The 60948-nt window shown below is 37.1% G+C and overlaps 2 protein-coding genes across 5 annotated transcripts; one reads left to right on the plus strand and one right to left on the minus strand.

Moving 5' to 3' along the window:
- The first annotated feature begins 29789 nt into the window (after positions 1-29789).
- On the plus strand, positions 29790-32364 carry lyrm2 (LYR motif containing 2). Its single transcript, XM_086143177.1, has 3 exons — positions 29790-29885; positions 30720-30860; positions 31897-32364. Exons 1-3 carry the CDS (start codon positions 29841-29843, stop codon positions 31975-31977), a joined length of 267 nt encoding a protein of 88 aa, XP_085999303.1. The 5' UTR covers positions 29790-29840; the 3' UTR covers positions 31978-32364.
- On the minus strand, positions 31894-59485 carry ankrd6b (ankyrin repeat domain 6b). Of its 4 annotated transcripts, none has more exons than XM_086143172.1 (15): positions 59244-59485; positions 45182-45494; positions 40488-40586; positions 39232-39330; positions 38592-38690; positions 37523-37621; positions 37329-37427; positions 36128-36226; positions 35849-36031; positions 35661-35774; positions 35413-35583; positions 35174-35326; positions 34964-35077; positions 34267-34543; positions 31894-33607 (listed from the first exon to the last, which is right to left on the minus strand). In XM_086143172.1, exons 2-15 carry the CDS (start codon positions 45305-45307, stop codon positions 33042-33044), a joined length of 2298 nt encoding a protein of 765 aa, XP_085999298.1. In that variant the 5' UTR covers positions 45308-45494; positions 59244-59485; the 3' UTR covers positions 31894-33041. The 4 variants fall into 4 exon arrangements, with proteins under 4 accessions (XP_085999298.1, XP_085999302.1, XP_085999300.1 ...); XM_086143176.1 differs by having other exon boundaries at positions 34267-34540; positions 59244-59484; XM_086143174.1 differs by lacking the exon at positions 59244-59485 and adding an exon at positions 47428-47680.
- Positions 59486-60948: the final 1463 nt, after the last annotated feature.

A 60948-nucleotide genomic window follows, 5' to 3' on the forward strand; every position in this document is an offset into this window, starting at 1 on the left:
TACAAAACTTCACTTATACGCACCCATGAAAAAATACATACATATATATACACAAACATACATACATACATACATACATACATACATACATACATACATACATATATATACACACACATTGATACTTACATAAATACATGTAGACACACAATTATACCTACATACAGTAAGTTAACACACATACATACATATATGTAAGCGTGCATGAGTTAATGTTTGTATATATGCACGCACGTATGCATGCATATATCTATAAATACATTCATACTGACACATGTCCAAACAAACACACCTATATAAATACACATACATACCTTAATAGATACATACGTACATGTAAACAAACACATACATACATACACACATACATACATAAACATACACACACATTTTTTACCTATACCTACATACCCATGTATATAAATGTATACACTCATACATACCTCCACATATGTATGCACATATATTTACATACATACAGGTACACACACATACATACCTACATATATGTACATACATACATTTACAAACATACATGTATACATACATACATATAAGTACATACATCTAATAACATACATGTATACACACATACATACCTACATATATGTACATACATACATTTACAAACATACATGTATACATACATACATACATACATATAAGTACACACATCTACATACATACATGTATACACACATACAAACATGTATCCACACATACATACCTACATATATACACATACATATATACAAGCATATATTTACTTATATACACATATATTTACCAACACACATCGCTAAATATATAATTAATGGTATACAAACAAAGATATAAACAAATATATACTTAGACATATAAAGACATACATACACATACATACATAAACATACACATACATTTGTACATATACCTACATACCCATATATAAAATAAATAAGTTAAAAAAAAAATATATAAATGTATACACTCATACATACCTCCACATATGTACGCACATATATTTACATACATACAGGTACAAACACATACATACCTACATATATGTACATACATACATTTACAAACATACATGTACACATACATACATACATATAAGTTCATACATCTACATACATACATGTATACACACATACATACCTACATATATGTACATACATACATTTACAAACATACATGTACACATACATACATACATATAAGTACATACATCTACATACATACATGTATACATACATACCTACATATATGTACATACATACATTTACAAACATACATGTACACATACATACATACATATAAGTACATACATCTACATACATACATGTATACACACATACATACATATATGTGCATATGTACATTTACAAACATACATGTATACATACATACATACATACATATAAGTACATACATCTACATACATACATACATACATGTATACACACATACATACCTACATATATTTACATACATCATTTACATATATACATGTATACACACATAAATCCCTACATATATGCACACACATACAAACATGTATCCACACATACATACCTACATATATACACATACATATATATATACATATATGTATATTTGTATACATGTATGTAAGTTTGTATATATACATAGGTATGTATGCTATGCGTATAGACATACGTGCATACATACAAATATACTCCTAGATACATAAATTCACCCATACAAGTCGATCTTTATACCTCTATATATATATATATATATATATATATATATATATATATATATATGTATACACACACAGACTCCTACATATATAAAACCCACATACCAACATATATACACACACATAAATAAATACATATATACATACATATAAACACGCATTCATAATTATATACAAACATGCTTACCTACATATGTACAGATTCATGTACACACACAAACATACTTGCATATATACATACATATATTTAGACGCACATACATATATACATACATACATAGGTATGTTTATACATGTTCATACACATACATACACACAAAATATTTACTAACATACATGTACATGCATACATCCATACATACATACATACATACACAAATAAATATATACATACATGTATACACACTACATATACCTACGAATATACACACATATAAATACATATGTGTATACTCACATACATACCTACATATATATTTATAAATTCAAACACACATACATACATACATACATAGATATATATATATACTTATAGAAACCTACATAAATACATACTATACAAACTATACAAACATAGTATAAACTATATGTATAAACGTATGTTTATACGTATAAACATACGTATATATATGTTTACATACCTATATTTATACAAACAAATACATATGCTCACCCACATATATAATAAAGGTACAAACACAGTCATAATTGTATACACACATACATACCTACACATATCCATATATATTTATAAACATATATATGTATACATACCTATATATATAAACACACACAAATATATATCTACTTAAAAAACATACAATCAGGTATACATACATTCAGACATAGATACATACATACCTATCTACAAATACACACAAATCTATAACATATACACACACTCATACATAAATATATACTCACCTACCACATGTTCACATTTATACACATATACATACATATGTATGCACACATACATACCTACATGCATGTATGTGTATGCCTGTATGCATGCACACAGACACTAAAGAAAGCACACAGACACATGAAAGCACACATGTATACACGCATGCACACAAAGCGCACGTATGCATTCATACAAGCAAGTACACACTCATGTATGCATGCAGGTGTGTATAAATGTACACATACACACATCTATACCTACATCTAAATACACTTTTAGATACCTACATAAATACATCTATACTTACAAATAAACACACATAAATATATCCATGTATGCATACATACACATCTAAATATAAACACACACATACATACAGACATACATGCATATATACATACATTTATACACACATACATACATACATACATAGATATATGAACACATACATACATACATATATACACATAAGTATTCACAAACATGTATACAGACATACATACTTAAAATGTTGTGTGTAAATATGTTGGTATGTATGTGTTTAATTTATGTGTGTCTATATGTGTGTATATTTGTAAAAACTGTGTGTATATATGTGTGTATGTTTGTACTTTATGTGTGTTCATGCAGGTATATATGTAATCTGCATGAACACAGTTTCTTACATATATATACACATATATATACACACACATACATTAAACACATAAATACCAACATTTATACACACAAAATTTCGAAATTACAAAACTTCACTTATACGCACCCATGAAAAAATACATATATATACACAAACATACATACATACATACATATATACATATATATATACACACATTGATACTTACATAAATACATGTAGACACACAATTATTCCTACATACAGTATGTAAACACACATACATACATATATGTAAGCGTGCATGAGTTAATGTTTGTATATATGCACGCAAGTATGCATGCATATATCTATACATACATTCATACTGACACATGTCCAAACAAACACACCAATATAAATACACATACATACCTTCATAGATACATACGTACATATAAACAAACACGTACATGCATACACACATACATACATAAACATACACACACACTTGTACCCATACCTACATACCCATATATAAAATAAAATTAAAAAAAACATATATATAAATGGATACACTCATACATACCTCCACATATGTACGCACATATATTTACATACACATAGGTACACACACATACCTACGTAAATATGTACATACATACATTTACAAACATACATGTATACATACATACATACATATAAGTACATACATCTACATACATACATGTATACACACATACATACCTACATATATGTACATACATACATTTACAAACATACATGTATACATACATACATATAAGTACATACATCTACATACATACATGTATACACACATACATACAAATATATACATACATACATTTACAAAAATGCATGTATACATACATATATACATACATACATATAAGTACATACATCTACATACATACGTGTATACAGACATACATACCTACATATATTTACATACATCATTTACATATATACATGTATACACACATAAATCCCTACATATATGCACACACATACAAACATGTATACACACATACATACCTACATATATGTACATACATACATTTACAAACATACATGTATACATACATACATACATATAAGTACATCTAAATACATACATGTATACACACATACATACCTACATATATGTACATACATACATTTACAAACATACATGTATAAATACATACATATAAGTACATACATCTACATACATACATGTATACACACATACATACAAATATATACATACATTTACAAAAATACATGTATACATACATACATAGATACATACATATAAGTACATACATCTACATACATACGTGTATACACACATACATACCTACATATATTTACATACATCATTTACATATATACATGTATACACACATAAATCCCTACATATATGCACACACATACAAACATGTATACACACATACATACCTACATATATGTACATACATACATTTACAAACATACATGTATACATACATACATACATATAAGTACATACATCTACATACATACTTGTATACACACATACATACCTACATATATGTACATACATACATTTACAAACATAAATGCATATATACATACATACATACATATAAGTACACACATCTACATACATACATGTATACACACATACAAACATGTATCCACCCATACATACCTACATATATACACATACATATATACAAGCATATATTTACTTATATACACATATATTTACCAACACACATCGCTAAATATATAATTAATGGTATACAAACAAAGATATAAACAAATACATACTTAGACATATAAAGACATACATAGACATACATACATAAACATACACACACATTTGTACATATACCTACATACCCATATATAAAATAAATAAGTTAAAAAAAATATATATATATATAAATGTATACACTCATACATACCTCCACATATGTACGCACATATATTTACATACATACAGGTACACACACATACATACCTACATATATGTACATACATACATTTACAAACATACATGTACACATACATACATACATATAAGTACATACATCTACATACATACATGTATACACACATACATACATATATGTACATATGTACATTTACAAACATACATGTATACATACATACATACATACATATAAGTACATACATCGACATACATACGTGTATACACACATACATACCTACATATATGTACATACATACATTTACAAACATACATGTATACATACATACATACATGTAAGTACATACATCTACATACATACTTGTACACACACATACATACCTACATATATGTACATACATATATTTACAAACATAAATGCATATATACATACATACATACATATAAGTACACACATAAATCCCTACATATATGCAGACACATACAAACATGTATCCACACATACATACATACATATATACACATACATATATACAAGCATATATTTACTTATATACACATATATTTACCAACACACATAGCTAAATATATAATTAATGGTATACAAACAAAGATATAAACAAATATATACTTAGACATATAAAGACATACATAGACATACATACATAAACATACACACACATTTGTACATATGCCTACATACCCATATATAAAATAAATAAGTTAAAAAAAAAAAATATATATAAATGTATACACTCATACATACCTCCACATATGTACGCACATATATTTACATACATACAGGTACACACACATACATACCTACATATATGTACATACATACATTTACAAACATACATGTATACATACATACATACATATAAGTACATACATCTACATACATACATGTATACACACATACATACCTACATATATGTACATACATACATTTACAAACATACATGTACACATACATACATACATATAAGTACATACATCTACATACATACATGTATACACACATACATACCTACATATATGTACATACATACATGTACAAACATACATGTATACACACATACATACATATATGTACATATGTACATTTACAAACATACATGTATGCATACATACATATAAGTACATACATCTACATACATACATGTATACACACATACATACCTACATATATTTACATACATCATTTACATATATACATGTATACACACATAAATCCCTACATATATGCACACACATACAAACATGTATACACACATACATACCTACATATATGTACATACATACATTTACAAACATACATGTATACATACATACATACATATAAGTACATACATCTACATACATACTTGTATACACACATACATACCTACATATATGTACATACATACATTTACAAACATAAATGCATATATACATACATACATACATATAAGTACACACATCTACATACATACATGTATACACACATACAAACATGTATCCACCCATACATACCTACATATATACACATACATATATACAAGCATATATTTACTTATATACACATATATTTACCAACACACATCGCTAAATATATAATTAATGGTATACAAACAAAGATATAAACAAATACATACTTAGACATATAAAGACATACATAGACATACATACATAAACATACACACACATTTGTACATATACCTACATACCCATATATAAAATAAATAAGTTAAAAAAAATATATATATATATAAATGTATACACTCATACATACCTCCACATATGTACGCACATATATTTACATACATACAGGTACACACACATACATACCTACATATATGTACATACATACATTTACAAACATACATGTACACATACATACATACATATAAGTACATACATCTACATACATACATGTATACACACATACATACATATATGTACATATGTACATTTACAAACATACATGTATACATACATACATACATACATATAAGTACATACATCGACATACATACGTGTATACACACATACATACCTACATATATGTACATACATACATTTACAAACATACATGTATACATACATACATACATGTAAGTACATACATCTACATACATACTTGTACACACACATACATACCTACATATATGTACATACATATATTTACAAACATAAATGCATATATACATACATACATACATATAAGTACACACATAAATCCCTACATATATGCAGACACATACAAACATGTATCCACACATACATACATACATATATACACATACATATATACAAGCATATATTTACTTATATACACATATATTTACCAACACACATAGCTAAATATATAATTAATGGTATACAAACAAAGATATAAACAAATATATACTTAGACATATAAAGACATACATAGACATACATACATAAACATACACACACATTTGTACATATGCCTACATACCCATATATAAAATAAATAAGTTAAAAAAAAAAAATATATATAAATGTATACACTCATACATACCTCCACATATGTACGCACATATATTTACATACATACAGGTACACACACATACATACCTACATATATGTACATACATACATTTACAAACATACATGTATACATACATACATACATATAAGTACATACATCTACATACATACATGTATACACACATACATACCTACATATATGTACATACATACATTTACAAACATACATGTACACATACATACATACATATAAGTACATACATCTACATACATACATGTATACACACATACATACCTACATATATGTACATACATACATGTACAAACATACATGTATACACACATACATACATATATGTACATATGTACATTTACAAACATACATGTATGCATACATACATATAAGTACATACATCTACATACATACATGTATACACACATACATACCTACATATATTTACATACATCATTTACATATATACATGTATACACACATAAATCCCTACATATATGCACACGCATACAAACATGTATCCACACATACATACCTACATATATACACATACATATATACAAGCATATATTTACTTATATACACATATATTTACCAACACACATAGCTAAATATATAATTACATGTATACAAACAAAGATATAAACAAAAATATACTTAGACATATAAAGACATACATACATATATATACATATGTATGTATATATCCGTACGTATTTGCATATATGTAGGTATCTGTGTGTGTATACATGTGTATGTGTGTACATGTGTTCGTATGTATGTATTTATATGTATATTTGTATACATGTATGTAAGTTTGTATATATACATAGGTATGTATGCTATGTGTATAGACATACGTGCATACATACAAATGTACTCCTAGATACATAAATTCACCCATACAAGTCGATCTTTATACGTCTATATATATATATATATATATATATATATATACATACATACATGTATACACACACAGACTCCTACATATATAAAACCCACATACCAACATATATACACACACATAAATAAATACATATATACATACATATAAACACGCATTCATAATCATATACAAACATGCTTACCTACATATGTACAGATTCATGTACACACACAAACATACTTGCATATATACATACATATATTTAGACACACATACATATATACATACATACATAGGTATGTTTATACATGTTCATACACATACATACACACAAAATATTTACTAACATACATGTACATGCATACATCCATACATACATACATACATACACAAATAAATATATACATACATGTATACACACTACATATACCCACGAATATACACACATATAAATACATATGTGTATACTCACATACATACCTACATATATATTTATAAATTCAAACACACATACATACATACATACATAGATATATATATATACTTATAGAAACCTACATAAATACATACTATACAAACTATACAAACATAGTATAAACTATATGTATAAACGTATGTTTATACGTGTAAACATACGTTTATATATGTTTACATACCTATATTTATACAAACAAATACATATGCTCACCCACATATATAATAAAGGTACAAACACATTCATAATTGTATACACACATACATACCTACACATATCCATATATATTTATAAACATATATATGTATACATACCTATATATATAAACACACACAAATATATATCTACTTAAAAAACATACAATCAGGTATACATACATTCAGACATAGATACATACATACCTATCTACAAATACACGCAAATCTATAACATATACACACACTCATACATAAATATATACTCACCTACCACATGTTCACATTTATACACATATACATACATATGTATGCACACATACATACCTCCATGCATGTATGTGTATGCCTGTATGCATGCACACAGACACTAAAGAAAGCACACAGACACATGAAAGCACACATGTATACAAGCATGCACACAAAGCGCACGTATGCATTCATACAAGCAAGTACACACTCATGTATGCATGCAGGTGTGTATAAATGTACACATACACACATCTATACCTACATCTAAATACACTTTTAGATACCTACATAAATACATCTATACTTACAAATAAACACACATAGATATATCCATGTATGCATACACACACATCTAAATATAAACACACACATACATACAGACATACATCCATATATACATACATTTATACACACATACATACATACATACATAGATATATGAACACATACATACATACATATATACACATAAGTATTCACAAACATGTATACAGACATACATACTTAAAATGTTGTGTGTAAATATGTTGGTATGTATGTGTTTAATTTATGTGTGTCTATATGTGTGTATATTTGTAAAAACTGTGTGTATATATGTGTGTATGTTTGTATTTTATGTGTGTTCATGCAGGTATATATGTAATCTGCATGAACACAGTTTCTTACATATATATACACATATATATACACACACATACATTAAACACTAAAATACCAACATTTATACACACAAAATTTCGAAATTACAAAACTTCACTTATACGCACCCATGAAAAAATACATATATATATATACACAAACATACATACATACATACATATATACATATATATATACACACATTGATACTTACATAAATACATGTAGACACACAATTATTCCTACATACAGTATGTAAACACACATACATACATATATGTAAGCGTGCATGAGTTGATGTTTGTATATATGCACGCACGTATGCATAAATATATCTATACATACATTCATACTGACATATGTCCAAACAAACACACCAATATAAATACACATACATACCTTCATAGATACATACGTACATATAAACAAACACGTACATGCATACACACATTCATACATAAACATACACACACATTTGTACCCATACCTACATACCCATATATAAAATAAAATTAAAAAAACATATATATAAATGGATACACTCATACATACCTCCACATATGTACGCACATATATTTACATACATACAGGTACACACACATACATACGTAAATATGTACATACATACATTTACAAACATACATACATACATATATACATACATATAAGTACATACATCTACATACATACATGTATACACACATACATACCTACATATATGTACATACATACATTTACAAACATACATGTATACATACATACATACATGTAAGTACATCTAAATACATACATGTATACACACATACATACCTACATATATGTACATACATACATTTACAAACATACATGTATACATACATACATATAAGTACATACATCTACATACATACATGTATACACACATACATACAAATATATACATACATACATTTACAAAAATACATGTATACATACATACATACATACATATAAGTACATACATCTACATACATACGTGTATACACACATACATACCTACATATATTTACATACATCATTTACATATATACATGTATACACACATAAATCCCTACATATATGCACACACATACAAACATGTATACACACATACATACCTACATATATGTACATACATACATTTACAAACATACATGTATACATACATACATACATATCAGTACATACATCTACATACATACTTGTATACACACATACATACCTACATATATGTACATACATACATTTACGAACATACATGTATACATACATACATATAAGTACATACATCTACATACATACATGTATACACACATACATACAAATATATACATACATACATTTACAAACATAAATGCATATATACATACATACATACATATAAGTACACACATCTACATACATACATGTATACACACATACATACCTACATATATTTACATACATCATTTACATATATACATGTATACACACATAAATCCCTACATATATGCACACACATACAAACATGTATACACACATACATACCTACATATATGTACATACATACATTTACAAACATACATGTATACATACATACATACATATAAATACATACATTTACATACATACTTGTATACACACATACATACCTACATATATGTACATACATACATTTACAAAAATACATGTATACATACATACATACATAAATATAAGTACATACATCTACATACATACGTGTATACACACATACATACCTACAAATATTTACATACATCATTTACATACATACATGTATACACACATACAAACATGTATCCACACATACATACCTACATATATACACATACATATATACAAGCATATATTTACTTATATACACATATATTTACCAACACACATCGCTAAATATATAATTAATGGTATACAAACAAAGATATAAACAAATATATACTTAGACATATAAAGACATACATAGACATACATACATAAACATACACACACATTTGTACATATACCTACATACCCATATATAAAATAAATAAGTTAAAAAAAATATATATATATAAATGTATACACTCATACATACCTCCACATATGCACGCACATATATTTACATACATACAGGTACACACACATACATACCTACATATATGTACATACATACATTTACAAACATACATGTATACATACATACATACATATAAGTACATACATCTACATACATACATGTATACACACATACATACCTACATATATGTACATACATACATTTACAAACATACATGTACACATACATACATACATATATGTACATACATCTACATACATACATGTATACACACATACATACATATATGTACATATGTACATTTACAAACATACATGTATACATACATACATACATACATATAAGTACATACATCTACATACATACATGTATACACACATGCATACCTACATATATTTACATACATCATTTACATATATACATGTATACACACATAAATCCCTACATATATGCACACACATACAAACATGTATCCACACATACGTACCTACATATATACACATACATATATACAAGCATATATTTACTTATATACACATATATTTACCAACACATATCGCTAAATATATAATTAATGGTATACAACCAAAGATATAAACAAATATATACTTAGACATATAAAGACATACATAGACATACATACATAAACATACACACACATTTGTACATATACCTACATACCCATATATAAAATAAATAAGTTAAAAAATATATATATATATAAATGTATACACTCATACATACCTCCACATATGTACGCACATATATTTACATACATACAGGTACACACACATACCTACTTAAATATGTACATACATACATTTACAAACATACATGTATACATACATACATACATATAAGTACATACATCTACATACATACATGTATACACACATACATACCTACATATATGTACATACATACATTTACAAACATACATGTATACATACATACATACATACATATAAGTACATCTAAATACATACATGTATACACACATACATACCTAAATATATGTACATACATACATTTACAAACATACATGTATACATACATACATATCAGTACATACATCTACATACATACATGTATACACACATACATACAAATATATACATACATATATTTATAAAAATACATGTATACATACATACATACATACATATAAGTACATACATCTACATACATACGTGTATACACACATACATACCTACATATATTTGCATACATCATTTACATATATACATGTATACACACATAAATCCCTACATATATGCACACACATACAAACATGTATACACACATACATACCTACATATATGTACATACATACATTTACAAACATACATGTATACATACATACATACATATAAGTACATACATCTACATACATACTTGTATACACACATACATACCTACATATATGTACATACATACATTTACAAACATACATGTATACATACATACATACATACATATAAGTACGTACATCTACATACATACTTGTATACACACATACATACCTACATATATGTACATACATACATTTACAAACATAAATGCATATATACATACATACATATAAGTACAAACATCTACATACATACATGTATATACACATACAAACATGTATCCACACATACATACCTACATATATACAAATACATATATACAAGCATATATTTACTTATATACACATATATTTACCAACACACATCGCTAAATATATAATTAATGGTATACAAACAAAGATATAAACAAATATATACTTAGACATATAAAGACATACATAGACATACATACATAAACATACACACACATTTGTACATATACCTACATACCCATATATAAAATAAATAAGTTAAAAAAATATATATATATAAATGTATACACTCATACATACCTCCACATATGCACGCACATATATTTACATACATACAGGTACACACACATACATACCTACATATATGTACATACATACATTTAAAAACATACATGTATACATACATACATACATATAAGTACATACATCTACATACATACATGTATACACACATACATACCTACATATCTACATATATGTACATACATACATTTACAAACAAACATTTACACATACATACATACATATAAGTACATACATCTACATACATACATGTATACACACATACATACCTACATATATGTACATACATACATTTACAAACATACATGTACACATACATACATACATATAAGTACATACATCTACATACATACATGTATACACACATACATACATATATGTACATATGTACATTTACAAACATACATGTATACATACATACATACATACATACATATAAGTACATACATCTACATACATACATGTATACACACATACATACCTACATATATTTACATACATCATTTACATATATACATGTATACACACATAAATCCCTACATATATGCACACACATACAAACATGTATCCAAACATACGTACCTACATATATACACATACATATATACAAGCATATATTTACTTATATACACATATATTTACCAACACACATCGCTAAATATATAATTAATGGTATACAAACAAAGATATAAACAAATATATACTTAGACATATAAAGACATACATAGACATACATACATAAACATACACACACATTTGTACATATACCTACATACACATATATAAAATAAATAAGTTAAAAATATATATATATAAATGTATACACTCATACATACCTCCACATATGTACGCACATATATTTACATACATACAGGTACACACACATACCTACGTAAATATGTACATACATACATTTACAAACATACATGTATACATACATACATACATATAAGTACATACATCTACATACATACATGTATACACACATACATACCTACATATATGTACATAAATACATTTACAAACATACATGTATACATACATACATACATATAAGTACATCTAAATACATACATGTATACACACATACATACCTACATATATGTACATACATACATTCACAAACATACATGTATACATACATACATATCAGTACATACATCTACATACATACATGTATACACACATACATACAAATATATACATACATACATTTACAAAAATACATGTATACATACATACATACATACATATAAGTACATACATCTACATACATACGTGTATACACACATACATACCTACATATATTTACATACATCATTTACATATACATGTATACACACATAAATCCCTACATATATGCACACACATACAAACATGTATACACACATACATACCTACATATATGTACATACATACATTTACAAACATACATGTATACATACATACATACATATAAGTACATACATCTACATACATACTTGTATACACACATACATACCTACATATATGTACATACATACATTTACAAACATAAATGCATATATACATACATACATACATATAAGTACACACATCTACATACATACATGTATACACACATACAAACATGTATCCACACATACATACCTACATATATACACATACATATATACAAGCATATATTTACTTATATACACATATATTTACCAACACACATCGCTAAATATATAATTAATGGTATACAAACAAAGATATAAACAAATATATACTTAGACATATAAAGACATACATAGACATACATACATAAACATACACACACATTTGTACATATACCTACATACCCATATATAAAATAAATGAGTTAAAAAAAATATATATATAAATGTATACACTCATACATACCTCCACATATGCACGCACATATATTTACATACATACAGGTACACACACATACATACCTACATATATGTACATACATACATTTACAAACATACATGTATACATACATACATACATATAAGTACATACATCTACATACATACATGTATACACACATACATACCTACATATATGTACATACATACATTTACAAACATACATGTACAACTACATACATACATATAAGTACATACATCTACATACATACATGTATACACACATACATACATATATGTACATATGTACATTTACAAACATACATGTATACATACATACATACATACATATAAGATATACATCTACATACATACGTGTATACACACATACATACCTACATATATTTACATACATCATTTACATATATACATGTATACACACATAAATCCCTACATATATGCACACGCATACAAACATGTATCCACACATACGTACCTACATATATACTCATACATATATACAAGCATATATTTACTTATATACACATATATTTACCAACACACATAGCTAAATATATAATTACATGTATACAAACAAAGATATAAACAAAAATATACTTAGACATATTAAGACATACATACATATATATACATATGTATGTATATATCCGTACGTATGTGCATATATGTAGGTATCTGTGAGGTGTATACATGTGTATGTGTGTACATGTGTTCGTATGTATGTATTTATATGTATATTTGTATACATGTATGTAAGTTTGTATATATACATAGGTATGTATGCTATGTGTATAGACATACGTGCATACATACAAATGTACTCCTAGATACATAAATTCACCCATACAAGTCGATCTTTATATGTCTATATATATATATATATATATATATATATATACATACATATATGTATACACACACAGACTCCTACATATATAAAACCCACATACCAACATATATACACACACATAAATAAATACATATATACATACATATAAACACGCAATCATAATCATATACAAACATGCTTACCTACATATGTACAGATTCATGTACACACACAAACATACTTGCATATATACATACATATATTTAGACACACATACATATATACATACATACATAGGTATGTTTATACATGTTCATACACATACATACACACAAAATATTTACTAACATACATGTTCATACATACATCCGTACATACATACATACATACACAAATAAATATATACATACATGTATACACACTACATATACCTACGAATATACACACATATAAATACATATGTGTATATTCACATACATACCTACATATATATTTATAAATTCAAACACACATACATACATACATACATAGATATATATATATACTTATAGAAACCTACATAAATACATACTATACAAACTATACAAACATAGTATAAACTATATGTATAAACGTATGTTTATACGTATAAACATACGTATATATATGTTTACATACCTATATTTATACAAACAAATACATATGCTCACCCACATATATAATAAAGGTACAAACACAGTCATAATTGTATACACACATACATACCTACACATATCATATATATTTATAAACATATATATGTATACATACCTATATATATAAACACACACAAATATATATCTACTTAAAAAACATACAATCAGGTATACATACATTCAGACATAGATACATACATACCTATCTACAAATACACGCAAATCTATAACATATACACACACTCATACATAAATATATACTCACCTACCACATGTTCACATTTATACACATATACATACATATGTATGCACACATACATACCTACATGCATGTATGTGTATGCCTGTATGCATGCACACAGACACTAAAGAAAGCACACAGACACATGAAAGCACACATGTATACACGCATGCACACAAAGCGCACGTATGCATTCATACAAGCAAGTACACACTCATGTATGCATGCAGGTGTGTATAAATGTACACATACACACATCTATACCTACATCTAAATACACTTTTAGATACCTACATAAATACATCTATACTTACAAATAAACACACATAAATATATCCATGTATGCATACATACACATCTAAATATAAACACACACATACATACAGACATACATGCATATATACATACATTTATACACACATACATACATACATACATAGATATATGAACACATACATACATACATATATACACATAAGTATTCACAAACATGTATACAGACATACATACTTAAAATGTTGTGTGTAAATATGTTGGTATGTATGTGTTTAATTTATGTGTGTCTATATGTGTGTATATTTGTAAAAACTGTGTGTATATATGTGTGTATGTTTGTACTTTATGTGTGTTCATGCAGGTATATATGTAATCTGCATGAACACAGTTTCTTACATATATATACACATATATATACACACACATACATTAAACACATAAATACCAACATTTATACACACAAAATTTCGAAATTACAAAACTTCACTTATACGCACCCATGAAAAAATACATATATATACACAAACATACATACATACATACATATATACATATATATATACACACATTGATACTTACATAAATACATGTAGACACACAATTATTCCTACATACAGTATGTAAACACACATACATACATATATGTAAGCGTGCATGAGTTAATGTTTGTATATATGCACGCAAGTATGCATGCATATATCTATACATACATTCATACTGACACATGTCCAAACAAACACACCAATATAAATACACATACATACCTTCATAGATACATACGTACATATAAACAAACACGTACATGCATACACACATACATACATAAACATACACACACACTTGTACCCATACCTACATACCCATATATAAAATAAAATTAAAAAAAACATATATATAAATGGATACACTCATACATACCTCCACATATGTACGCACATATATTTACATACATACAGGTACACACACATACCTACGTAAATATGTACATACATACATTTACAAACATACATGTATACATACATACATACATATAAGTACATACATCTACATACATACATGTATACACACATACATACCTACATATATGTACATACATACATTTACAAACATACATGTATACATACATACATATATATAAGTACATCTAAATACATACATGTATACACACATACATACCTACATATATGTACATACATACATTTACAAACATACATGTATACATACATACATATAAGTACATACATCTACATACATACATGTATACACACATACATACAAATATATACATACATACATTTACAAAAATACATGTATACATACATACATATAAGTACATACATCTACATACATACGTGTATACACACATACATACCTACATATATTTACATACATCATTTACATATATACATGTATACACACATAAATCCCTACATATATGCACACACATACAAACATGTGTCCACACATACATACCTACATATATACATCTACATATATACAAGCATATATTTACTTATATACAGACATATAGTTACCGACACACATAACTAAATATATAATAACATGTATACAAACAAAGATATAAACAAATACATACTTAGACATATAAAGACATACATACATATATACACATATGTACGTATATATCGGTACATATGTGCATATATGTAGGTATCTGTGTGTGTATACATGTATGTAGACATGTGTGTATGTGTGTATATGTGTTTGTTTGTATGTATTTATATATATACATATATTTGTATGCATGTATATATATATAGGTATGTATGCTATGTGTATTGACACACGTGCATGCATACATATATTCATGCATACATATATACTCCTTGATACATCAATTCACACATACAAGTCGATCTTTATACGTCTATATGTATATATACATACATATATGTATACACACACAGATTCCTACATATATAAAACCTACGTACCAACATATAAATACATATGTGTATACTCACATACATACAAACATACATACATACAAACATAAATACATACATACATGTATATACATACTTATAGAAACCTACATAAATATATACAACTATACAAACATATATGCTTAAATATATACATACACACATGTATAAATACATACCTTAATATGTACATACAAAAATATACAAACAAAATACCTACATATATACATACATATATACATACATAAAGACCCATGCATACACAAAACAAAGCACATATACGTACCTACATACATGCACACATACACATACATACACACATAATACTTTATACATACATATATACTTACATACATACATAAATACAAACATACATGCATTCATACATAAATTCATGTATGAATCTATATACAGAAAAACATACATCACAAATATATATACACACACATACATACATACATACATATATAATTTTTTTATGTAAAAATACACACACAAATATATACATGTACATGTATGTATGTATGCACACATACATGCCTAAATATATATACAGACACATACATACATATATACATACATACAAACATAGATGTGCGCACACTTATATACATACATATATAAACACACATACTCAAACATAAATGTATACACACATACATATCTACATATGTACATACATGCAGGCATGCGTGTATGTGTATGCCTGCATGCATTCACATGTACGCGCCTAAGTAAGCACTCGTTTATGCATGTGTGTATAAATGCACACACACACCTACATATATACATATATATATACATACATACATACAGACACCTATAACCACATACATACATACATACAGACACTTATAAAAAACTTATATAAAGTTTTATAAAACTTATACTTATAAAACTTATAAAACTTAACTTAACTTATAAAACTTATAAAAATTATATACACACATACTTATATGTATACAAAAAATATATACATGCATGGATACACATACATACCCATATATATATGTACATACATACATAAATGTATGAACAAATTCATGCCTACATATATAGACAAAAAAACATACTTACATACTTACATGTACAGGCATACATACATAAATATATACATACATATATACACATTATCCACCTTTATGTATGTATGTATATATGTGTATATATGTATGTCTATATATGAATATATATATACATATGTATATATGTATGTATATATGTATGTCTTTATGAATGTATATATGTATGTATATATGTAGGTATATATGTTTGTATATTTTTATATGTACATATTAAGGTATGAATTTATACATGTGTGTATTTATATATTTAAGCATGTATGTTTGTATAGTTGTATGTATTTATATAGGTTTCTATAATTATGTATATATATGTATGTATGTATGTATGTATGTGTGTTTGAATTTGTAAATATATATGTAGGTATGTATGTGAGTATACACATATCCATTTATATGTGTGCATATTCGTGGGTATGTAGTGTGTATACATGTATGTATATATGGATGTATGCGTGTACATGTATGATAGTAAATATTTTTATCTGTATATGTATGTATTTGTATGTATTTATATGTATATATATGTATGTATGTATTCATGGGTGCGTATAAGTGAAGTTTTGTAATTTTGAAATTTTGTGTGTATAAATGTTGTATTTATGTGTTTAATGTATTTGTGTGTATATATATATGTGTGTATATATGTAAGAATCTGTGTTCATGCATACATAGCTGCATGAACACACATAAGGTACAAACATACACACATATATACACAGTTTTTACATATATACACACATATAGATAGACACACATGAACACATAAATACCAACATATTTACAAACAACATTTTAAGTATGTATGTCTGTATACATGTTACATACACTTATGTGTATATATGTAGATATGTATGTGTAATTTTGAAATTTTACACACATTTTACACATTTTAAGTATGTATGTCTGTATACATGTTACATACACTTATGTGTATATATGTAGGTATGTATGTATGTAAGTATATATGTGTGCTTGGTTTTGTGTATGTATGGGTCTTTATGTATGAATATATGTATTTACATATGTAGGTATGTATGTTTGTATATTTTTGTATGTACATATTAAGGTATGAATTTATACATGTGTGTATGTATATATCTTTAAGCATGTATGTTTGTATAGTTGTATGTATTTATCTAGGTTTCTATAAGTATGTAAATATATGTATGTATGTATGTATGTATGAGTGTGTATATTTGTAGGTGGTAAGTATACACACTCATAAATACATATGTGTATACACATATACATACATATATATATATATATATATATATGTATATATAAATGTATGTTAACATACAAACACAAATATATACATCCATGTATGCACACATAAATACCTAAATAGTTATACACAGACAAACATTCATACATACATACATACCTACATACATACGTGCATGCATGCGTGTGTGTTTATCCCTGCATGCATTCACAGATTAATGCATGTAGCCATAAAACTCTGCATGTGCGTACGCACGTGCGGGCAAGTAGGCACTCGTGTATCTATTTATGTGTGTATAAATGCCTACATATATACGTACATATATGTATAACCCCATGCATACTTATATTTATACAACACACACTTGCATGTGTTCAAACATAAAAAAAAAAAATCTTTACATAAAAGTATAGGCACATACATACCTTCATAGATACAGTCGTATATATATACATACACACATACATACCAATATATGTATATATATGTATATATGTATATATATATACACACACATATATATACACACATATATACATACGTATTTACACATATACCTATATACCTATATATATACACATATACATATATATGTGTATAAAGATACATTTACTTACATACATTTCTACACACATACATACCTACATATACACGCACATATATACATGTTTAAAAACATACGTACCGACCTATATACATTCACATAAATACATACATATATACATAAATATAAACACACATTCATAATTATATACAAACACACTTACCTACATGTATACAGATACATATACATATACAAAACATACATACATTCATGTATAACCACATAAATATCTCTATATGTATACAACACATACATACATGTATTCAAATATAGACACCTAAATATAAATATCCATACATACGAGTACAGGCACATACATACCTTCATAGATACATTCATACATATATACACACATAAATACCTATATATATATATATATATATATATATATATATATATATATATATACACATAATTGTATACACATATACTGGTACATACCTACATATAGAAAACATGTACGTACACCTATGCACACATACATACCTACATATACACACAAACACAAATATATATAGAGGTTTAAAAAACATACTTACCTACATATATACACACACATAAATACATACATATACACATAAATATAAAAACACAAATTATGTGTTACATGTAAAATTATGTACACACATACTTATATGTATACAAAAATATATACATGCATATGGATACACATACATACAAACATACAGTTACGCATAAAACATACCTATATATATATGTACATACATACATAAATGTATGAAAAAATTCATGCCTACATATATAGACAAAAAACATACTTACATACTTACATGTACAGGCATATGTACATAAATATATACATACATATATACACATTATCCACCTACAAATATACACACTCATAAATACATATGTGTATACACATATACATACCTATATATACACATATATATATATATACATAAATACACACATATATACATATAGAAACCTACATAAATACATACATACAACTACAAAAACATTTATTAGTAAATATATACATACATAGATGTGTAAACACATACATAACTAAATATATGCATGCGTAAATATACAAACATACACACACCTACATACATGTATGCACACATACATACCTACATATATGGACACACACACACATATACACATATTTAAAGAACATACATACCTATATATACACACACATAAATACATACATGTATTCATAATTATATACAAACAAGCTTACCTATATATGTACAGATATATGTATAACTAATATAAACATACATATATACACATACAAAACAGGCATATATGTTCATAAACAAACATACCTACATATGTACATACATAAATACATATATATACACAAACATATAAATATATACATACATGTATACACTTCACATACCTACGAATATACACACTGATAAATACATATGTGTATACACATACATATTATCATACAAGTATTCTCACATATACATACATGCATACATACATACATATGTACTTACATTCATACATGCATATATACACATATGCTTACATACATGTAAAAATCTACATAAATACATACATACAACAATACAAACATACATACATAAACATACATAGATGTATAAACACATACATACCTACATATAAACACATATATATATATATATATATATATATATGTTTCCATACCTATAAATATATATACACACACAAATACATCCATCCATGTACGCACACATACATACCTACATATGTACATACATACATTTATAAATATTTGTTTCCATACCTTTATATATACACATATACACACACACATACATACATCCATGTATGCACACATACATACCTACATATATTCATATATCTATATACACTTATAGATACCTACATAAATCCAAACATACCTGGGGTATGCACACATACATACCTTTATACATACATACATACATACATACATACATACATGCATAGATATATGAACACATACATATTTACATAAATACATGTATGTGACATAAATACAAACACACGCGTATATATATATATATATATATATATATATATATATACACACACAGACACATATATACAAACATACAGACACAAATATACGTACATACACACGGACACACATACATGTAAACACACATCCTTTCCTACATACATATACACACGAATACATACATATATACAAATATATAGACGCATACATTATTACATGCATGAACACATAAATAATAAAATAAATAAAAACAGAAAAAAATGTATGTATAATGTATAAGCATATAGATACAAAAATACACACATACATGTATACACACACTTACACACATACATACACAAACATACATACATACATACATAAATTAATACATATATATCCACACATTGATACATACATAAATACATACATACATGTATACACATATATACCTACATATATACACATACATACATACAAACATACATACATACATGTATGCACACTAATATATACATACATATATACACAAACACATTCAAACATACATGTATACACACATACATACCTACATATTTACATACATGTATGCATGCGTGTGTATGCCTGCATGCATTTATGTATATGCGTGCACAAGTAAGCACTTGTGTATGCATGTGTGTTTAAATGCACACACACACTTACATATATACATATGTATATATGTACACATAGACATACATACATGCATTTATAACCACATACATACCTACATATATACACCACGTACATACATGTGTTCAAATATAGACACCTAAATATATATATGCATACATACAAGTATAGACACACACATACCTTCATAGATATATTCGTAAATATATACAAACACATACATACATACACATATACATTTATACATATATACACACATACATACCAATATATATACATATATAAATATATACAAACATGTATACAAATGTATACATACATGTATACACACATACGATACATACTTTCATATGCATGTACATAGTATGCACATATACTTACATAATAAATATACACACACACACACACACACACATTCATAATTGTATGCACACATACACTCCTACATATATACACATACATATATATACACAAAAAACGATTATACATGTATATACACATACATACATAATTGTATACACATACATACCTACACATATATACGCACATTCATAAATATGTTCACAAATGCAAACATACATGTATACAGACATAGATAGATATATCCATAAATACATACATACATACATACTTACACACATACATACATATAAACACACACTCATACATAAATATATATACACATATCTACATACATATGTTCATACATACATGTCCACCTTTATACATACATACATACATACATACATTCAGACATACATAAATACATAGGTACATGCACACATACATATACATACATACATGTATACCTACATGAATACAGATAGATTCATACCTACCTACATACCATAATATATGTATATATATATACACACACACACACACATACATACATGTATAACACACACATACATACATGAATGCATGTTTGTGTTTGTTTGCCTTTATGTATGCATATATACATGCATCGATACATGAGTGCATGTATTGATGTATAGGTTAATGTGTGTATATATTCATTTTGGATTCATGCATTGACACATGTTCACTTTCACACAAGCATGCACACATTCATGCATGCCTGCATGCATGCACATATGCATTCATGGACTCAGGTATGCATGCACTGGTGTACACACAAATACCTACATATATACATACATGTTTACACACATATATACCTACATGCATACACACACACATATATATACATACATATATAAATGTACACACATACATGCATACATGTATACATGCCTACATCATACATGTATATATGAATACACTAATACCTAAATATATACACACAGATTTATACATACATGCATAAATACCAACATATTCAGACACAAATACATACTTGCATGTATACACACATACAAACCTACATATATACATACATGTATGCACACATACATACCTTAATATATACTTACACACATACATACATACATACATGCATATATATATATATATGAACATATACATATCTACATATATACATGTAAACAAACATAGATATATGTTTGTTTACAAACATATATCTATGTTTGTAACAGCTGACGGTTACATGTATATTATATATACACACACATGTATACAAGCATACATCTATACACACATAAAAACCTACATTTATATATTCATATAAACACACATACATGCATGCATACATGTTGGAACACATACATACTTACATATATATACATAAATATGCATAGATATAGATAACATAGACATAGATAACTACATAAATATATACAAACATGTATACAGTCATACACACCTGCATATATACATACATACATACATACACACACATACACACTTACATACATATGCTAACAGACACACACACATATACATACAAACACATACAAACACACATATACATACACACATCCATACCTACATATATACATACATATAAACACACACATACAAACATGTATACACACACAGATTCCTACATATACACATACATATACACAGACACACATACATAATTACATGCATGAACACATTAATACAAACATGTATAAAAACACAAAAATACATGTATACACCCATAGATATATACAAAAATTTAAAAGATACTTGTACACACACACATGCATACACAAACATACATACATACATGTATATACACACAAATTGATACTGGTATAAATACATACATGCATGTATACACATAAATACCTACATATATACTCACACACACACATACAGATATACATGTATGCACACTTATATACCTACCGGTATATACCTACATATATGAATACACACATACATTCCTACATATTTACATATATACATGCATACATACACACCTGCATGTTTGTGTGTATGCTTGCAGACATTCATAGATACGTGCAGGCATACACCCATGCATGCATGTACGCAAGCTCGCAAGTAAGCACTTGTGTATGCTAGCATGTGTGTATAAAGGCACACACACACACACCTACATATATACATACATTCATGTATACACAAATACATACCTACATATATACACACATACATACATGTGTTCACACATAGATACCTAATTATATACATACATACAAGTATGGACACATACATACCTTCATAGATACATACATACATATGTACATACACACACATACATACCTAAATATATACACACACACATACATACATGTATACATGCACACTTCTATACCTACCAGTATACATACATATATATACACACACACATACATACATACATATTTATATATGTCTGTGTATGTATGTGTATATGTATGTATATATACACACACACACACACATATATATATATATATATATATATATATATATATATATATATACACATACCTACACATATCTACATAGATACATGTATACACACACACACAGAGACACAAACACATACATGTATGGACATATAGTCACCTGCATAAATACATACATGTATACACACATACATACCTGGAGGGATCTTGTTTGAGTGGTCTAGTAGTCTTCCATCTGTATTTGCTCCCACAGTTTCTTCACACCAAGCAGATTTATATATATACTGCTCAAAAAAATAAAGGGAACACTTGAACAACACAATGTAACTCCAAGTCAATCACACTTCTGTGAAATCATAGTGTCCACTCAGGAAGCAACACAGATTCATTTTGACTTGTTTTAAGGACATTACATCAAAGTTGGATCAGCCTGGAGTTTGTTTTTACACTTTAATTTTGAGCGTGTTTCTTATCCAGACCTCCATGGGTTGATACATTTGATTTCCATTGATCATTTTTGTGTGATTTTGTTGTCAGCACATTCAACTGTGTAAAGAGCAAAGTATTTCAAAAGAATATTTCATTCATTTAGATCTAGGATGTGTTTTTTAAGTGTTCCCTTTATTTTTTTGAGCAGTGTATATACATACATACAAAAATGAATGTATATATTTGCATACATATACACACATAATCACACACAAACATACCTACATATGGACATACATGCAAAAATATATACATACATACATTTATGGTCACATACACACACACCTACACATAAATAGACACATAGGTAAATCCATACATACATACCTCCATCAATAAATATATACATACATATTTGCATACATACACATAAACACAGCCATACTTACATATGTACACACAAATATATACATACATATATACACACACATACAAACACACAAATATATATAAATCCGCACATATGGACACACGCAAAATATATAATTACATACATATATGTATTGACATATATACATACATAGATACATACATAAGCACATAAGCACACACACACACACACACACACACAACATGCTTCCATACACAAATATGTGCATCCATATATGCATAATCACGGACATACACATATAAATATATTCATACATATTTGCAAACACATACATACATACATACGTACACACATGTTTTCGTTCATATATACATACATACACACACACATACAAACGTACACATACATATTTGCATACACAAATACATACATATTAATACTCAAGATATATAAATACATACATATTCAAACAACACATACACACAAGACAAGAGATACTGAGGGAACTGAAGAAGTACATAGAGATGCAGAGCAAGGTTGAGATTGAGGGAGTATGTTGACTTGTATGCTTGTTGGATTGTAAGGAGGGAGAGAATAATTACCAGTGGCAAAAAAGAGGGCGAGATGGAAGGGAAATATAAAACCAAGTAAATGGAACATTTTATTCTTCATTCATACATTAAAATAATGACTAAAATCCATGTAAAGGTCGGATTGCATACATTGCAGTTCCCCTCCACGCCACCGGGCAGATAAAAACGAAACACGGAAGTAAACCGGAAGTACGTCTCCCAAAACATCCGGTCCGGTGTAGTGGCGGAGGGATGGCCGCCTCAAGGTTACCCCCGGCGGCGCTTTCTCTGAAACAGGTGAGGTTTGGCCGAGAGGAGGAAAAACAAATAACATCCACCGACTTACCGAGGGCGCAGCGAGCTGCGTTTTCCAGATAGCAACCGCTGCTAGCTGCATTTTCCAGGTAGCAACCACTGCTAGCTGCATTTTCCAGGTAGCAACCACTGCTAGCTAGCTTGATAGCCGGCATTGCTCTGTTTTTAAGCCCCGTTTTGAATTAAAAGGCGACAATAACTTTCACTTCTCCACTTCCACTACTCTTACTCATAATTTCACGTCCGCCCTTCGAACAAGTTATATCAAACAGATATATATTTGTTTCGTGTCGGATGTGTTGCCGGTGAAACACCGCCGTGCTAAACTGTCGATCTCACGGTTACAAAATTTAAAGCTCACCTGGTCTTGGAGACATTGGAGGGCACAAAACCTAGAAATTAAACAAATATACGTTTTAAACAAAATGGTTATTGACAAAACTCTGCGAAGAAACACATGTTTCAATCTGTTAGTTATAATTGTATAGTTTCGTCGTACAAGCAAATTCTGCCACCTGAACATTTTGAACAGATACAGATTTAGATACATTTCTATTCATATCATCGACGTTTTCACGTAACTGATTGTTTTTAGTTATATCTCTTACCTGTTTTAATGGTTCCATCTCGTTTACTGTCTTTTGTCTTATTGTTGAACTTAACGACCTTCCTGATGGTCATTGTATTTTGTAACTGAAATTTAGTGTTTTTGCCTTGCCTCTAAATTAGAAGAAAAAACAAACATCTGAAGTTCATCCCCCAACTGATTATTTGTGTTCCTCTGTATCGGCTCCAACTAACAGCTGATGTTCTCAGTTCCTGCAGAGGCAGAAGATCTTGGGTATCTACAGGAACATCCTGCGGACCATCCGTAAAGTTCCGGACGAGGCGGACAAGAAGTACCTGCAGGACTGGGCGAGGGCCGAGTTCAAGAGGAACCGTGACGCCCGCGATCAGGTGACGTACAGTGGGGAGAACACTGCTGATTTATCAGCTTTTTCAAAGCATGTAGAGACTGTCATTTTTATCATAGGTACTCTTCAACAGCGAGTGACAGAATCAAACAAAAATCCAGAAAAACATGATTTTTAAGTAATTCGTTTGCGTTTTACTGTATGACATAAGTATTTGACCGCCTACCAAGCGGTGAGAATTGTGGCTCTCATAGATCTATTAGTTCTTCTTTAAGACGCCCTCCTGTTCTCCACTTATTACCTGGCTTCATGGCACCAGTTTGAACTCTGCTTGTATAAAACACACCTGTACACACACAGTCAAACAAATTCTAACCTCTCCACAACGGTCAAGACCAGAGAGCTGTGATAGAACATCAGGGATAAAACTAGACCTGCACAAGGCTGGATGAGCTACAGCACAAAATCAACTTGGTGAGAAGGCGACAAATGTTGGCACAATTATTAGAAAATGGAAGAAGGTGACAGTCAATCCGCCTCAACCTGCTCAAGAACTACAGGAAACTTCTGATCTCTGTCATTCCCAATAAAGGCACAAATATTAAGTTTTCTTTTTCTGATGTCTTGCAATAAAATGCACTCACTTACAGTTAAAGGAGTACCCATGATGAAAATTCGACCTCTACATGCTTTGCAAGTGGGAAAAGCTGAAAAATCAGCAGTGTATCAATAACTTGTTCTCTCCGTCTGCGTGGTGTCGTGCAGCCGAATTATAGATAAGATTTCCAACAAAATCTGAAACATGTGCATCAACTCACCGCCCTCTGAAGAAACCTTTTTGTAAAAAAAAACCTTTTTCAATTATAAAAAGAAAAACAAAACTTCAGCACTGCTGTTGTCCATTAGGGGGCGATCACACACGGGCTGTCGGAAGGCTGTACGGTTCTGCAAGGGTGGAGAAGATCAGGAATGAGTCCATCAGCATAGGAGGGACGGTGAAGGATGCTGAGGCAGGAGGTCTGGAGGAAGACCAGAGAGGAAATGAATGGTTGATGAATTTCACCTTTCCCTCCTACCAGGACGCCATCCGGATGATGATCACGCAAGCCAACAACCACCTGGAGGAGCTGCAGAGGACGCTGGCGCTGGCAGGGAGCTAAGCTACCTGGATGCTTTCTGGCCAGACCTTCTGGGGCCGCAGATGATGAACTCTCCGATCCGGGAAACCGGCCGAACCCGTCCAGCGGCCTCAACAAACCAACCACAGCAGGAGTATATAAAGACCGTTTTAATACAAAAGAAGTGGCCATGCTGGGAGCAACATGCTAACCAACATGAGGAATGACAGGTTCTCCACGCTTCAGGTGACGGCGCTGAAGGACAAGGAGTGTCGGAATGGTGGACGGCTCCTGGTCTACCAGGAGAACATCGAACCCTCAACCCTCCGCGCCGTCATATAACCAGTCCACGTCTGCAGCTTCGGCTTCTCCTCTGTGAGGAGGCGCTGCTGTTTTGTCTCCTTCAGATAAACGTGAGATGTAACAAGGCCACGGTGTCTTCTCAGTATTTTCAAACCAAAAGTTTCACCTCGACTGATCTCCAACATCTGCACGCACGGGTTCAGACGGTCCACACACACTCACCGGTTTGAGGATGTGAGTCACTCACTCCCGTTAGCATCCCTTTTTTTTAGTTAATCATAATTAATAAAACACAAAGAATAAATACATCCGGCTTTAAAAAAACAAAAAAAAAAACGCCCGTCACGCTCGTGGCCCCTCAAAGGATCAGTGTTTGAGGAATAAATATAAAACCCACCGGCTCGTCAAAGTCAAATCATTCCAGTGTCACAGACTGAAGTCACCGAGCAGCAAAAATCAGACGAGGCCTTTCTTCACGAGCATCCAACACGGGGTCCGGCCAGAACCTCAGCCCAAAGCTTATCACGCTGTCGTTTCCTCGCCCCGCTTCTCCAAAATGGCACAATTAACAACTAGCACCTACTGGCTAACTCACAGCTACGGTCAGTACAGCAAACACGGCCGGGGCGTCGGATCTTCCAACAACAACAACAACTTGGGTTTTAGATCGACTGGTTTTTGCAAGATTAGTTTAAAAACTGTTAGCTGACTTGCTAAACTGCTAAGTGTCGCGGACCGACAGCCTCCTCGGAGTAGCATCGTCCCCCCTGGGCGAGATCTTAAGATTCACACTGGAGCTGTGGTCAGCAGTCGTCCCGGCGGCGAGCCCTCAGCACGCGGAGCTCGTCCTCCAGGTAGGCGATCCTCTCCACCAGGGCGGCGCGGTCGGCCTGCGCCCTCTGGTCCGCCTGCCAGCGGGCCTCCTGCACCTTCCTCTCGTACCAGCGCTCCATCTGCGTGGACACCGCCTCGAAGAAGTACTGCGTCACCTCCACGGCGTGCATGTTGTCCCTCTCCTGGGCGAAGGAGGACTCGGCAGGCCGGTCCACGAAGACCTCCTGGGTCCTGGTCCCCGCCGAGCCCTTGGACTTGGCCCTGCCCTGGGAGAGCTTCTTGGGGTGCTTCCCTTTATCCCGCCCGCGATCCTTCTCTCGGAGTCCGGCTTCATTCTTGCGGCGTCCGGCGGCCGGAGACAGGCTGCTGGCCCGCTGCCCCCACCCGCGCTCGCCAAAGTCCGAGTCCCGCGTCCACACCTGGGCGTCGGGAGGCGGTGCCGAGCGCTCCTTGGGTCGAACCACCGGGGCGGCCGACGGCGGGCTCGTGGCTGCAGAGGGGGAGGAACTCTCCGCTTGAAGCACCTTGTCGCCATCTGGTGTTAACACACGTAGCTGTTAGCATTAGCTTCTGTCACCGGAGGACGACATGAACCACAGAATGGGACAAGACGTGTTTAATTTCTTTTTGTTTTGATTTCTTTTGCTCCATTCCACACTGGAAACAGCTGACGGTGCAGATGTTCCTCTTTTAACTGATGTTGCCGGCTCTCAAGGTACTCGTACCGTAAAACTGCGCTTGTGTTTAAAATACACATTTTGAAAATACTGTATTTTAAATATAATTTAAATTATAAATACAATTTAAAATACAGTGAGTGAGGATTTCAAAAATGAAGGCCTAAAAATAAATACTGGATCTTGTATTCACAGATTAAATTGACGCCTTTCGAGTGCAACAATGAGTTTTAGCCCAGTTCGGAGTTAGGAGCGGTTTGATGTTTTAAAAAATAAAAATAAAAAAGAAGCGTCTTCCCTCCATCTACAAATGAAGTTTAGACAAAGAGTAGCAAAGTGTGCATGTTACATTTAGCATAGCATTGTAGCATCAAGTGTGGAGGCTGTATGTTAAGGAGTAAATGAATAAACTTTCCCAACCTCCGACACAGCTGCACATTTTTGTCCAATCTTTGTGATAAGTGACACACACACACACACACACACACACACACACACCTATAAGACCTACACTCACCGGGTGAACTCTCCACGTGCACCACAAAGTAGTGGTTGGCCGGTGTGCCCTCCAGCGTGCCGGACTCGCTCCTGCAGGAGTCCGGGCCCGGGTGGGGCTCCTGGGCGGGGCCGGCCCCGTTCTGGCCCGCCGGCAGCACGCTGAGCCCGGAGCCCTCGGCCTCCGCGGGGCCCTCGGGGGCCGGGCAGCGCTGCGGGGCGTCACCGGTGAAGCGGCCGTCCATGTTCTGCAGCTTGGACAGACACCAGCTCTTCAGCTCGGTCACCAGGGACGTCTGCTTCCAGACACACACACACACACACACACACACACACACACACACACACACACACACACACACACACACACACACACATGAAAACTCTGTTTATGTTTTCATTTTGGTTTTCTATTTTCACCCCGTCTTTTATTCTCCTTTCCAATTTGTTGTCCATTCTTATCCTTGATGATGTATTTTGCTATTTTCTAATTGTCTCTATATTCATATTTATTGGCATGATAACTGTTACGCTGCTGTGACAAAAGAATTTCTTATCTTAAACACACACACACACTTTTACTGTGAGATGGTTCTGTCTACATCTGAGATGGTTTCTCATTGAAGCCTTGGAGGCGAGATATAAGTGAGATGTTCTGGAGGAGAACATCTCTCTCTGCACAGTGTGTGTGTGTGTGTGTGTGTGTGTGTGTGTGTTACCTGTCTCCTCTCGGCCTCCGTGCGCTCCTGCTGGGCCTTCTGTTCCATCCTCTGCACACACTGGCTCCGCTCTGCAGACACCCTTTCTACCGTGATCCTGTCCAGAGCCCGGATCTGACACACACACACACACGGAGTGTGAAGTGTTGAGAACACACCCCTCTCTCCACCTGAAGCAGCAGGTGTGTGTGTGTGTGTGTGTGTGTGTACCTGGTGTTTGCTCTTGCGGTCCAGCTGGCCCATCTTGCTGTTCATCAGGTCCTGCACGGTGTGGATCTCGGTCTTCATCTCCTCCTTGGTGGCCTCCAGCTGGTTCTCCAGTTTACTGATCAGGGGTTCGCAGCGGCAGCCGTTCAGGGGCGCCTGCGGGGGGCCAGCGGTCATCAACACACACACATCTTGGTATACACACACACACACACACACACACACACACTGGTGGTCCTGACCTGCATGATCTTGCCGTCCTTGCCGCGGTAGAGGGTGTAGAGCTGGTAGGCCTTGTAGCTGTGAGGAGGCCCCGCCCCCTGCGTGGTCGCTCCCCGCTGCTTGCTCCGCCTCTTGTGCGAGGCCTCGCCGGGCCGGGCGTCTCTTCGGCGCAGCGGCTCCGACAAGGACGGCTGGAACACACCGAACCCCTCGGGCGTCAGACCTTACTGCCCAGACTCCTTCTGGTGAGGCGGGAAGAAGCCCTCACCTTGTCCTTCTGCTTCCGGCTCTTCCCCTTCCTGCCGTCGGCCACGGCGCCCTCCGGCGGTTTGCCGGCGGCGTGCTCGCTGCTCGGCGTGTCGTCGGCGGCGGAGGCGCTGTCCTGACGGGGAACATTTTGAGAAGGTGGCGCTCGGATAAACCGGTTCCCGCGGTGCACGGCGGCGCTCCTCTCACCTTGCACGGCATGGGCTCGTCTCTGGGCACCGACTGCGCCCTGCCTTCGGCCTTCAACTTGTCCCTCCTCTTCCTGGCGCTCCTGCCGCGCATGAAGCTCTGCACCTGAGGAGCCTTGGTCAGGAGAAGAGCCACCTCGGGGTTGTTGTGCTCCCTGGCGAGGTCCAGGGCCGTCTGTCCGGCCTGAGGCCAGCAGACGGAACAACAACCTCACTGACATTATCTGCGATCACCGCTAAGCTGACGCTACGCTCGGCGAGAAGCTATTATATCCGTCACCTTGTTGCAGATGCGGCTGTCGGCTCCGGCCTCCAGCAGCAGACGCGCCGTCTTTTTGTGATTCAGCGCAGCTGCCACATGTAGCGGTGTGTCCCCGGCCTACACACACACACACACACAAGCCTTAGACTCCAACCATATGGCGCTCTCCTGAACGCGCCATCGACCACGCGCTCTCATCTGGAGAAACAAACCAATTATCCCGGTTTTAGCCCGGCACGCCTGAGTTGCAGCCGCGGCTCTGCATCGTTTTCAGTGAGAACTTTCCTTTGAGAGCCGCCAGAAATATTTTAATGAGCAGAATCACAAAAAGGCCTGGATGAGATGTAAAATAGTAGTTTTTCTCCAAAATATGTGTTCAATAAATGCTCGCGAATGACAGATGATATGTCTGACTATATTGTTTTCTGGCAGTTTTAAATTGGTTATGTGTTTTATTTTGGGTGGATACATACGGAATTTATTGTAAATTTAAAAAATATTATTTATCCATTCATTTTTACTTTGGGGGTATTTTTGAGAAATGTACCGCCATTTTTTATTGTATTATTTTTGGGTTAATTCAAAGGAATTTACTGCTGGTTTAAAGATTCCTTTTCAGGAAATTTTCAAAAGAATTTATGACTGCATTAAAGATTTTTTTCAATTCATTCTATTTATTCTAATTTTGGGGGTTATTTTGAAGGAATGTAATGCCAAGTTGAATATTATTCTTGAATTTTGCATTATATACAAGGAATTTTACTGCTATTTTAAAGACTTATTATATTCTCTATATGCTAATTTCTAGGTTATTTTTATGGAATATTTTGCCAATTCCAAGATTCTTTTAAAGTTTAACTCTTAATTACTTATTTGCTAAAGATTGGTTATAGATGCGGTGAAACAGGGTTAGATTGGGGAGGTTGACCGCTGAAGGGAAAAGCCTGCTAATTTCATTTATTACTAATTTAATTCATTACATTTATTTTATTCATTTTTTGGGTTATTTTTAGGGAATAAATTGCAAATTTAGAGATTTAATTTTTTGTTGACTAATTTGGGAGTTATTTTTAAAGCCTATATTACACATTTGAAAGCAGTATTTTAATTACATTTTTCACTGATTTTTCACTCTTCATAAATCAAAAAAACCAACGGTGACGGAAAGCATCCGGACAAAGAGTCAAACAGCAGCTGATTTCTAGCTGACGTTCATCACCAGGTTCTTCTCAGCCACGGAGCAGAAGGCTCCCAGGAGGGTGCGGACCATCTGGGTGTGGTTGTAACGGGCCGCCACATGGAGACAAGAATCGCCCGCCTGGAGCGTCACAGCGAGAGAGCGGGACACGTTACTATTCCCCTCCCGGAATCTTCCGGAATCTTCTCCCCGCCGGGACGGCTTCCAACGCTTACGTGGTTCTTGCTGTCGGGCCTGGAGCCTCCCAGGAGCAGCACCTTGGAGCTCTGGGCGTGGCCGTTCTGACAGGCCAGGTGGAGCGCCGTGTTTCCTGCCTGCCGGTGGAAAGGGACGCCGCTTAGCAACGCTAAAACTCTTAAAAAAAAAAACAAAAAAAAACGCTAAAATGTTTATATCACATGTCAAAATGTGGCTCGCGTGAAAAAAGTCTTAAAAGATCGGATTGTCTTAAAATAAATAAGTCAAACGCGTGCATTGAATATCCACATCGATGGCATTTTCAACGAGTGGAATTTAGAAATACAAACAATCCCTAAATAAGATAAGATAAGAATTATTTATCCCAAAGGAAATTGTTGTGCCAGAGTTTCAAGCACAACATAACAGTAATAGATAATAGCAGGAAGGAGGGAGAATAAGAAATACAATAAAATATAAAGAATAAATATTTATAAATAAATAAAGTATTTATAAATATAAACATTCAGGAAGAGAAAAGTGGATGCAGATGGAGGGCTGGTTCAAGAAAAATGACTCATTTTGGATTTGAATAAGTCATAAATTTAACATGAAGGGGGAGTTACACTTATTTTATATTACATTTACATTACATTACATCTTCCTACTATCATCTATTATCTTCCTACGATTATCTATTATTGTTATGTTTTTGCTTGAAACTCTGGCACAACAATTTCCTTCAGGATAAATAAAGTTGTTCTTATCTTATCTAATCTTATCTTATTTAGTTCCATTTATATCGTTACCGTCACATGTGGCCCTTCGAGGGCAACCGCTATATATTGATGAAAATGAGTTTGACACTCCTGATCTATGAAAAGTGACTGAAAGACTGAATATTTGAATGTTTTATATGATTTGGGAATAAGAGTGAACATATTTTTCTAGATGACAAGTAAATAAAAGGGTGAATGGCTGAATTTCTTTATATGACGTGTGAATAAGAGTGAAGAATTAGCGGCATGGATAGTGAATGAATGAATGAATGCGTTTCATTTTCTTGTCAACCAGCTGTGCTTCTACGCAGTGGCGACGCGGAGCGACCTTGTTCTTGGCGTGCACGTTGGCCCCGGCCTTCACCAGCAGCTTGACCGACTGGCTGAAGCCGTGCCAGGACACCTCGTGGAGGGCAGTGTTTCCGTCCTGGAGGTGAGACGGGGGGAAAAAGAAGAAAAAAAAAAATAGGAAAGAAAGCTCAAACACAAGCTGAGCAGCTTTTTTTTTTTTTTTTTTTTTTTTAAATCTATGTTAACACGCCATTATGGCTTCAAATGAAAACCTTCTTCAATGGCGGAGACGGGAAGAAATACGCTTTGAAAACAAATTGTAAGGAAAAAGAAACACCTCTGAGTAGAATAAAATAAAAGGTAGATAATAAACATAAAACCAATATTGTTTTTTTTTTTTTCCCCATGCAGAAACTTGAAGATAAGAATCATTACACGCTCGCTTTTAATCTTTGAATGTGCACACACACACACACACACACACACACACACACACACACACTTTCTCACACACACACTTGCATAACAGAACACTCCCCGAGTGGCTCGGTAAGAATCTCAAGTATCACCCCTGCCTTGACATCTTTGGTCATTAGCCTGTGTGTGTGTGTGTGTGTGTGTGTGTGTGTGTGTGTGTGTGTGTGTGTGTGTGTGTGTGCATGTGTGTGTGTGTGCACCTTGTCCTGTCTGTCCAGCGCACACCCCTCCTGGATGAGAGCACCGATGATGTCACTGTTCCCCACCACGGCCGCCCGGTGCAAAGCAGTCTGCTCCCCCTGTCCAACACAAAACACAACAACGCTGACACACTACACACACTAGGGTGTGTGTGTGTGTGTGTGTGTGAGAGGAGGGGTTAAAGGCGGAGAAGGGGGGGGGAGTCAAAGGCCGAAAAATCTATCAGATCTCAGTGACAGCGGGTCATCCAGTGAAAAAAGCCCTGCTGACTGACACCAGATGTGCGGATGTTTGCCTAGCTTAGCTTAATTAGCTAAGCTAGGCTAACATCTGCACTCAGAGCAAAAAAAAATCTGAGCTGGATTGCGGAGGGGGGGGTATTCGGAGGGCGTCTTTGGTTACAGAAAACCTCCTCTTGCTTTGTAGAAGTGAACGAAGAAGATCCAGATCTAATGATCTAAACCAGAGCTACTGGCTAACTGGGCTAACCGCTAACACCTTCGTCTGGTTCTTCCAATGGACAACATACTGATGATAAACTGAATAACAAACACAAACGCACAAGTTTAAAATATCAACAGTGGTGAATAACCATTGAACTGTCCATCCACATGATTCCTGATATTTTTTTGACATTTTTCAAAGCGGCCCCAGAGGTTGACAGTGTTTCCACGAAGAGCCGGAAGGACAGACGGAAGCAGCGAGAAGAAGATCCCAGAGAGCAGGCGAGGCCATAGAAGGAGTTTTTGGGGGGTTTGGGTGAGGAAGAGGAGGAAGGCAGGGTGGAGTTAAGGGGCGGAGACGCCAGCGAGGGGTTTCAGGGGGAATAAAAAAAGGACGAAGGGGGCGGATTTCTGCCGTGGCGGCAGGTTTGGCTAACCTCCTTCACTCTCCCTGATCCTCCAGGCTCCTTCCCAGCCCTCCTCCACTGTCTTCTCCCCTCCTCCTCCTCCTCCTCCTCCTCCTCCTCATGTCTCCACCTCCTGCTCCCTCCAGTCCCGGAGGATGGACTGCGTCCTGTCGCGGAGCTCATGGACCACAGAGAGTGAATTCGGCGGCGCCAGAGATCGGGGTCGGGGCTACCGGCGAGGAACGGGGACCTGCATCCTGAGGGGACGCCCACCAGGGGGAAGTCCAGGGGGTCCCACTCCAGGCCGCTGGAGGCCATCGGGTTAGCGGCGGCGAGCCGGAGGCGAGGGCGAGGAGGGCGGAGAGGTTGGGCGTCAAAGAGGAAGGGGAGGAAGGAGATACTCACATCATCTTGGATGTCCAGGTCGCAGCTGGCTTTCAGCAGGATACGCACCACCTCCAGGTGGCCTTTGTATGCAGCCAGGTGCAGGGGGCTTCGGCCATACTGGACACACACACACACACACACACACACACACACACACGTTTACTCTCTGAGATGACTTCTCATCCAAGTCTTGCGTAGCGGAAGCGTGACGTCCTGGAAGCCTACTGGAGATCAAGTGACGAGTGTTCTGGAAGCGCCAGGAGGAAGTTCGACGTTACCTGACTCCCGTAAATCACACACACTCAAAAAATAAAGCCGAGCAGCCGGGGATCAGGGTTTAAACGCTCCCGACATCCTGAAGGAGACATCAAGCGTCATTAACTCCGCTTAGCGGTGAGAGGAGAACCCACTGCAGCTGAGGAACTTCAGACAGGAGAGGTTTTATCTGTAATTATCCGGCGTAAGTGCGCTTTAATTACACGTCGAGTGTGTGTTTAGTGTGTTTTCCCACACAAGCGCGGTTTTGGCGCTGTGAGGTTTTGTTCTTCGGCATTCTCCGCCGCCTCGGATCGGATTTCGGAGCATCCTTATCTTTGCGTTACTGGAGAACACCTGATGTGTATTTGGCGCTTCCACATCACAGCAAGAAGGTCTCTGATTGGTCGACCGTCCAGATGTGGATGAGCGGGAGAAGAGACGATAAATGAAACCCGTTAAAATTATCTGCCGATGTAAAATGGTCCCCAACATGGCGGGGAGTGAATTCCAAAATCTATATAACACCAAAAATAAAAAGAAAAAGCTCCTAATTCTTGTACTTTCTGCGTTTCCCAGTAGCTTCCGGTTAAATACAACATCTCCTCTTGGCCTCCGTTGATGACCTTTAATCCGTGTCAGCGGCTCATATTTATCGGTTCACCTCTTCATTTCCAATCTATTCCACGCTCCGCATGAGACCGTCGCTCTTCCTGAGGAACTTCTTGCCGGCTTTATCCAGGATTAAGCTTGTGTAACGCAAACGGGGGCAGATGTCAGCGTCCGACGGCGTTCGTCCAAACAAGAAACATTCATACGTAACCCGGCTTCTACTCCGGGGCGTCTCGAATCTGACCGACGTTTTCACCCAAGCTATCTAAGCAGATCGGAGCTGAGGATCATTACCCGTCGCAGAGATTACCCCGCGTGGAAAACATCCGCTTAGTCCGCCCACAACAGGGTTTTGTATTTTGATCCCGGCGGGGGAGGAGGAGGAGGAGGAGGAGGTGTCCTCAAAGTATCACGTGAATCCATGAAGCGCAAGGCGGCAGCAGATCGCTAGCAAAAGGTCTAATTTTTGAAACGGTTGCTGGTCATTCACAGGGAACCCTGTGGACGGTGATGTTTGCAGAGGGAGCAGGTGGAGGAACATCTACAGAGGTGCAAGATAGGATACGAGTACCGTGCATTTTCATTTCCTCTCAAGAGACACGCTTACGACGCAGAGTTTAAACTCAAGGCGATCGGTCACGCAGGAGAACATGGGAATAAAGCAGCGGCGAGAGAATTCAACTTTAGTGAATCAATGGTGCGGAAGTGGAGGGAGATGACCTGCGCCAAGTAAAGAAGACTGAACACAGTTTCTGAGGAAACAAAGCGAGACGGTTACAGTTAAAGGACAAACGGGAAAAGTGGGTTGTTGAACAGACAGCAGCAAGTAGAAGCGTCTCTACAGTCACTATTCAAATGAAGGCAACAGCGCTAGCTAGCGACATGAACATCAAATAATTTAGAGGCGGTCCTTCTCAGTGCTTTTGTTTTATGAAACGCTTTGAACTGCGATAAATGGAGATGGAAAAATATGTTTTTCAACGAGGGCGGCACAAATACCGTTAAGAGCTACCGGTGTGTACGGTACAGTATTGTGAATGCACTAACATGTTTTGGGAGTGAATGGAGTTGTAAGAACGTTGGTTTGTATTCTATTAATAAAGTTTGACTAACTTATCTGACTGTTTTGTTGACATTCCCTTTAGCGCAGCTCCATTTAGCAACCCCAGACACGACTGCAGCTTCTAATATATGCGCCCTATAATGCGGTGCGCCTTATGTGTGAATTTGTTTTTTTTAAATTAGCCATTTATTGAAGGTGCGCCTTATAATCAGGTGCGCCTTATAGTGCGGAAAATACGGTACTCTGAAGTATTGAGGGAACCGAGAAGGTGGAGAAGAGGGGAACAAATGTGGAGAAGCGATAAAAAGACTATCAGAGAGGTTTTTAGACACTGAGGAGAAGACGGGAGGCAGGAGAGATGGTGGTTCCTCCTTGGGGATGAGGAGACTGGAGAGGAATGAGTCCACCAGAGGGACATGTTCAGATGTTCTGGAGATAAAGTCAAGAGCGGGAAGGTTCGGACATGGACGGGGGAGGCACGGTGAAGATCTGGGTAGAAGGATGCTGAAGCCGAGGGAGGTTTACGGATGGAGGGAAAGAGGCCGAGAGTTGGCGTTGGATGATCGGTCGCGGGAAGAACCCAGAAGAAAAGACAAGGATTGTCTAGGATATAAATACTGAAGACAACATTAAGCATCCTTTCTCAAGAACTCGACATACGGGTATGATTTTAAATTCAATACAATCATCTCTTTGAATGTTGACTCTTTCTTCAGCACTTGTATTTGGACATTCGTGCAAATTCGCGCAAAAAAGCGGAACATCTCCCGCGACAGGAAACCAGAGGCCACACACTTCTCTTGGCTCCTAAATGGCCGAGTCTTTACACACTAATTGTTCTGCTTCTTTCCGCTCACGGAGGATGTTTTCACACTCCTGCGTGGAAAACTCGCGGCGACAGACTTTACCCGGCGGACGAAAAGCGGTCGTGTCTTCCTCAAAACACAAGAGGAGGGTTTGAATAAGTTAACAACAGACAATTTCACCCGTCTCTTTCGCCATGTAAGGGGTTAGCATGTTAGCATGAGCATCACTCAACTCCACCACGCTGTGATTATTGTTATTTAGCATGTATGGGCCGAGCTCGTGCGCAAGTACCATCAATGGCGTGATTGGCTGCTTAGCGTGATTGCATCGTATTGTATGATTGGCTGGACACCTGTCACAGCAAAATGATAAAGAAAAAAAATAGTTAAATATCTAATTCATTTGCAGAGCGCTAGCTGCGCAGCTTAGAGGGAACATTGATCGTCACACGTCACTTTCTTACCCTGATGATGGCTAGCGGTCGTATTTAACGCCGTGGTGACTTCCCCTGGCCCAGAAAAGGACGTGGAAATCCATCTTGGGTTCCGGTTGTTAATTTGAAAACCCTTTTTTTTAATAAACTAATTAAACTTTCACAGTGTCTGTTTCACTAAGATGAGAAGAAGTGCAGAAATCCTTCAAAATCGAGCGAGAACGTCCTCCCATTTTCCCGTCTTGGGAACCGTTATCGGCCGGCTTGCCTCCGGTCCTCGCAGTAGCGCTCGGGAATCTTGTAGATGAAAAGAAACCGTTAAACGTCGCGATGCCTCCGAAAGATTACAACTAAACCAAGACGGTGGAAACTTTGCTTCTACGTGCATCAGCTTCGGAGTCTGTCGGAACCGGTCGGGGGCGGTTTAATGGTTTTAAAAAGAGGAGCGGCTTGACGACGACCATAAATGGAGTTAAAGCATCATGTGCAGCAATGCTACATTTAGCATCACATTGTAGCATTAAGTGTGGAGCCTGTAAGCTAAGGATGAAAAACTCCCCCGACCTCCTCCGGCATCTCCGTCCCATCCTCAAGGTCAAACCGGAGCGGATTAATGACGTTTCAATTCATTTCCCAAGTCATGTTGTGATTGCGTGCAGGAACAGCTCGCCCACGTTTCGCTCACCTTGGTGACGGCTACCTTGGCGCCCTTGTTAATGAGCTGCACCACATTGTCGGCCTGGCCCTTGTGCGAAGCTACGAGGATGCCTCAGCAGCATCCTGCTGGCTCATGAAGCGGGAAACGTGTCGCCGTCGTCTCCGGACGCGGCGCTCACGGCTTCGGCGGATGACCTCCGACGCCCTCTAACTCATAGTGCGCCTTATGTGTGAATTTTTTTCTTTAAATTAGCCATTTATTGAAGGTGCGCCTTATAATCAGGTGCGCCTTATAGTGCGGAAAATACGGTACTCTGAAGTATTGAGGGAACCGAGAAGGTGGAGAAGAGGGGAACAAATGTGGAGAAGCGATAAAAAGACTATCAGAGAGGTTTTTAGACACTGAGGAGAAGACGGGAGGCAGGAGAGATGGTGGTTCCTCCTTGGGGATGAGGAGACTGGAGAGGAATGAGTCCACCAGAGGGACATGTTCAGATGTTCTGGAGATAAAGTCAAGAGCGGGAAGGTTCGGACATGGACGGGGGAGGCACGGTGAAGATCTGGGTAGAAGGATGCTGAAGCCGAGGGAGGTTTACGGATGGAGGGAAAGAGGCCGAGAGTTGGCGTTGGATGATCGGTTGCGGGAAGAACCCAGAAGAAAAGACAAGGATTGTCTAGGATATAAATACTGAAGACAACATTAAGCATCCTTTCTCAAGAACTCGACATACGGGTATGATTTTAAATTCAATACAATCATCTCTTTGAATGTTGACTCTTTCATCATCCTCAAGGTCAAACCAGAGCGGATTAATAACGTTTCAATTAATTTCCCGAGTCGAGTTGTGACTGCGTGCGGGAACAGCTCGCCCACGTTTCGCTCACCTTGGTGACGGCTACCTTGGCGCCCTTGTTAATGAGCTGCACCACATTGTCGGCCTGGCCCTTGTGCGAAGCTACGAGGAGGCGCTCGGAGAGTGCGAGAACCTCAGCGGCATCCTGCTGGCTCATGAAGCGGGAAATGTGTCGCCGTCGTCTCCGGACGCGGTGCTCACGGCTTCGGCGGATGACCTCCGACGCCCTCTAACTCATGGTGAGCCCCTTCCGGTGAGCGGCAGGCGGGGAAATCTGTCCTCGTCGTCCTTCTACCGCCGCGCGCGCCGGGAAGAGCCGGCCGAACTCCCCCTGTTCATGGTAGCTGCCGGGGAAAAAGAGAACAGGAAGCACATGGAGTGAAAAAACAGGAAAACGACGTCAGCCCGGTGGAGTCCTGCTCGGTCCAGCTGCCGAGGCCGGGTTACAGAAACATCTCCGCTGCAGGACACGGCATAAAACTAAAAAAAACTGTGTATTTGGGGACGTCGCGAGGCTGCGGACGCTCATTGAAGGAGGACAAACAACTTATTAACTTGTTGGGCAAAGCTATTTTCACAGGATGCTGATGAAATGGTCATAAATCTGGTAGATAGTGTCCTGACACACACACACACACACTGGCTTCAGTGGTTTGACGACTGTTTTGTAGGCGCACGCCTGCGGTTTGGGTTGGACAGCATCAACCGGCTCCTCGTCATGTTTATATGAGGACATTCCTGTCTAATGAGGCCTTATCACACCTTTTCCCGTGATCGGTCCTCCGGCTCCTCTGGGCCGCCGAGGACGGCTGAAGGTGGGATTTATTATCTTTGGAAGAAGACCCAGGATGTCGGGCTGGTGCTACAACATTGAGTGGGAGTTGAATCATGTATACACACACACACACACACATAAATATAGATACATAAACACACACACACACACATATATATACACACACAAGTGAATAAATATAGATACACACACAAATATAAATATATACAAATCCACACACACACACATACATATACAAATATAGACACACACATATAAATATAGATAAATACACACAAACGTATATATATACACACACACACACATATGTATACAAATGTATACATATATACATTTATACAATTACACACACATATATACATATAAAAATATATACACTGACATATATACACACACAAATATACAAACATGCACATATAGAATATATACACATATATTCATACACACACACACACATATATATACATATACATACACAAACACACACGTATATATATACAAACACAAACACAGGTATAAAAATTTGTACATACACACACACACACACACACATATATATATATGCATACATATACAATTACACACACATATATACATATACAATTACACACACACAAATATATATACTTGCAGATATAGAATATACACACATATATTCATACACACACACATATATATACATATACAAATATATACACACACACACATTTTTATATCTACACATACATACATATACAAATATATATGTACACACACACATATATCCACACATAAACATACAAACACTGACACAAATACATACACATATACATACATACTTATTCATATACACACACACACTCACACACACACATGCATACATTTCCAGGACATTGCATGAAATGTTGCCTCTTGCAGTTTCCCAGATGTTCAGGTTTTTGTCTCAAATGTCCAGTTCCCTCTTTTGTCACCTAATTCCTGAAGCTAATCCCTTAATAACGTCTGTGTTATTCATTCATTCATTCAACCTGATGCCCACTTATGGTTATTTCGAGTTACGCTACACGCCTGAGACACTACAACCCAGCCTGTGTCGGAGAAAACACGCCAAGAGTTGACGGTAAAATACTTTAACGCCTCTTTGATTTACCGTCACCATGAATCCTCACGTAGTAACCAGGGCTTCCCAAAAAAGGAGACGGGAGCTTCAGCAAGCAAGTCCCGCTGAGAGGACGTCCTCTGCGAGACACACACACTGGAGAAATTTGCGTTCATTTAAATATTAGCATTAGCATTAGCATTAGCAAGCCTCCTTTTTAACCTCTGGTTTACGATGCCAGACAACCCAGAGGCAAAGAAGCACAAACTTCCTGATCACGTCAGCGATTTCTTGGGGCGTCTAAATCATCACGTGCTCTTTTACTTTAAAACTTCACTCTTAAACCCACATGGAACAAAAGCACTACTTTTATCGCATAGATTTAGCGGATTTTGACTTTCACCGTAAGCTGTGGTTGTCTCAGCAAACATGGCGATCAATATGGAGATAATCCGGCTGGGACAAAAAGGCACGTCCTCTGAGAACGCCGAGCTTCTGGACAAATTGTGAGCGATAATATCGAAAACAGCGCAAGATCCTGCATCCTATCACCCCTCCCGACAGTTTCATCTGCCTAACTAGTGCTCTTTGGTAGAATCCTGTTGCGACCCGTGCATGGTGCTGCCCTCTTCTGCCTGCCGACACCTGGATTTCTGCAGGAGCGGGAGATGACGCGGCGGACAGACCTGTAATTAATCGGAAAACACCCCCCTTAGTGTGTTTTCGTGCGGCGAGACGGATTCAAACTCAACTTTATGGAATGCTAAGTCCTCCTCTGGTTCAATTATTATCCATCAGCCCTAAGCAGTGAAGATGTAGCACAAGGATTAGCCTCCTTTGAAAGCGTTCTACATGCAGACATTGCAAAGTGGTAACCCGAGGAGGAGGACGGGATTGTAGTCGCACAAAGTCGGTGGTGACTGCAGGGGAAGAGGCAGGTCCGGTCTGATCGGGGAAACGTAATCCGCCGCGACAGCGCTCCGGTCAGGTTCCGGGCTCGGCGATGTAGCGAGGGACGCTAATACGAAATGGTACAGCTGACATCTAGGAGACCCATTCTAGGTGCCGGCGGGCACGCATGGGTAAATCCAGAAAAGGATTACTTCCAGGACATTAGCCTTTCGTCTCTGCTCAACCGTAACTGTGTCTCTTCGGTTTCGACTCACATCCGAGAGACGCGCTTCGGTTTCAGCTGACAGACTGACGACTCAGACGACCCACGTACGCTGAATATCGCCAAACTGTGATCACATATTGATTCGTTTTTCCGAGCTGATGCCGAGCTCAATTCAGAAAAGGAAGAGCAAGGGATTATTTGGTTTACCCGAAAAAACAACAACATTTGGAGAAAATTCCTAAATGTAGATTTCATTTGTAAATAATACCACCCAATTTAAAGTTCTCCAAATGTCCCTCAAGACTGCAAGGAAATAACCCAAAAATCAGATGGAAAGTGCCAGAACATTTGCTACAAATAGGCAGGAAATTACTGGTGGTGCAGTGGTTAGCGCTTCCTCTTCAATGCAAGAAGGTCCCTGGCTCTAACAGGGCCTTTCTGTGTGAAGTCTCCAAGTTCTCCCCGTGTCTGCGTGGGGTTTCTCTGGGTTCTCCAGTCCAAAAACAAGCAAGAGGTTCACTGGAGATCCTACATTGACCGGTTGTGTGTCCATATGATGTGTTAATGAGAGTGAATGGCTTCATGTCTCCATTTGGCATGTGAATGAGGGAGCGAAAGTTGTATGCCTCAGTAGGACATGTGAATAACAGGTTTAATGGTTGTGTCTTAATATGAAATGTGATTGAGGGAGCAGAAGTTGTATGCTCTGTGGGACATGTAAATAACAGGTTTAATGGTTGTGTCTTAATATAAAATGTGATTGAGGGAGCAGAAGTTATATGCTTCAGAAGGACAACAAGTTTAATGTTTGTCTTAATATGACATGTGAATGAGGGGGCGAATGTTTTATGTCTCTATATGCGTGAATGACAGGATGAATGGCTGCATATCTCTAGATGAGGGTGAACCCAACGACAGCTGGTATAGGCTCCAGCCCCACCGCAACCCTGAGCGCAGGCTAAGCTGTAAAGATAACAAATGAAAAAGCAGGAAATTGCCACAGATTTTCAGATTGCAGCATCAGATTTTAAAAGTCGGCCCCTGAGCCTTTCACAAAAAAAAAAAAAAAGAAGAAGATGGAAATGGAATCCATCCATTCACTCTGACGCTGGAGATGATCATTCCAGCGCCGAGGACAAATACATTGTGTTGGGGAAGAAGGTGCGATGCATTCGTCAGAGCTGTGTGTCTCTAAAGCCACACACACACACACACACACACTTAGACCCCACAAAGTGAGGAATGTTATAGAAAGCATTAAAAGCCCCTCGCCGACCACTAACCAACACTCTCACAGGGGCCGATTCTCTGAAGCTATAAAAGGGTGCTGATGCACTATGGTAACATCTGAATAAGTCCCTCCTGCTGGCTGAAAAACTGAAGATTAAGTGAATGGAGGGGAGGGGCGGCCATTCCAGTTGATTCTACTGAAGATCCCGTTCAGCCGGAGACCCGATCGCACAAAGCGGCCCTGGCGGCGGCGGGGGCTCCTCGCGTGCAGCTAGGCAACGGGGCCTTTGTGCGAACTTTTTAGGAACTCCGGCGTCAGATCAAAAACACAAGAACACGCCAAGGCCCCGGCTTTTCAGAGGAGGGCTTGGGCGGGAGGCCCTGGAGAAGGACTCATTAACCTGCAGGCCACGCACGTCTGTGCCAGTTCCTTCCCGGAGAAAAAAAAAAAAAAAGGGGGTGGGGAAGAGAAGGCGCAGATGGGGTTTACCTGATAACGAGTAATAAACAGCTGCCGCGGAAAGATCTGGAGGGTTTTGACGGAGGCGGGACTCGCGCTGTCACGGACCGTTTCGCCGATTCCGTGACGTTTTTATACTTTCCTCGGCAGAATGCAGAAAAGCTCGATCTTGCGCTTACGGACGGCTGATGTAAAACGTGGCTTCAAGCTAAACTCACCCTTGGTTTTCTTGCCGTTTCTTCGTACCCGTGTGAAAACAGGTGGGGCTGAAGTGTGTGTTTGTTACTGTAGAGTTGCTACACAAGAAGTACAGATAAGCTCAGGGCTAGGGACCCAGATGTCTTCTTATCGGTCTTCCTTTGGAAGGGGAGGACTGTGTGTGTGTGTGTGTGTGTGTGTGTGTGTGTGTGTGTGTGTGGTTTAGGGTCAGACCCGGGTCAATAGCCTGATAGTTCAGGCTTGACCTCAGCGGAATGCCTGCAGGGTTTGTAGTTGTGTCTTTGCTTCGCGACACAAAACGCCGTTTCCCACCTCGGCTCCTTCACCCACACCTGGAGACCGTCAGGGACGTTCTTTGACATTTTTTTTTTTTTTGACTGTCAGGAGGTGGACCAGAGCGCCGTCGGTGGGAAGAAAGTGAGGGGGGGCAGGAGATGAGCGAGGACGTGAGGGCTTAGAAGCATCTCACTGATAAGACTTTGAGGCAAAGCAGGAGAAGGCGGCGACTCTGAAGAGAGATGCTATCAGATAAAGACAGAGCGCAGATTCAGCGGAGAGTAATAAACCTCGGCAGAAGGCCGAGGGCTCTTCTGAACTATCAGGACGGGGGTGGAGGTCGTGTCTCCACCGGAGACAACATGGAGCCAGAGATGGACCACCACCGTAAGAATCTGTGAAGGGGCTTTTCAGAGTTCACGCATCGGGTATGAATGAGTCGAGCTAAGCTAAGAGCGTAGCTCCTTTGGTACTGGAGGAACTTTTTTGCAATTTGATGATGGAGGGCGTTTCTTGGTGGACCTTCAGCTGAGAGAACGTTGCGTTCTTGGTCCAAATCTTTCTTGGTCCAAATTACAGTTTTTTCATTCGACCTTCTGGATCTTATTTTGAAAAACGACTGTTTCCCACCTTGGCCTTACTGGCGTATTTGACTCTGTCGTGCCATTTAGCACATCGGCTACCGCGAGCTAACCCTCGAAAAAAATGAGCTGGAAACAAAAGTCGTAAGAGAGATTTGTCGGGATGAGACCGCAGAAGCGTCGCAGACTGACAGCAAAAAGAAAGCTGCATTTAAAAGGAAAACAAAAACCCTCACTAAGTTACAGGTTCATAACTTAACATAGCTAGCGGTTCACCGCTATCCAGTGTTTGTGGTGAAGCTAATGAAGCTAGGAAACCCCCAAAACTGCAGAGCCACATTCTGACTGGGTTTGGGAAACATTTTCATGCATAAAACTGGTCTCTAATCCAAAAGAAGGTGCATTACAAGATACTTCTTGCGAGTCTATACTGGTCAGACACAGACGCGAGACATGGAGCGTCAAAGGTCCAAGCTCTTCTGACCTGATACACCACGCAGGGGTTTCAAGGCTCACAGAAGAACAGCAACAGTTTCCCCAAAACAAGTTGGGGTTCCGACTGCGGTGCGTTACTGCCTGTGAGATCACAAAACCAAAGAGTTACCCAGGAGGAGTTTCTAGAAAGAAACTTCTTAGAAATTTCAGGCTAAAAGTGTCTAGAAAGTAGCTAAAATCCAAGATTCATTCAGTTTTTTTTTTTTTTCATTTGAAGGTACAAGTAGAACGAGGAGCCTTTTATGGGATGAGACTCAAGTGACTAAGATCAGACGGCGAGGAAATAAACCCTAATGAGGGACTTCCCTTTTGAAAAGGTAATAGCTTAAAAGCTCTGGCGTAGCGACAACCCTGCATTCCCGGCTTCCTGCCGGGTCTGACGTGACCCCAAACCACCCGGGTTCTGTTGACAGAACCGGCATCCGATCCAGAAACAAGGGGGGAGGGGATCGCTCGGAACAATGTCAGCATCTTGAAAATTACATCATGCGTCAAGCGCTAATTATCCCCTTACAGTGCGTTGTGTAACCGGAGAACTTTCACAACCAGGCAGAAACGGCGAGACGAGCCTCCCGCAGACAGGTTCTTCAGATTCCAGCCTTTCACGACGACGTCCGAAAACTCAGAACCCGAGGTGCACCACGACAACATAAGCGACGGCGTGGGAGGGCGACCCTGGGCAACGGCTGATATTCAAAGCATGCTGGGAATGTGACCGTTAGAGCCTTCTCACACACACACACACACACACACACACAGAGCGCTACATCTGATGCATCAGAAAAGCGACGGCACACAAAAACTGCTGTTCATTCATCAAATGTAAAAACGTCCAGAAGGGCTTGGCCTGTATTTGAGGATGAAATGCTAGCTTGCATTTCGCTAGCGTTTTTCCGAAATAATCCCGACATTTATTTTGGTCTTGCGATGACAGAATCTCCCAGGTGAAAGTGAAGCGTACGTCTGCAGACACAAGGACGCTTTCAAAACAATCCGTATTTATCCGCGTGCAGCGAAGCGGGGTGAGATCGCTCTAAAATTAACCGAGACGCCGCGAGCTGCGGAGTGAATGCAACGTAATATGGGTCGGGTCTGACCTCTCGCTGGACCGCAAACGAATTCCCGCGGCGCTTTGCACACAAACGCACAGATAGGTCATCGGTCCGAACGCCTGATGCTGTTTTAAAGAAAAAGAAACGGCGGCTGAGGTTTACACACTGCTGACAGACCGCTTCCGGTGGCGAAGGTGAGGTTTGTGATTGGCTGTCGACGCGTCACGCTACAACGCTAGCGATGTTTAAGTAGTTTTGTGAAGCTGGGAACAGTATAACAGCTACATAACAAACTGATTTTTTAATTTTCTTTATTATGACGTGTCCCAAATACAGCGTTGCTCTCAAGACTTATTGGTGCTAACAAAAAAAAAAAGATATATACATATATACATGCACTTGATAGCCTTAATCTTGACAATTTATATTTTATTGTATTTCTTACTCTCCCTCCTTCCTACTATTATCTATTATTGATATGTTTTTGCTTGACACTCTGGCACAACAATTTCCTTCGGGATAAATAAAGTTGTTCTCATCTCATCTCTCATAATAAAAGACAAAAATCTTTTCAACAAAAACGAGGAGCAACTGATGACAAAAGCTTATCCTGCAGTATTATGTGTGTGTGACAGCTGACATCGTGCAGGAGGCGGGGCTTAACTCGGCCCGCACATCTGTCAATCACAACATCCGACCACTTCTTCTCGCCAACCTCGAGCCTTCCGATCTCCACGGCGTGGGGAACCCGTGGAGAAGACGGAGGCTCCGGCGTCCAGCTGAAAAAGGCTATTAAGCGTTTTCCCAGAGGATCCGGCCTGAACGTGACCAAAACCTGCCGCTCGTGACGATATACCAACTGGCGCCGGAGAAAGGGATGAGTGTATGATGAGCAGCGAGGGAAGGCTCACCCCCTCCCTCTGTACCGGATTTCACTCAAAACTCCGCCATCTGTCTTTCCTGCGCCGGCCGGCGGACGGAGAGCCAAAACCAGATTAAAACAATACTCCGAACCGCTCGCTAATCCCGAGATCTGTTTCAATGCTAGCTTGCTCGGGGCGGCGGCCGGCCAGAGAATCTGCGCCCGCCGACGCATTTAGCGGTTTTCCAAATGGGCCGCAAATACCCTAGGATATGCGGGGCAAATATTTAAGGCTATATAATAAGTTTAATCATTATGGAGCCGCTGCGCGTCGGTGCGGGGATGGTCGGCTTACGGGCCGCTGTCTAATCCCCCCCTGTGTTTGCGCCAAAAATAAACCTCCTGCCGCTACGGCGACAGCTGCGCCAGATGTGGGAGCATCTAAAGACAAAGCGCAGAGGTCGACCTCAGCATATGAGGCGCGGTAACGACGGCTAATACCGCTGTGTGACGCTCGCAAGACGCCGCCGCGAAAATACACGACCGTGACATTGAAAATCGAATCAAGCTCACGCTGGAAATGGATACATTTAGCAGAAGCAGAGGCGGTCGGGTTTGTTTCTTTCGCCAGGGTCTCCCAAACCAGGGGGTTCGCAGCAGAAATCTGATTAGCCAAATTGGCAAAAACAAAGTAAATCTTGCACAATTTCTCCAACACGGTTGGACCAAACCACTGTTCTGGGACGCGGGGGTGGGAACGTCCTCTCTGGCAAGGGTCGCCCTTTTCAAGGGATAACAACACATTTTGGTTCATGCAAGGAATTACGAGCCGCTGTTTCAAACACGGAGCTAAGTATGCTAACGTTAGCCTCCTGGAAAAACGACAAATTGTCCGAGAATTAAAAGCCAAACTAAAGATGTGTTCAGGAAATCAAAAAAAAAAAAACACCGCAGCGGTGAAAGCTAGCTTTGTAACAGAGCAACAAGCACATATAACATTTTTTACATTGATGCGAATGCATATGTAACATTTTGGATTAAAATGAGTAATAAATTCAGAGTTATTTAACATTAAGGAGTACATTTACTTTATACGGTTAGCGTTACATGTGACCCTTTGTGGGCCGCCATCATGCTGATGTGGCCCTCGGTGAAAAAGACTTCTGCTCTAGAGCTCCAACATCTGCATCTCCAGACCTTCACCGTCCCAACCATCTCAGTCTGACTTTATCTCCAGAGCATCTGACACCTTCTGTCACACTTGATGGACTCATTCCCGCTCCTCTCCACCCTCAACATGCTGTTTGTAACCACCATTTTACACATAGAGTCCTCCACATCCCGGTATGTTGGGGAAACATCTCGCTCGACCTTCACGCATCGAAGGCCCAACTCGGGTCCTGCAGGGAGGAAGACCCCGGCCGGTCCGATGCCACCACAGCTCCCCCTTTCTCCTGCTCCTTTGTCCATGAGCACCGAGCGGAAACAGCCACCTTGTGTTCCTCGGGGAACCTCCGACCCTTGAAGGGGGGCCTCACAATGACTCCACCACCCACGAGCTACAGCCTCAGCGAGCGCGTCACAATCTTTAACAAAAAAAAAGAAAGAAAAAAAACACTCTGCAGCACACGTTCTCCCGCTGATGGACAACCACCTCCATTGTTCTCATTCTGACTTGGACTGGTTCTTGTCTTTTATCAGTTGGTAGATCAGAAAACGTGGGCGGAGCAGCACACCTTCATACCTGGCAGATCTTCTGGCGCTCGCAATAAAGAGCTCTGTCAGTCAGAGAGGAGGCGGAGGGCAGGTTGACCCGTCGCGTCATTAAATTCAAACTCATATTTTGCTGTCTTCGGTTGCCGGCTTCATTTTTTGGTTCACATCAACACGTGCGCATTAAAGGCCCGTTGGCGTGCCGGCCTCGCTCCACCGGTCCTCCTAATGGGCTCTAATAACGCTTTTTCGAATAAGTGCTCTTTTATATAAGCTTCGCCTTGCATCGGAAAGCCTTTCTCCGGATTTTTTAGCTCAGAGCGAACGCAGATATGAGGAAACGTCTGAAAAGAAGGCTTCGACACCACACCTCCTTCTCCCTTAGCTTAATATACTGCGATGGGAGCGAGGATAAGGACAAGAGTTCAATATTATCTGGAGTGAATGACGGCTGGTGTTATATAATCAACCATGGCTCCGAGAAATAAGATAAGAACAACTTTATTTATCCCGAAGGAAATTGTTGTGCCCGAGTTTCAAGCAAAAATATAACAATGATAGATAATAGTAGGAAGGAGGGAGAATAAGAAATACAATAAAATATAAATTGTAATTGTAATAAAATGTAAATTGCTATCAAGTGTTTGAAGTTCTTAAGTACAAAGATTTCACCCACAGGGTATTTTCCTTTCACACACTCTTGCAAACAAACACACGGGGTGTGAGGAGGAGGAGGATTCACCCCGACCTCCAGCGGTGAGAGCTGGGCGGCAGCTGCCAAGCAGAGCGTCCGCAAAACACACACCTGCGTCCGACTGCAGCCGACTGTAAACCATAACCGCAAATGTATAAGGATCACCACTCTGAGCTGATGCTGACCGTTGGCATGGCAGTCGTATGTTTTTTTTAAAAAAAGGGGGTTATTTTCAGGTCACTGCTGCAGCATCTCTGTGAAAGAGGCTATTTAGCATCTGATGAGTGATACGCTATGATCGGCTAATTATTCGCTAACTTTGCTTGGCACCCCGAGATCCTTTTGCCCGCCAAGCGGTTCCCCTCGGCGCCCGGATCTCCGTACATGCGGCAGCTGCGGCGTCGCAGAGGGGAGCGAGGGACCCCCCGCACAGCTACGACACTTTTGTTTCAAGGGATTAAAAGCGAGGAAGACTCTGTCTAAGGGCGCTAAGATTTTCGGCGGCTCCTCCGGCGCCCCGCTGGGATGGACAAACACTTCGCCCATGCCAGGATCTGTCCCATTAACTCTGCCGGGGGGGGGGACTTTACAGTTTTCCGTCCGGCCGGGAATGTGGACATGCATCTAAGCGTGGAGACGCACCCTGTGGTTGTTTGAGTTAAGCCAGACGGTTGATGGACGCTTCGGAAGCGGCTCGCCAGCCTGCTGTCACTCTTACTGGCGCCTCAAACACACAAGCGCGGTTAAATTCCACCGCAATTTAAAGTCTAACTGACTCTAAATATCCAACTCTTGACTTTTCAAATACGCAGTTCAAAAAGACATTCGGTTATTTGATGATTTCAAATGTCTAATTTTGCTCATCCGACACAGGCTTCCCCTCTCAAAGTGTGAGATCTCCGCAATCACCAGACCCCCCCTCCTCCCCATCCTGCCATCTGATGCACAAAATCTAATCATCACCTCTCACAGTGTTGAGTTTCCGGAGCTTGTAAAAGCTCCCCCCTCCATAATGGGCTCATTATGTGGCCATTATACACCTGGTGACCTCTGACCTCGTCAGCGCAGCCCTGCGCTAATCAGCTCCCCGGGGAGGCGGGCAGACGGAGAGACGGACGGGGCGGCGTGGGTTTATTCACTCGCTTCGCACAAGCGCCCGAGCGAGCGCTTTCATTTTCCGCATCCCTGAAAACGCCGGCGTCTTCGGCAACAATGGCGATATATTTTGTGCGCCGATGCCAGCTGACGGCGGGAGAGGGGGCGGGGCTTAGCTTCAAACGGTCAATCGCACAGGCAGCTAGCGGCGTTCAGTTAACCTACTGCATGTGACAAACAGGGACCACGATAACCTCGCCATCCCATAATAGCACGATTATCAGGGACTTAACTGAGGTCTACATATGAAACAATTGTCAGGAAAAAATTGAAATGTGAATTTATTACAGAGAAGTTTAGCACCTTTTGAACGCAATCTACTACTGGATTCTTTTCTTTTTTGCTAAAGACAGCTCAATATTCTTCTAATGAATGTGTGCGTGTGTGTGTGTGTGTGTGTGTGTGTGTGTGCGCACACTATACACACACACACATCATAGATTTAACAAATCGTGGATGATTGTTGTCATTATTGATCTCAGGGGATTAAATGCAACCTTTTAGAGCACATGTGTGGATTTGAATGAGTTATAAACTCAGAGTTATTTAACATTAAGGAGTAGTTACATTTATTTTATATTACATTTAATTACATTTATACTGTTACATGTGGCCCTTTGATGGCCTCCATTGTGCTGATATGGCACTTGGTGAAAATGAGTTTGACACTTGTTTTAGACTGATAACCTGATGGCAGCTGATAAGATCCTGTCTAAACACTTTAGACTAACACATTTCCATCACACACACACACGCACACACACACACACACACACACACACACACAAACACATCACTTGTCTCCATGTTAACTAGGGGTTGCGTGTAAATATACGTTGCTCTATCGATCTGTAACCGATTCCAATCTCAACCCGGATTTGATGATAAATTCTGCCGTGGAATTTGAATTTGTTTTGTTTTCTAACAGTGAAAACTGTTATTGAATATCGACCTGAACCCAGACTAGTAAAAGGAAACCTGCCATGATGCTCCACCAGTTCAGAAATCTTTGTCTTCTATTGTAAGGAGTGTAAATGAAAGGAATCCCCTTTTTTTTTCCGGGGGAATCCCTGCAGGCTGCCTGGACCCTGAACGACCCTGTCTGACTTCACCTGTAGACACCGTCACTTCAAACAAAAACCCAGAGAGAGGAGAAAAAAAAAAGGAGAAAAAAGCTATTAATTAACAACAGTCAAAGCGTACAACAAGCTCGTCCCCTCCGGGGAAGTTTTGCTCGGTGTTGTTATCATTACAACGCATTACTGATCAGCCGCTCAACAATCTCGTATCCTTTAACCAGATTTTAATATTAAAAACTCCCAGTTCGAACAACGCAGATTTAGATATTTCGGTTAAGCCGCGGGCTAAGTTCCATGTAGCAGAGAGGATTTCCCTTAAGCCTGCTTTATTTCACATCTCATTGGCATTTTTCACTGCCTGTAGCCTAATTAGCGTCAGGCTTTTCACTTTTTTTTTTGGGCATCCTGTTTCTGGATTAATGTTTTAGTAATTTCATGATTTATTCAGGCGTCTTTCAGACACGTCTTCACAGATTTAAGGCATGTAACTTATTTAAACGTGATGCATTTGATATAGGATGGGGGTCTTTGGAAAACGAGTTCATGCAGAAGTGAGCCAAAGACGCGGATTCCCTCAAAGAATATTAATGAAGTTCAGTCTTATTATAGTAATACACACAGGCGGGAGGTCTGCAGCACAACGAATTGTCTAATGAGTTGCATTCAATTTTCTTTTTTCAACTGAGAGATTAGTACAGTGGGAAAATGGCAAAATACCAAAACATAAGGGGCAAGTTGACCCCTGGATGCACAGTAGCAGCCCTGCACCGGGGGAATTATTACCAGTAAATCTGCATTTATGGAGCAAATAAATAATAAAAAAAATAATGCACCTGTTAATATGCACACGCCTAAATGTGCTGATAATTAACTGTGAGATGTGTTGTTGTTTAACAACACGCTTGGACACATGCATTAACTTAAAAGTAGCAAATAATTCACGATAAACATCGGAAAGGGAACCCCGCTTGAAAGTTTGGTCACTCGGGATGGTTCGTTCGTGTAAATTACTCGGCGAGTCGACGTTTTAGAGGTAGATTACCGATGAAAAGACATAAATATGAATTAATTTTTAGCTAAACAGGACAGTAGATAGCGGCTAGCTAGGCTAACTCAACCGTAATATTACCATGATTAATGGAAGTCGGGAGAAGGCTAATTCAAGTCAGCCGACCCCCGTCACCTCCGACACGGCGGGGGAGAAGACACGCTGATGTTCCCACGGAAAACACACCCCTGGATAACATATATATTTTTTCTTTTTTTAAAAATAAAATAAAACTCACCACAGAAGGCACTAGACAGCCGTGAAAGGAAGCGGACGTGGGATAAAGTAGTCCGTAGTTATGCGCGGCAAGCAGTGCCCGATCCCTCTTCGCCTCCCGGCAGCGGCGTCGCTTCGGTCCCCGCCTCCTCCCCCGCCGGAGTCTCCGCCGAGGAGCGGGCGGGACAGCGGGGCGGCGGGGCGGCCTCTCGCCCGGAGAGGGGGCGGTTTCGATCCGTAACGGCCGGCCCTCCTCCACCCGACGGACCGGACCGAACCGGATCGCTCCGCCCCACCGCGCACCTGCGCTACCTGTGCCGAACCCAACACCTGCTGCGCCGGTCCGGAACCGGAACCCGGAAAAACTGGCCAATCAGAGGAGAGGATGGTCAGACGCGGAAGTGTTTACATGTTTACATGTGAGGAGTGGTAGTTTTTTTTTTTTTTGTTATGGGTATTGTTTTATTATTACTTTCAACACACACACACACACACACACACACACACACACACACACACACACACACACACACACACACAACAAATCTGTTTTACCAGGGGAAACACAACAATATATATACAAACATCAGAAAGCCATATAAAGAGAATAACTAAAACACTTTCTATGCACGTATACACATACACACAAATATGAAACAAGTTTTTCGTTCTTACTGCCTTCAGGTTCTGAAGTCCATTTATAGTGGCACTGTATTGATCCATTTCCTGTAGAAAGACTTAAGTTTGGTTTGCTGTAAGTCCATTTCGTTTTCTGAATGTCAAAGTTTCGCATAAGAGACAAAGTCCTTTTCCTTGGTGTGGTCTTCATAGTAAAGAAAAATGTCCTTCAGTTCTCCTCTCAAAAAAGGCTTGTATATTTGACCAGAATCGTTGTGAATACAAGCAATAATAAAATATATGTAAAATAGATTCTTCATGTATTGCACAGAAATCTTTCTCGTGTTTTTTTTTTTTTTTGCTGGGTATATTTTGTGAGTAACTTTGTAAGACACTTCCTTGATCTTATTGTTTGGAAAGAATTGATTACTAATCAGCCATATTTTATTCCACTTTATATCATTATATAAAGTGGGAAGACCAAAAAACTGTAGCCCAAGGAACAGTTTTAGTGTTAGAAAGAGTTTCTCCAAATAACGATGGTGCTTTTGTTTGGGTTATTTATGTTATTTTTCCTCAATAAATAAAACTCGTTGATTCATCCCTTCTGATTTTATTGACTTCTTGTCTAATTTAGGTTATCCTTTTAATTTCAAGTATTACTTTATTTTCAAGCTCACTCATTTTTTTTCTTACGTGAATTTACACATTAAGGTCATTTTCAGCAAAATTTGAGGTCCCCATTTGGCAAATTAGAGATTTCTTTTAGAATTCTGGGTCATGTGTTTTTCAAGATTATTGCTAATAATTTAGTCTTTCATGACACAGTTGAAAGGTGCTTATTTAAGATAAGATATATTTTATTGCTCCCCATCTGGGAAATTCTTTTGTCACAGCAGCGCAACAATGACAGTATCAATAATATATGAGTATAAATATGAATAAGAGACAATTAAAAGATAACAAAAGACACCCACAAATAAACAGACAGCGGAGTGAACAAGGATAATAATAGACAACAGAATGAGGAAAAAAAAGGCAACAAGGGTGAAAAAAGATACCAAGACAACAACAAGGATAAGAACAGAGACAGTGACAATGACAAAAAA

Source organism: Fistularia commersonii, chromosome 36 (genome assembly GCF_037954325.1).
Source record: "Fistularia commersonii isolate RoL2024-O1a breed Wild chromosome 36, RoL_Fcom_v1.0, whole genome shotgun sequence".
In the NCBI taxonomy this organism is placed as follows: domain Eukaryota; kingdom Metazoa; phylum Chordata; class Actinopteri; order Syngnathiformes; family Fistulariidae; genus Fistularia; species Fistularia commersonii.

What these genes read in the sequence shown, in the direction of transcription:
- ankrd6b (XM_086143172.1), bottom strand. Translation starts at nt 45,307, where the DNA reads ATGAGCCAGCAGGATGCCGCTGAGGTTCTCGCACTCTCCGAGCGCCTC. An exon ending in CGCTGGACAGACAGGACAAG is followed by an intron (nt 38,691 to 39,231) that starts GTGCACACACAC and finishes TCTCACCTCCAG; the next exon opens with GACGGAAACACTGCCCTCCA. An exon ending in CGGAGGCCGAGAGGAGACAG is followed by an intron (nt 34,544 to 34,963) that starts GTAACACACACA and finishes TGTGTCTGGAAG; the next exon opens with CAGACGTCCCTGGTGACCGA.
- lyrm2 (XM_086143177.1), top strand. Translation starts at nt 29,841, where the DNA reads ATGGCCGCCTCAAGGTTACCCCCGGCGGCGCTTTCTCTGAAACAG. An exon ending in CGGCGCTTTCTCTGAAACAG is followed by an intron (nt 29,886 to 30,719) that starts GTGAGGTTTGGC and finishes TGATGTTCTCAG; the next exon opens with TTCCTGCAGAGGCAGAAGAT. An exon ending in ACCGTGACGCCCGCGATCAG is followed by an intron (nt 30,861 to 31,896) that starts GTGACGTACAGT and finishes CCCTCCTACCAG; the next exon opens with GACGCCATCCGGATGATGAT.